General features: G+C 35.0%; 3 protein-coding genes and 1 long non-coding RNA gene across 7 annotated transcripts; 2 read left to right on the top strand and 2 right to left on the bottom strand.

Moving 5' to 3' along the window:
* The first annotated feature begins 42071 nt into the window (after positions 1 to 42071).
* Positions 42072 to 44807, top strand: LOC130979924 (uncharacterized). Its single transcript, XR_009086800.1, has 4 exons — positions 42072 to 42541; positions 43474 to 43601; positions 43936 to 44201; positions 44452 to 44807. It is a non-coding gene; the product is annotated as an uncharacterized LOC130979924 (long non-coding RNA).
* Positions 44808 to 46973: 2166 nt separating this feature from the next.
* On the bottom strand, positions 46974 to 50919 carry LOC130983304 (uncharacterized). 3 transcript variants are annotated; one of them, XM_057907526.1, is made up of 4 exons: positions 50711 to 50918; positions 50512 to 50577; positions 50119 to 50176; positions 46974 to 47824 (listed from the first exon to the last, which is right to left on the bottom strand). In XM_057907526.1, exon 4 carries the CDS (start codon positions 47573 to 47575, stop codon positions 47060 to 47062), a length of 516 nt encoding a protein of 171 aa, XP_057763509.1. In that variant the 5' UTR covers positions 47576 to 47824; positions 50119 to 50176; positions 50512 to 50577; positions 50711 to 50918; the 3' UTR covers positions 46974 to 47059. The 3 variants fall into 3 exon arrangements, with proteins under 3 accessions (XP_057763509.1, XP_057763508.1, XP_057763510.1); XM_057907525.1 differs by lacking the exon at positions 50512 to 50577 and having other exon boundaries at positions 50711 to 50919; XM_057907527.1 differs by lacking the exon at positions 50711 to 50918 and having other exon boundaries at positions 50489 to 50688.
* On the top strand, positions 50562 to 55365 carry LOC130980549 (leucine-rich repeat extensin-like protein 6). Its single transcript, XM_057904215.1, has 5 exons — positions 50562 to 50592; positions 53159 to 54094; positions 54240 to 54297; positions 54955 to 55061; positions 55310 to 55365. The coding sequence occupies exons 1-5, from the start codon at positions 50562 to 50564 to the stop codon at positions 55363 to 55365; spliced, it is 1188 nt and encodes a 395-aa protein (XP_057760198.1).
* Positions 55366 to 60389: 5024 nt separating this feature from the next.
* On the bottom strand, positions 60390 to 63891 carry LOC130979208 (uncharacterized). Of its 2 annotated transcripts, none has more exons than XM_057902585.1 (4): positions 63269 to 63891; positions 62766 to 62942; positions 61053 to 61443; positions 60390 to 60964 (listed from the first exon to the last, which is right to left on the bottom strand). In XM_057902585.1, the coding sequence occupies exons 2-4, from the start codon at positions 62932 to 62934 to the stop codon at positions 60625 to 60627; spliced, it is 900 nt and encodes a 299-aa protein (XP_057758568.1). In that variant the 5' UTR covers positions 62935 to 62942; positions 63269 to 63891; the 3' UTR covers positions 60390 to 60624. The 2 variants fall into 2 exon arrangements, with proteins under 2 accessions (XP_057758568.1, XP_057758569.1); XM_057902586.1 differs by having other exon boundaries at positions 63509 to 63891.
* Between the last annotated feature and the right edge of the window lie 8198 nt (positions 63892 to 72089).

The raw sequence follows: 72089 nt of genomic DNA, 5'->3' as shown, positions 1-72089 counted from the left end.
TTTTTCGAGAATATAGTTTTGAAAAACGAAAAATAAAAGAAAAATTTTGAAAAAGATTTTTGAAAAGAAAATTACCTAATCTGAGCAACAAGATGAACCGTCAGTTGTCCATACTCGAACAATCCCCGGCAACGGCGCCAAAAACTTGGTGGACGAAATTGTGATCACATGTTCTTTATACTTTGATGATGTTTACTCTTAGGGCACTGTTTATTTTCACAACTCCGTTCAACTAACCAGCAAGTGTACTGGGTCGTCCAAGTAATAACCTTACGTGAGTAAGGGTCGAATCCACAGAGATTGTTGGTATGAAGCAAGCTATGGTCACCTTGTAAATCTCAGTTAGGGAGATTAAAGGGTAATTGTAATTATTGGAAAAAAAATAGAAAATAGATAACAAAAGGGATAGAAATACTTATGCAGATTCATTAGTAGAGGTATCAGTTAAGTATATGAAGATGCTGTATGACTCAAGGACGCCTGCTCTCCTACTGCTTCTACTCAATCCTTCTTACTCCTTTCCATGGCAAGCTGTGTATAGGGGTTCACCATCAGCTGTGGCTACTTTCATCCTCTCGGGAAAATATCCTATGCGGTTGTCAGTCGCACAGCTAATCAGTCTGGAGGCATCACCCATGGTTGATGGCTACATCCCATCCTCGCAGTGAAAACTAATGCTCACGCACTCTGTCACAGTACGGCTAATCACCGGTTGGTTCCCGCTCCTACTGGAATAGAATCCCTTGATCCTTTTGCGTCTGTCACTAACGCCCAGCAGGTTGCAAGTTTGAAGCACGTCACAGTCATTCATTACCGGAATCCTACTCGGAATACCACAGACAAGGTGAGACTTTCCGGATTCCCAGGATCCTACTCGGAACACCACAGACAAGGTTGGACTTTCCGGATCCTCATAAATGCCGCCATCTATCTAGCTTATACCACGAAGATTCTGTTGGAGAATCTAAGAGATACACATTCAAGCTCTGTTGCATGTAGAACGGAAGTGGTTGTCAATCACGCGCGTTCATAAGTGAGAATAATAATGAGGGTTATCTAACTCATCACATTCATCATGTTCTTGGGTACGAAGGAGTATCTTGGAATAAAAATAAGATAGAGACCGAATAAGAGAAAATAGAACTTCATTAATACTTGAGGTACAGCAGAGCTCCACACCCTTAATCTATGGTATGCAGAAACTCCACCGTTGAAAATACATAAGTGAAAGAGGTCCAGGCATGGCCGAATGGCCAGCCCCCCTTAAACGTGATCAATAGTCTCTTAGGATGAAGAATAATACAAAACTGAGACCAAAGATTCTTAATACATTAGTAATTCATCCTATTTATAATAAACTAGCTCCTAGGGTTTACATGAGTAAGTAATTGATGCATAAATCCACTTCCGGGGCCCACTTGGTGTGTGCTTGGGCTGAGCTTTGATCAATCCACGAGCTGAGGCTTCTCTTGGAGTTGAACTTCGAGTTATGACGTGTTTTGGGCGTTCAACTCCGGATCATGACGTTTTTCTGGCGTTTAACTCCAGACAGCAGCATGTACTTGGCGTTCAACGCCAAGTTACGTCGTCATTCTTCGAATAAAGTATGGACTATTATATATTGCTGGAAAGCCCTGAATGTCTACTTTCCAAAGCCGTTGAGAGCGCGCCATTTAGAGTTCTGTAGCTCCAGAAAATCCATTTCGAGTGCAGGGAGGTCAGAATCCAACAGCATCAGCAATCCTTTTGTCAGCCTTTTTCAGAGTTTTGCTCAAATCCCTCAATTTCAGTCAGAATTTACCTGAAATCACAGAAAAACACACAAACTCATAGTAAAGTCCAGAAATGTTAATTTAACATAAAAACTAATGAAAACATCCCTAAAAGTAGCTCAAACTTACTAAAAACTATATGAAAACAATGCCAAAAAACGTATAAATTATCCGCTCATCACTTATACATCAACATCCCTTGATTCAAATTCAAATATGCACTGTTCATATCATGCATTCAAAAATCACAGAAAATACCACCACATTTAAGTAAATAAGACTACTTTTTAAAATTAACTCAATTTCTCATGCAATACATCACTTCTGTATATTTTTTTTTGAATTCAAGCTCAGTGGGTAAAACATGAGACATCTTTTCAGAATTAAAGCAAGTAAGAGAAAACTAAACTAGTCCTAGGATTCTAACTAATAAAGGATCATGCAACAAACAAAGTAAAATAGCAGAAAATCGGAACATAACAAGTGTAGTTGTGCGGCGAAGGCGACACGTACGTGTGCTGCACGCGTACGTGTGGGTCGCAAATTTTCTTTAATGACGCGTTAGCATCAGGCACGCGTCCGCGTGCAATAGGTTTTGTGCGATTCGTGCGAAGCCAGCCGCGCGCACGCACAACTCTCTATTCGCGTGGCTTGGGAACCAATATTGGCATACGACGTGTTCGCATCATGCACGCGAACGCGTGGAGGACCATTTTTGCAAATGACGTGCACGTGTCAGGGACGCGTACGCGTGAGTAAATTTGTGCCTCTAGCACGCTTCCAGCGTCAAGCCAGCACAACTCTCTGCCCAAACACTCCTTTACGTCGATTTTGCAGGTCACGCATACGCGTCGATGACGCGCACGTGTGGATGGCGATAAGTGCAAATGGCACGCACGCGTCAGTGACGCGTATGCGCGGTCATGTTTGTGCGCCAAGCATGGGTCCAGCGCCACTCCCGCGCGACTCTCTGTGAAATTTTGGTTTTCACGCACACATGATTGACGCGTTCGCGTCAGTGACGCTTGCGCGCCGTGTGCGCTTTTTTTCTTTTTTTTTAGCTTGAGGTGTTCGGTTCCTGGAATAACATAGCTACATGATCAGAGAAACAGTAAAAACTCTATAAAAATAAAAAAAGAAAAACTACTACTATGAAAAATAGCTAAGGATATGAATTTATCGGGTTGCCTCCCGACTAGCCCTTCTTTAACGTCACTAGCTTGACGGTCAGTTCTGCTAGTTCAGCAGATGAGTGGACCTCTGGCGATCAATCTCGCCTCCAAGATAGTGCTTCAACCTCTGGCCATTCACTATAATTTTCCTATCAGAATTCTCTTCTTGTATTTCCACATGACCATATGGTGAAACTCTGGTAACCACAAATGGTCCTGACCATCGGGATTTCAGCTTTCTGGGAAAGAATTTGAGCCTTGAATTATATAGAAGCACTCTTTGTCCTGGCTCAAAGACTCTGATGGCAATCTTTTTGTCATGCAGTAGCTTGGTTCTCTCCTTATAGAGCTTGGCATTCTCATAGGCTGAATATCTAAATTCATCAAGCTCATTCAACTGAAGCATTCACTTGATTCCTGCAGCTTCTGAATCAAGATTCAGATACCTGATCGCCCAGTAAGCTTTATGCTCCAGCTCAACTGGCAAGTGACAAGCTTTGCCATAGACCAACTGATAAGGGGACATGCCAATGGGAGTCTTGTACGCTGTCCGGTATGCCCAGAGAGCATCATCAAGCTTCCTAGACCCGTCCTTTCTTGAAACACTGACGGTCTTCTCTAGAATCCTCTTAAGTTCCCTGTTGGAAACTTCAACCTGTCCACTTGTCTGAGCGTGATAGAGGGTTGCCACTTTATGATGGACTCCATATCTCTACAGAAGAGAGTCCAACTGTCTGTTGCAGAAATGGCTTCCTCCATCACTAATGAGTGTCCTTGGGACACCAAACCGGCTAAAGATATATCTCTGAAAAAAGCTCATTACCACTTTGGCATCATTGGTGGGCAAAGCCACAGCTTTCACCCACTTGGACACATAGTCAACTGCCACTAGAATATAGTTGTTTGAATGAGAGGGTGGGAAAGGTCCCATGAAATCAATACCCCACACATCAAACAACTTAATCTCAAGAATCCCTTGCTGTGGCATTTCATGGTTGGCAGGGAGATTCGTGGCTTTTTCACATCTGTCATAGTGCTTTACAAATGCTCTTGAGTCCCTGAAGAGAGTCGGCCAGTAAAATTCGCTCTGAAGGACCTTTGTAGCTGTCCTTTCACCACCAAAGTGGCCTCCATACTCAGAACCATGACAGTGCCAAAGAATCTGCCATTTTTCTTCATCTGGGACACACTTCCAGAAGATTCCATCTGAACACCTTTTAAAAAGGTATGGTTCCTCCCAAATATAGTACTTTGCATCAGTCAATAGCTTCTTCACTTGTTGCCTACTGTACTCCCTTGGAATAAAATTCATGGCTTTATAATTTGTAATGTCTGCAAACCATGGTCCCTACTGAATGAGGAATAATTGCTCATCCGGAAACGTCTCAGTCACAGTTGTGGGTGGTTGTACTCCTGCTTCAGGCTCAATTCTGGAAAGATGGTCAGCTATTTGGTTCTCTGACCCTTTCTTGTCTTTTATCTCAATATCAAACTCCTGAAGGAGCAACATCCATCTGATTAATCTTGGTTTAGAATCCTGTTTGGTTAGAAGGTACTTCAAAGCAGCATGATCAGTATAAATAATAACCTTAGAACCAAGTAAATAGGACCTAAACTTATCAACAGCATACACAACAGCTAATAATTCCTTTTCTGTAGTTGTGTAACTCTTTTGGGCATCATTTAACACACGACTGGCATAGTAAATGACATGTACAAGCTTACCATGCCTATGTCCTAAAATAGCTCCTATAGCAAAGTCACTAGCATCACACATTAATTCAAAAAGTAGATCCCAATCAGGAGGAGCTATAATGGGAGCAGAGGTAAGGTTTGCTTTTAGAGTTTCAAAAGCATGCAAACAATCAGAATCAAAGACAAAAGGAACATCAGCAACCAAGAGGTTGCTTAGAGGTTTAGCAATTTTAGAAAAATCCTTTATAAATCTTCTATAAAATCCTGCATGACCCAAGAAACTCCTGACTGCCTTAACATTAGTTGGTGGTGGTAATTTTTCAATTACCTCCACCTTTGCTCTATCAACCTCAATCCCCTTACTTGAAATCCGGTGTCCAAGAACAATACCTTCTGTAACCATAAAATGACATTTTTTCCAATTTAAAACAAGGTTTGATTCTTGACACTGTTTCAAGACAAGAGATAAATGCTTAAGGCAGGATTCAAAAGAATTACCAAAAACAGAAAAGTCATCCATAAATACCTCAATAAACTTTTCAACTATATCAGAAAAAAATTGAAAGCATACACCTCTGAAAAGTTGCTGGAGCATTGCAAAGTCCAAAAGGCATTCTTCTGTAGGCAAATACTCCAAAGGGGCATGTGAATACTGTCTTCTCTTGATCTTGAGGGTCCACTGCAATTTGATTATATCCAGAATATCCATCTAGAAAACAATAAAATGCATGACCAGCTAACCTCTCAAGCATCTGATCAATGAAAGGCAGGGGGAAATGATCCTTCCTTGTAGCAGTATTGAGCCTCCTGTAGTCTATACACATTCTCCATCCTGTGACTGTTCTTGTGGGGATAAGCTCATTCTTTTCATTATTGATTACTGTCATCCATCCTTTCTTCGGAACTACCTGCACAGGACTTACCCAAGGACTGTCAGAAATAGGATAAATAATTCCTGCTTTCCATAGTTTCTTTACCTCTTTTTGGACCACTTCTTTCATGGTTGGATTGAGTCTCCTTTGTGGTTGCACAACTGGTTTAGCATCATCTTTAAGGAGGATCTTGTGCATACACTTGGTTGGACTAATCCCCTTCAAGTCACTAATGGTCCACCCAAGAGCTGTTTTATGGCTCTTGAGTACTGAAATAAGCGCCTCTTCCTCTTCAGGCTTTAGGGAAGAGCTAATAATTACTGAATATGAGTCATTCTCACCCAAGAACACATATTTCAGAGAATGAGGTAAGGATTTGAGCTCAAGCTTGGGGGCTTCCTCCTCTGCTTTAGGCGTGTGAACCATAGTCTTCTGGGGTGGTGAATTGTCAACTTCAACTAATTCATACTCAGAGATAGGATCCAAAATGTCATTAAGCACCTCAGCTTTCAGTACCTCTTGAACAAGTGGTTCAATAACATCTATTTTCATACACTCTTCAGAATTATTAGGGTGCTTGAGAGCTTCAAAAACATAAAGGACCACTTGTTCTTCATTGACCCTCAGGGTCAATTCACCATTTTGTACATCAATCAGAGCTCTACCTGTAGCTAAAAAGGGTCTACCAAGTATAATAGAGGATTTTACCTCCTCTTCCATGTCTAATATAACAAAATCAACAGGAAAGATGAATGGTCCTACTTTAACAAGTAAATCCTCAACAACACCCACAGGTAATTTAATAGAAAGATCAGCAAGTTGAAGAGAAATACGAGTGGGTTTTACCTCATCAATTTGAAGCTTTTTCATTACTGAAAGTGGCATTAGATTGATGCTAGCTCCAAGGTCACATAAAACTCTCTGAATGGTGACATCTCCAATGGTGCAAGGAATGACAAAGCTCCCAGGGTCGGGCATCTTCTCAAGAAGGTTGTGTTGAATAATTGCACTACATTCCTTGGTTAACACAACTGTTTCTTGTTCCTTCCAATTCCTCTTGTGGGTCAACAGTTCTTTCATAAATTTAGCATAGAGAGGCATTTGCTCAAGAGCCTCTTCAAAGGGAATGTTGATCTGTAGCTTCTTGAAGACATCTAAAAATTTAGAGAACTGTTTTTCTTTGGAAGCCTTCTGAAGTCTCTGAGGATATGGCATTTTTGGCTTGTATTCAGGAGCCTTTGGCAATGTAGGATACGTGTCTAGAGAGTCAGAGAACAGGTTGTCTGCACGCTTTGGAGGAGCGTGCTCCACTTCTTCATTTTTCTCCTCTGGAGCTTTCTTTTCAACTAGCTCTTCATTGGCCCTTGTCTCAGAGCCAGCTATTTTACCACTTCTCAAATGAATAACCTTGCAGTCTTCTCTTGGATTCACCACTGTATCACCTGGAAATGTGCTTGCAGACCTCTCAGGTATTTGTTTGCTAAGCTGGCCCATTTGCACTTCCAAATTTCTAATAGAGGCTCTGATTTCCTGTATAAAACTCCTCATCATCTCCCAATTAGAATCTTCCTTGGATTTAGAGTTAGCCTGCTGAGGCTGAGATTGGCGGTTATTGTAATTGTTCTTTTGGAAGCCGCTCTGAGAATTACTGTTAAAATTCTGAGGTCTCTGAGGTTGGTCTCTCCACCCAAAATTTGGGTGATTTCTCCATCTTTGATTGTATGTCTGAGAATAGGGGCCATTATTGGGATTTCTAGAACCACTCCCCATGTAATTGACCTGTTCGGAAGAGGATTGAGCATAATCATAGTTGTCATTTTGCACTAAATTTCCTCCCATGTCATAGGAGATCTCTTGAGGTGGATTTTGGGTGTTGATAGCTGAGACTTGCATGCCACCCATGTGTTGAGTAAGTAGATTTATTTGCTGAGACATAAGCTTGTTCTGAGCAAGAATAGCATTAAGAGCTTTCACTTCCATGACACCCTTCTTCTGAGGAGCCTCAGAGTTCACAGGATTCCTGTTAGATGAGTATAAATATTGGTTGCTAGCAACCAATTCAATAAGCTCAATAGTCTCCTCTGGTGTCTTCTTCTTATGCAATTAACCTCCTGCAGAATTGTCTAAGCACATCTTGGACATTTCACCCAAGCCTTCATAAAAGATATCTAGTTGAGTCCATTTGGAGAACATGTCTGGAGGGCATTGGCTAATCAGTAGCTTGTATCTCTCCCAAGCTTCATACAGAGTCTTACCATCCTTCTGCCTGAAGGTCTGAACCTCCACCCTAAGCTTAGTCAACTTCTTTGGTGGGAAAAATTTAGTGAGAAACTCAGTAACCACCTTGTTCCAAGTATCCAAATTCTCCTTGGGTTGGGAATCTAACCATAGCTTTGCTCCATCCCTCAGAGCAAACGGGAAGAGCACGAGTTTGTACACATCTGGGTTTACTCCATTTGTCTTCACAGTATCACAAATTTGCAGAAAACTAGAAATAAATTGATTTGGGTCTTTGTGGGGAAGACCATGATACTGGCAGTTTTGTTGCACCAGGGTGACCAGTTGAGGCTTCAACGCAAAGTTGTTCGCAACAATAAGAGGCACCACGATGCTTTTTCCATACAGATCTGTAGTAGGAGTGGAGAAAGAACCAAGTACTCTCCTTTGTTGTTCATTCCCATTCGGGTTTGCCACATTGGCATTATCAGTATTATTCAGATCCATAGTGGATTCTACAGCCTTGTAAAGTCTTACTTGTTGTAAACTCTGCCTAAAAGTCCTTTCAGGTTCAGGATCAAAGTCTAAGAGATGTTCTTTGTCTCTGTTCCTGCCATACACAAACAGAAAACAAGAAAGGATGGGAATCTCTACGTCAAAGTGCAGAGAACTTCTAGTGAGGTAACCTGTATAAAGAAATAAAAATACAAAATAAAATAAATAAATAAATAGAAAAAAAGTTAAAATAAAAATAACTAGGTAACACCAAACTTAATTTCAGAAATTAAGAAAAATATTGGTGCTATTTATTTATTTAAATTTTTTTTCGAAATTTTTTTCGAAACTAATAAAATAAAATTTAAATAAAATTAAAATTAAAACGCCTAATCTAAGCAATCAAACAACTGATAGTTGTTAATCACAGTCAATCCCCGGCAACGGCGCCAAAAACTTGGTGCGGTGTTTTACAACTACAAACTAACTGGCAAGTGCAACGGGTCGTACCAAGTAATACCTTACGTGAGTAAGGGTCGATCCCACAAGGATTGATGGATTAAGCAACAATAGTGTTTGATAGGATTAGTTATACAAACAGAAAATAGTGTTGGAAGTTTAAAGAGCATTAAACAGTAAATTAAGAACTTCAGAAAGCAAGCAGCAATGAGTTGGGATAAAATATGGAGAAGATAGTTAAGGTTTCAGAGTTATCTATTTTTCCGGATTGACTTTTCTTACTAACTAAGTTAATTATGCAAGATTTAATTCATGGCAGACTATATGTAACTAGACCTTAATTCCTTAGACCTACCTAGTCTCCTCTAAAATTCATTAACTGCCAATTCCTTGGTCAATTAATTCCAATTAGAGGATGATGATCAAATTCCAGTTTATATGCAACAAGAATCCTAATTATCTAAAAATAAGAGGATTATATGTCACGTATCCCGTTAAATACAAACAATTAGAAATTCATGATAATATGTTTTCAAGCTGTTGTTCAAGTAAAGAGCTTTTCCAAGTTTTACAAGAACTCATTTAGAACATGGGTCATACTTCCGTTCCACCCAAATTTCATAAAATAAAGAATGAAAACAATTATTGGAATATAAATCAAAGTATGGATTAAATTACAAAGATCAAACGAATCAATCCATACAAATAGACAAAGCTCGTAACCTTAACAATGGAGGATTAGTTGCTCATGGTTCAGAGAAAAAAATAAGAATTCTGGTAAAATGTATTGTGTTCCCATCTGATGGCATCTAAATTCCTATTTATAACTAATCCTAATAAATTTAAAATCTAATTATCTAAAATTAAAAATAATATCTTTTCCTAAAAATAAGATTTAAATTTAAATTCGAATTAATTAACAAGTCTTCAGCTGATGGGTAGGGACCACTTGTTTTGTCCATTATGCAGCTTCTAATATGTGTCTTCTGGGCTGGAAAATGGGTCAAAACAGCCCATAAATTTCCCCCAGCGTTTTTCTACACGTGGCGCATGTCACGCATACACGTCAGTCACGCATACGCGTCGATGGTCTTTTCTGCGAGTCACGCGGACGCGTCGGTCACACGCACACGTCGCTGAGCAAATCTTCAATTCACGCGTACGCGTCAGTCACACGCATGCGTCGCAATGGATACCTTCAGATCACGCGCACGCGTCAGGCACGCGTACGCGTCGCTTCTCGCAGCCATCTCCTTTGATTCTTGTGCTGCAGAAACTCCATCAAATCCAGCCAAATGCTACCTAAAATACACAGTATTGCACAAAACTCAAAATAGCATCCATAGTGGCTAAAATATAATTAATTCTTGATTAAACTCAACAAAATCCATGCAAATTCTCTGGGAAAAGATAGAAAAGATGCTCACGCATCACAGTTGGGGGTTTGTAAGTATGGATCCGCTCAAAATTGCGGAGCAACGGGTAGATACTTCGCATGGGCATATGTCGTCGACTTATCCGTGAATAGAGTCGAATCCAGCAAACAGAAAATCTGGCATCTGAGGTATCTCTGAATAGACTCCAAAGTGTCTAGTGGCTATACATCTTTGATACGGCGAACCTATGCCAACTTTATATAAGATTTGGAGGAACTACTCACAATGGATTTGCGGCCGAAAATCGCGATGCTCTGGCTCTACAAGAATTCGTCACTGCTATCTGTCCAGCCGTTCACAACATTTCCATTAATGGATAGGCTAAATATATGAGTGACATCTTCCAGTATTACAGTAGACTCTCCCACCAGTGATACAAAGTTGTGAGTCTCTGACCTCCACCTTTCCACCAGAGCAGATATTAATGGGTAAAATTCTATGATCACCCTAATTCTAGAAACTTAGTAGAATCCCGTTGCGCGTAAGGCGTCTTCTACCATCAAATTCCATGTCTCCGGCAGATCCAGTTTACAAACTAAAAAATTCCTGTTAGATTGGTAAAACAAAAATATATTTATTCATTAAATATATTTAATAGTTTAAATGCATGAAGATTATAACAAATAATTATTTATTATAGTAATTTACATCAATATAAATATTTTTATTACTAATCATAAATAAAAAAGCATTAATTTATTTAAATATTAAAAATAAATAAATAAAAATATTTATTAAATTACAAAAAAAATATTTATTAATAATATTTATTATTAAAGTATCTACTTTCAAAAAATAATAATGTTTATTTATTTATTAATATTTAAATTATTTATTAAATGAACAAAAAAATCATATTATAACAAAAAAATTTAAAAAAATTATATATTCACATTTATATAAAATAAAATAATATTATACTAGACAAATAAAAGTATTATCCGAAAATAGTTTAATATTTATATTATTTATTAAAATTAATAAATAATACTAAATACAAGTAAAAATAATAATATTAAAATACCAATGCTATATCATTATATGATACTAACAACAACAAAAATAATATTAATTAAAATTAAAAAAATTTAAATACATAAAATTTTTTTACCAACTTACATAAACTGGATGATCCAAATACTTGCTAATATATTCTTCAGGTACCATATAATTGCGAACCATTTTTAATTGATACAAACTTACAATGTTTTTTATGTACAAAATTACTCTTTTTTTTTTAACACTAACTCTTCTTCTTCTCCAAAATCCCTATCTTCTTCTAATTAAGTTGCCTTCGCTGAATGAATACCGGGGGAGGGTTGATATCAATTTAAAGAGTTTCATCCCTGCGTTGCTTGTTCCCGAAGGAAGGAGGTGTCCCTTGCATGCAGACATTGCTCCAACACGCCTTTCCATATTGGATAGGGCTCTGCAACTCCTCGAAAACGTGCGAAAATCTCTGCAAAAGCTGCATAAAATCTCTCAGCAGCACGCCCACCCCCGTGTTGACATGGAGCCTCCACGTCTACGACATAGTCTGCGAAAGCTGGTTGGCACCTTTGCTCAGCACGCCCCCCTCCCCTCCCGTGTTGCCTGGGAACTTCCACGTCGGCGACGAACTCTGACTTGCTCTGACGGCGCTCTACTAACACCTCTCCTGCGTGTTGATCTGACTCACGAATCAGCAAAACACCCCAATTGTCAATATTAGACCAAAACACCATTACGCTTTCCATAAGAAAATAATTTCTATTCACGAATCACAATTGTATTAGTTAAAGCCCCACCATGCCACACTAACAATATCTTAAGATCACTGAAAAAAATCCATCAATTATTAGAGCATTGTACAGTTACAATCTCCCCCTATCTCTATCCTTTTCATCCTTTCCCAAATGTTGCTAGCACCGAAGATGTATCTAATAATTTCAGGAGGTAATAGATATGTGTGCGTGGCCTCTGACTGTCCACCAAGAAACTCATAAAGACAGAGCAATCAAAGAAAACATAAACATCTTTAACCTATTTCAAAATAATGCATACAAAAATATGTTTATCTAGTTTTTACCACGGGTATGTCTTTAGTGGAAAAAGAATAATCTGGTCCTTTGCAGAAATATTCCTTATGGATGGTGGAGATGATTGGCGTATTGAATATGTTAGTAATGTTAGATTTGACCTAATATTGAATTTAATTGCAAATCGGTACAACATGGTCTGGTTGGACCAACTCTTTGATGATCGATTTTTTTTTTTTTTTTGGTAGAAAGTATTGATGAACTTTTTTTTTTGGATTTCGATTTGGCCATATGGCCTACCCACAACCTACCTAAACATAACTCTGATACAAACTCATACCCCTGAAAGACCATCCTCAATTATTACCCACTATCTAATGACATTACCTATACCCTCTATAATTTCATCTTCTACCTTTCCATATGTATAAATTCTCGGAAAACTTGAAAGACATAAAAAAATTAATAATAAAGGAGATTGATTTCAAGAATGATATTATTTCGGAATTTGTTGTATGCAAAATATTACTAGGTCTTTGTTAAATTATTGTAAATAATTATGAAAGACAAGTAATAAGTTTTTTTTTTGGTGAAAGATAATAAATTTAATTTTTTATAAGTTTAGTAGTTCTTCATACATATTAGTGTATTTTTTAAAACTGCAGTTACGGAATGACTTGAATTTTCAATTTGAATTTACGTCTAAGTTAATAATATTTTAAGTAAAGATAGACCTCATGTTACAGAATATTATTAATGAAAAATTTTATTCAACTAAACAAGTATTAATTGTGTAATCGAAGAAGGTTGAAGATAGACGCGAGTATGAGAAGAAAAGTTGAATGTACTTTAGCTTGTAGTAGCAGCCATGAAAATTAGCAAACAAAGCACCTGCATAGGTGAAATAATAGAAACATTGTACCAAAATACAAAATATATTATTTTAGCAGGAATGAGTGGGTTAAACAATAGGATAAACTACCTCCATATTGCAATTCTTATAAAGTTAAATACCAACATAATCTACATAAAGCACATCTAATTAATAACAAAAGGATAGATGTTCGTGAGCTTGCAGCATCCTAACGGCATCAGACCTGAAAGATTGTGACTGGTTCAACTGAGAGGACCTCGAAGACCCCAACACTTCTGAGTATGAAGTTGCACCAGCTAGCAATTTTTGTCCACCTTTCAGAAATGATCCCGAAGCTACCAATTCTTTTGCCACTATATCTGGTGTAGGTTGCTTCAACCTCAATGTGGCCATGTGTAAGAAAGAGTGGGTGCCTCTGGCCAGTGAAATAGCTCAGATGAGGGACACTTAGCTGATTGTAGCAAAGGAAAAGATCATTAAGAGATCGATAGAATTGATGAAGTCACAAAGAACCGGCGTGACAAGTTCTCAGGGATTGGCACTCCTTGGCCAATCTTATTTTCATGTCGAAGTAGTCCTCAAAGAGTTGACAGGACAAATTCACTAATTTCCTACAGTCATCCAACACTGCCGCATGTATGCTCATGTATGCTACGCCTGGAATCTCCCCAACACATATTCTACTGCTGGTAGGACCCGGCTACTTAGCCTTCTTTGTCCACCGATCAAGTATGAGACCTCTGGAGATCATAGTTATGTTCAAATATACCAACACCCCAACCATGTGTACACATATTCCATAAACCATTCACCTGACACAGTTACATATCACACTAACTGAAACTTGGTATCAATCATAAATACCAATACACAGCTATATCACATAAAAAAAATCTCAAACATATGCCACATCCAACCAATTCTTAAATAACAACACACACCAATATCAAAGAAAATTTTAATGACTTCCAATTCCAATTCGTCTATGTATCTCTCTAAACAGCAACGTCCAACATGAGAAATTTAAAACTGTTGTCAACAGATGCAGAAAATATATACACATTGTACCGTGTGGAACAGGATTAGAAATGGGTCAAAATCTACTCTTTTCTTATTTCATCACTTTATTCATATCAGATAAAGGTTTTAAAGTTGAACACATTTTATTAACGAGGACTAATTTTTTTGTAAGATTAATCCTTTTCCACTTTAATTTAATTTCCATAACTTAATAATAACAATTAACCACATTAAATGCATAACAAAAAAAAAAACCAATTCTGTGTATTCGTACCCACATCGCACACCATAAACATTGCGACATCAAATTTGACGTCAATTCAGAGCCACGGTCAAGCACTACAAGAAAAAGCATTTTTTTACGACGCTAAAAATCGACGGTTATTTTTGCCATCGATATTTTTTGACAGTTTGTTGTCGATATTGTTAAAAAAAGATAATTAAAAATAAAATATTAAAATCGATAGCCGTTATTTTTTTTATGATGCATTAACCTTTTTCCTATTATCGTTAGATTGTCAATGAACCAGGGGTGGAAAATACTTTGATTTTAAAATCGACAAACATGGCGTCTATTTTATTATTTAAAATATCGACAATGATTTACTGTCGATAAATTTAAACGGTCTATATCGCTTTCTAAAATCAAATAAACGGTGTAGATTTAATTTATAAAATAGACGCTTAGGGTGTTGCTTTTTTTAAATTAAAATCAATAAATATACCGTCAATTTTTATCACTAAAAACACATATCCGCGTTCACTTCCCACTCCAAAGTTCAAAAACACAATTCTCCCAAATTTTCCATTTCATCACCAACCCTCGTTTTACCCCAAATTCACACCATTTTCAATCGTCATTCTTCATTGTTGTTGTCACTCAGTCATGGTTGCTCCGCCGTCGCTCCTCTTGCTCGCACTGCTGTCGCGCTCTGTTGTTGCTCTGCCGTTGTCGCTCATCATGTTCACACCACTATTGCTCCTCTCGCTTGCGCCGCTGTCATTCCGCTGCTGCCGTACCGTCATCACTCCTTCTCTCTGTTGCCATTGTCGCTCCTTCTCTCTGTTGCCGCCGTCGCTCCACCTACTTTGGTCCTTGTCCGCTCTCTCTTACGCGTCTTCTCTCTCTCTCAGTTGAGCTCACAAAAACCAGGTATCTTTTTCTGTTACTGTTACTAAACTCTTTTAAAAGCCAGCTTCAACTATCCCTTGTATTTCAGTTTCAATTGAAAATTCCCTATTTCAAGTATTATTACTATTATGTTGTTGAGTTTGAGTATAAAGTATCATTCCCTAAATCTAGAAATCCAAAGTATGACCTGATCGTAAACCCACTTCATTTAATTATATCAAGTGTCATAAAGTAGTAAAGTCACAATAATGGTACCTTCTTAAATGATTTTGAATGATTTTTTAATATTCATTTCAATGATTTTTATATGTGTCTTAGCTGATTGTAGCAGTGTTAGTTTGCAATGATAGAAAAAAGAGTAAATTATCGTTTTTGTCCCCAACGTTTAGAGTAAATCCTATTTGTGTCCCTAACGTTTAAATCGTCCTATTTGTATCCATAACGTTTGTAAAAGTGATTCAATGTTATCCTGCCGTCAATTACACATCATGAACGTTTTAGTTTGAGTTTTGAAAATCTCTTCTTGACATTAGAATACAAATGTCTGGGATAGAATCGATGATCCACTCCGAAAAATAGCTCATCAAAAGTTGAAACTAATTCCTACAACATTTACATAATTCACTTTTCTAGGGACATAATTGAATCTAAATACAAATAGTGGGTATAATATTAAAATCGAACCCATCCATGTGAGACCTAATTGAAAATGAATACATCCAAGTGAGAATAACTGAAAAATATAATCTGATTTGTTAGTATAATTGATAGTAGGATAACATTGAATCACTTTTATAAACGTTAGGGATACAAATAGGACGATTTAAATGTTAGTGACACAAATAGGACTTACCCCAAACGTTAGGGACAAAAACGATACTTTACTCTAAAAAAAAAGTGTATATTATAATTATTTTTCTAACCCTTGACAATAATATCAATTTCTTTCTTTTAATTATTACTTATATTATGTAAAATCAATCGCTTGGAAGACCATCGCGTATGGATGAATTTTTTGGGTATACCCATATCCGCAAAGAGGATAGGACTCAATGAGTTGATGAATACTCCCGAATGGCAAAGGTAACTTACCTTTTTGCATCTTAATTGCTTTTTTTGTAAATTGAAATGTGCAAAAAGAAATTACTTGATACCTTTCTTCATTGTAATTTTGGATTTATTTTGGTCACATATCCTCTTAGCTTTTGCATGGTTGATACTTAAGGAACTTTATCAAACATTTTTTCTCATTGTAGGAGACATTTCAAGAGCGCATGTTTTAGGCTGAGCAAGAACAACATGCTGCTACAGAGGCTAGTGTAACTGATCCACCGCCTGTCTCTGAGAAAAGCATATGGATTGGAGACAGTGAGTGAAAAACGAAGAGGTAGAGTATATGACATGGATGAGGTAAGGAACTCTTCCTGGTGCGATCCTGAGTTGATGGACCAACCACGACCACCAGTACTGATGTTTTTGATCTTAGAGAACAAATCACAATACTCAATAGCGTAGTTGAACAATATGTTGCTAAATATGGAGAGCTTGAAGATCGCTATCAAAAGGGGAAAAAGAGAGTGGCAATAGACTGTTGAATCCTTGTGTAAGGATTTCAACACCAATAACTCACAGATGGATCAGTTTAGTCATCAACTCAGCAGCTTGACTGAGTTTGTGAGGACAATGGGTCCTAGTAGTTTTGGATCACGTGTCCCTCCACCTCCTCCTTTTACTTTTCCAAGCTCCTTGAAAAGCGACCCCCAGGTAGAAAACTCTCATTTATCTTGCAGCCACCGGGACAACCACAAGGTGCTCATATGGAGGATAATTCTGACGATCTGGATGACTCAGATGAAGACTATTTCGACGAGTACGATTAGGATTATTTACTTTGTTTTGAATATTTTGTATTATTAATGGAGTTTAGTTATTTATCTTGTCTTAAATCTTTAAGTTAGAGGATTATTTATAATTATTTTGATAAGTATGTAAACTCATTATCTAATATTTATTATAAATTTTATTTTTGTATTTAAAAGTTTATTTGTTTCATTATCTAATATTTAATTATCTATTATTTTTCAAATGAAAAAAATTATAGCTATTAAAATCGATGACAACATTATCACTTATTAAATTCAAAATAGACAAAAGAAAATAAAAAATAGATAGAAAAACTTGTCAATATTTTAATCATATTATCGATGGCTTTCTTGTCAATTTTTAATAAATCCAAAATTAACATTTGATGTGTCAACTTTATTTAATATTATCGACGACAAGTTTGTCGCTTTTACTAAATATATAAAAATCTTAAACTCATATTATCGACGAAAAGAATGTCAATTTTGTTTAAAATTTATCAACGGCTTGACAAGCCATCGATTTTATTAAATTTTGAAAAATTGACAAACTTTAAAGCGACATGTTACGCCATCGATTTTGCTGTCAATTTTTAATATTGACTGTTGATTTTAACGGTATTTCTTGTAGTGAAGGCATAATCCCGCAATTGAAACCAATTTTGGGAGCATACCTACACCAACCTCCCGTGACATTATGGAACCGTAAATAACTCAAGTTGATCGATAGAACGTACCTGCGTCGCTGGTTGTCCCATGTCGTCCATTGCCTCATTTATGGTGAATCTCAACTCGGCCAGATCTCAATCTCTGCTTCGACGCCGTTCAACCAGTCCCTCTCTTCCGCGCGTAAAACACAACTGTCTACTTCTAGGTGGTCCAAACTAGGCTAGCCAGTGATCCCAACCCAATTTAATTCTATCTATTAATGACCTTCTATCTAAAATGTTGATGGACTTTGATCACTTTAATAAATAAATTAGTTTACTTTTTCTAAATTTGCCTTAATTGGTATTGTACTTTATTTGTGAATTGATCCCTATATTTTTTTTATTAATTTTATTTATTACCTGATCTTTCAAAGTCTAAAAAATATTTTTTCACGAAAAAAAACTCCTCCTTGCCACAATCAAACATAAGCATAAAAACAAAAGAACAAAAACAGTGTTGAGGAGTCATGCTGAAGAAGGAATTGAAGGAAGCAATTGTCATTCATTTCCCAAAGATGGGAGAGGCAGGCATGTATGTCTGGTAGGTGTCCGGCAATTCCAGTACTGGCCACAAAAAACCAGTGTCCTCAGAAGCTAATTCACATTACAGCTAGCTATTAGTGCCTACTGTAAACAACATTTATGTGATTTGACAGCAACATCACATTTCTGCTTCTCACTTTCAAGCAATTGGATATCTTTCTACCCTCCTCGGCTCCTCCATTGACTCTATCTATCTATCTATCTATCTATCTCCATTTTTTGTACGAGTGGATTTCAAGCTCATCAGTGCTTTCCTTTATTCAGGACATGCTTCTCTTATTAGTTACTTGTCTCTTGTCATATACGACCAAACTTGAACCCAATCCTGCATGCAAAAAAACAAAGAAAAGGGACTTTAACACTTCATCAAGTCTTTCTTGCCGACACTCTATCGCTTTCTATTTCACTTTTTTTTTTTCTGGTACATTAAAAAAATGGAGAATTAATTAAAAATATAAAGTGTATTTTTAATGGAAAGTTCTATGATATCTAAAGAATTGGCACCTAATTTATCTAAAAGATGAAAAAAAAGGTGTGAACTTCACTTTTTATATTTGTATCACGTAATGTAAAAATTAAATATAGTAGATAATATTACTTTTAATGGTAAATTCTATTGTACTCTTCTTATAATAACATATAAATTATTGTTTGTGGCATGTGGTTCTTTAATTAATTGTTATATTAACTATGTTTAAGCTATTTTAAAATTAAATTATAACCCAAAATGGGTAATTGTATAATTTACTAAAATATTAAAAACTGAATATTTGCTTCTTCTCCAAATCATGCTTCCAGAAAATCTTAATTCAGGAAAGGCATTAGTTGATGTAGTGGCAGAAGGACTAACTCTAGGACATACTCTATTTTCAATGAGTGAATATTTGATGTCTAGTTTCAATAAATCCTACCAATCTAAGTTCGTAAACTTTAATTTTCTGGTTTACTCTTGGTTTGTCATAATTATATCAGACTTTAGGAGAATGGCACAACATGAGAGGAACATGGCTGTCTTACAAAAAGAAAAAAACAAAGAAAAAAGAAAAAGTAGACAATGAATCATAGCCTTTCGATCTCACAATATATCTAAGCAGGAAAGTCCTCTAAAAAGATGCGACTCTTTGCACTGTAAAGAGGCCAAATATCTAGTTCTATCCCGTAAAACTTATTAACCGAAAATCTACCATTGAATGTGTATAAATTGCGTTCCAGTCAAATACATGTATAAATTTTCTAAAATAACTAATGAAAAAAATTAAAAAGGCCGAGGTGAAGCTTAGCAGAGGCGAATTTGAGTAGGAAGGAACAGTGAAAGAGAAGAAATGTTCTTCACTCACCAAGGGAGGTGTTTTTCAATGGAAGGGTGGAACAAATCAAATTAATGCTAATTTGGTAAAAAACATATAAATTTACTTTTTAATATTTACAAAAATTATATAATCATCCATCTTAAAAAAATATTTAATTACAAAATGATCCTAATTTAGTTAAGATGTTAATTCTTATTGGGTTAAATTAACTCAAATTAAAACTAAAAATCCAATTAAAATGTGCCACATCATAAAAGATAATTTACATATTGATTTAGAAAGGATTGGATAGAATTCTCCATTTTTAATATATGGATATTTGCATAAATATAAATGTATAAATTATCTGTGGTGGAATTTAAAATCCACAAGAACGAAAATTCTAACTACTTAACTAGTACCTTCTGAAAGATAGTGAAACAAAGAATCCATGAAGTTAAATTCTTAGTTATCACATCATAAGTATCACCTTAGTTCATCTTGGATAAGCTTTAATTTACATACATTAATAGGTCAACCATAAAACTCCAAACCGCTCCTCGCTTATGCCAAATTTCCGGTTTAATACACTAACCAGAATAACATGACAATAGAAGAAAAAGTGAATAAAAATATATTTAGAATAGTCAGTTCAAATTAAACATACATATACTTAAGAGCTGAAGCTACAAGCAGAAAGCAGCACTATATTTGTCATCAAAGTACATGAAGGCCAGATAGAACTAATTAAGTATGCCACCTTTGATAACAAAAAATGGGATAATAATTAACAATATAATAGAAAAGATAGGCCAATCTAATATACTCATGGTAATTGCTACCGTGCCTGAAATTTAGTGTTTAATTTGCAAAGAAAATTAGAAATTAATATTTAATTTTAAAAAACATAAAAACAAATAATTTAAAAATATTTGATACTTATCTTAAAAAGATAAATTGAACAATTTCCACACTAAAATAAAAAGGCACTAAAGAATCGGGCTAAAACCAAATAGAGGTTTGATAAGCCAAGACAATGCAACTCCACAAACGAGAGTAGTTTGGTCAATTAGATGTTACTTAGCAGTGCGTCCAAGAACACATTGAACAGCTTTCGGAGGACCAATTGTCTTTGCCCTCAAATCCACTTTTCCTAGCTCAATCATCACGCACAAAATCATTCAACGCTAGAATTGATGTCCGTAAATAATATTCTGAAGTTTGCATGAGGAATCGCAAGCCATTATTCACGTACGAAATTCTAACGCCTCTCAACATTATTTTATGTAATGGAAGCAAAACGCCCTCTCACTGATCACTAATAATACTCTCTCATGTATATAAAACACTTAATCCCTTTTATCTTTCAGATAGATCAAGTTGTCAGAAATAGAGCATACAGAAGAATTTGAAGATTTCCCCAACCTTCATTTTCTCACTTTCACTTTGAATGTGAACAAATGAAGAAATAAGGTGATATAATGAGTTAATGCATTTTTACGACTCCGCTAAGGAGAAAATAGAAATCTAAATAATGTAAACAATGGGATACATATTTAGTCCAACACATATAAAAAATAAAAAATATTCCACAAATTACCTAAATAAAAAAAATCTACTTAGTTATTTCAAAAAAATAACTATTTCAAATCTTAATTTACCAAAGTATTTTACTCTAATACCCTCTTCTTTTCTATTTGGCTATCACCTCTACTTTCATCAATAATTATCCTACTTCACTGTCGCTGCTTGCAATTGGCTTGCCACACGCCGCTACCGGCGTCGCTCACCCTTAGTAAAAATAATCATCTACTTAAGGATAAAAATAATCATTCGCATACCTAATGAATTGAATATCTAACATATTTTAATTATATATAACCAAACATAATCCAATCAAAATATTCATCCACATAATAATTAAAATAACCATCCGCATACCTACTAAAATGACCATCTTAAACTGACCATTTTCATAAGAGTGATGATCATATTTCATCAAGAACATAGAATGATGATGCCAAATAACTCTAAAACGTGTTCATCACCTTCTAATAATAATAAAGAAATAATGGAAAAACGTATGAGGTACGAAGAGAATGCAGAATTTCAGAAGTTGAAAGGCGTTGTTCCTTTAATTTGCAAAACGGCCATTACGGAGCACAAATATATGCAAACCACCAGAGAATATGGCTAGAAACATTCAAGATGGAAAGAGAAGCCGCTATGGCTTACGACAGCGCCACCATCAAGCTAAGAGAAGCGGCACTGATCATAATGGGTCTGCACGGCCGGCGGCAGGGGAAGTGGGAAGGAAGATGCATGGGGCTGCTACGACATTGCTACAGAGTACAAGCGGGACGAGAAGATGCTAGGCAGCGTCGAAATGGACGGCGGGGAAGTGCCGGTAGGGGTGCAGCGGCGCGAGGTGAGGACCAGAGAATAATGATGGCGAGTTTTGGACATGTATTGGAGGTTATGGTGAGATTAGGAATAACCGTACATAGTATTAATGCGTTTAAATGCTAATCCTAATTTTAAAATTTTAAAATTTAAAATTAAATAATTAATTAATGATCTAATTTTTTATTTTTATTTTATTTTTTTAATCTATTGTTCACATTGTTCATAATTATTATTATTTTCCCATACTTTCTCTTTGTCATATTATTACTTACTGGACTTTGCTAGGTAGACAATGGTTTTTATGAACAATGTGAACAATGAGTTCTAAAATGAGGCCAATAAAATAAACACACACTACACCCCCAAATTACCATCTAAATCTTAATATTAGAATAACCATCCACACACCTAGTAAATTAAACATCCGATATATCCATTATTCATATTATTTAGTAATTTCATTGTCTACTTATACTTTTCCTTACTTCAATTAACTATTTGCTGCCTATACTAACAATACAATTAATTATACAAAGGGCAAAACCCACAATGCTGGTCCTTCATTTCATTTCGTCACCAACAAAAGGCTGAATAAGAAGAAGGAAAAGGTGCTATTTTCTTTTATTTCACTATAGATTTATAGTATAATTATGATCAATTAACATCATTTATATTTATTTAGCACATCTATATATTTATTGTAAGTTATTACGTTTTTATTATTTTGATTCTTCTAACATTTATATATATCCTTGTACATTGTATCTTTTGATCACACTGAATAACACAAAAACACCTTCTTTACACTTCTTTCTTCTTTCTAACATGATATCAAAAATATAAAATTTCTTTTTTTTTTTCTATGAAAATAGTTCATAGTCATTTTTTTGCAGTGTTCTTTGTCCTTGATTTTTTATCCTTTTCCGATGCTTTGGTTCGTCATCGCCCTTCCTTCATCTTCGTCTCGTCGTCATGAGTCCAACGAACCTAATTCCATCATCGTAAACCTCCAGACACGCCTCCATAAAGAACTTCCGTTGCCTTTTTTCTTCTCCTTTATAGACGCATCTAGCGTCGTCGGATTCGATGCAAGATTAACAACGTAGAAGCCTCCACGTGTCGCAACCCGCGCATTCCATAGATTCTCATCTAACCCGTGTCTGGATCCACGTGTTGACCCGAACCGGCCATTTGTTGACTTGTGTGTACTGAGTTAGCACTGCCATGTTTTTCCTCCTCCATTTAGAGGCTGCCATGTGTCCTTCATTGTTGACGTGTCTGATGACGTGGTAGTTGATGTGGCACATAGTGAGATCTTTCTTAAGATTTTTTGGTAAGTTCTTTCCAATTCTGTCCTCCATTTTCTTGATTTCACTACAAGAAAATAGAATATTTGTAACAAAAAATATGTATCAAATTTAAAATTGTTACAAAAAATAATTTTTTGTAATAATAATTAGTGATTGTTACAAAAGAATAATGTTTTGTAACAATATTACAAATTGTTACAACACATGATAATATTTTGTAACAACCTGTTTTATTTTGTTACAAATTATGTTAGTTTTTGTAAGGAGATGGTGTTTTGTTACAAAATATTGTAATATTTTGTAACAAGAAAAAAGAAGTTGCAAAAATTCGAAATATTTTGTAACAAATTTTTCTTTTATTTTGTTTCAAAAACTCCAATTGTTTTGTAACAAAAAATTAATTTGTCACATAATTCAATATTATTTGTAACAAGTTAATTAGTTGTCACAAAATATAAGTATATTTCGTATCAATTTTTTTTTCAAAATGTTAAACACTTTAAGAATAAAAAAATTGGGTGATTCGAATTACACACACGCATACACCCACTAATTCGAATCAGGGTGATTCAAATTACACACATGCTTCACATAGTAATTCGAATTGGCCAGATTTAAATTAGTCATGATTTAATTCTGCCCATTCTTTTATTAAAAAAATTTATTAAAAAAATTAATAATTTAAAAATTAAAAAATATATTTTTTAGTTCATGCGTTAAAAAAAACTAACAAAATATTTAATTACGAGACTTCTTTAAAATATTAATGAGCTATCAATTCGAATTTCATACAATACTCTTTTGCCCATTTTTAATATTTTCTTTAATTTCTAAATTTCATGAGCTATTAAAAATGGGCAAAAGAGTATTGTATAAAATTCGAGTTGATAGCTCATTAATATTTTAAAAAAATCTCGTAATTAAATATTTTGTTAGCTTTTTTAATGTATGAAATAAAATATATATTTTTTTAATTTTTAAATTATTAATTTTTTTAATAAATTATTAATTTTTTAATAAAAGAATGGGCAGAATTAAATCATGAGTAATTCGAATCAGGCCAATTCGAATTACTATGTGCAGCGTCGAATCACCCCTGATTCGAATTAGTGCTTGTGTGCGTGTGTGTAATTCGAATTAGACTAATTCGAATTACATAGAAATGTCCTCTTGGTTGAACCTTATAACGATTATTGATTTAGTTGAATCACGTAAATTTTTCTCCAGCTTGATTTATATGTGTGATTTGCCCTAATTTTTTACATACTATTTGTATTCATTAATTTTTAAAAATTATAAATATTATTTTATATTCTTCTAAAAAATTAATATATAATTTTTGTTAATAATAAGATTTTTAAAATTTACTAAAAATTAATTCATGTAACATAAAGAAATTTTATTAAATTATAAATATAAATAACAGTAACTAAATATAAAAGAAAAAAAACCAAGATACTAAACTTAGTCGCCAGCTATAACATCCCACATTTTTTAAAATCTAAATATGAATAAATTGTCATTTTATCTTATTAAATTTAAACTTTATAATTTTAAAAATTATTTTATTCAAAATAATTAAATAGATTCGGAGATAACTTCATTTTAAATCAAATAAGATTCTTACGTAATTTTATCATAATGGAATATTTTACATAATTTTAGTAATCGAAAAATAAAAAAAAATTATATAATTTAATTTAAGTAACTTTTATTATGAAAAGTTATGAGTTATTATTAATTTGAACTCTTTATTTTATAAACTAATCTGTTAAGAGTAATTAAATTAGTTTTATTAATATTTGGAGTTGAGTTAATTAATATTCTTATGTAATTTTTATAATTGGTTATTTTATATAAAATTAAATTAAAGTTTTGGTAATAGAAAAATAATGAAAATTATATCATATAATCTAAATAATTGATATTCTCGGGTTTAAACTAAATTTTACAAAATGGAGGGCTGAATCTTAAAATGTTGAATTGATTGCTGAAAATCTGAGTTTTAAAATTAAACGGCAACTTTGAAAGTGAATAAATAATTTATAATAGTGATTAAAATGATAAGAGAGTAAGAGTTAAGTAAATTACATTGAGTGTAATTGTTAAGATTCAATTTTGAAGGTTTCGTATTAACTGGAACACTAGTTATGATCTTTTAAAGTTAAAATCGTTGGATATAATTTTCTGCATTATTTTAAATGAAGTTAGAAACTTTGAAAATCTATAACTAATTTTGTGATGATCGGAATTGCATGGTGGGACCAAGTCTGGATTAAGCTTGGGAATATAGGGAGCTGGACTGGTGAATTGAGTCTTTTTCGTTAAGTTTATGATTTATGGTGAATTTTTGAATTATGGATGTCAAATCTGATTTTTCTGTAGAATGCTTAACACAACAGCAGCTTGTTTCTTCTACTGAAAATTCTCCAGTTTGAAAAATATTATCGGAGTTTACATTATGTTATTTTGCACGTTTGATATTGTGTTCATGGTGTTATGGAGCAGAGTTTCTATAATGTTATGATTGGGTTTATCTATTTTTTTTTTTTTGGAAAAATGTTGGATTGAGTTTTTTGAAGGGTAAATTAATGCAATATGCGGTATATGGGAGTTTATGGGGAGGGGAGGTTAAAAAATGAAATACAAGCTTGACAGTGTATTGGATTTTCTGTTGGTGCAGCATAGATTGAGATTAGGAAAGTACAAGAGAGATTTGTATTCTTTGCAAAAGGAAGGGAAAAACTTGCAGGCCATGTGGAGTCCTAATGGCAAATTAATCACCATTCTTGTAAGTTCTTCTGAATGCTGATATGTGCATAGTAAATTAGTGAGCATTTTGAAAACATTTTGATTATATATGTTTGATTAAGAGGTAATAAGTATTTATTGATGATTATGAAATGTGGCTTACAACTTTTGGAGGATGTATGCAAATGAAAAATAAAGCTGCCAATTGGGATTTATATTATCTGATTGTTAATATGCTATATTGTGAAATGAAAAATGCTGCTTGCTCAGTCTATTCTAGATTTAGAAAGTTTGTTGGATTAGCCTTTGTATCCAAAATAAGAACAGTTAAACCTTTATGGTTACTTGTTTTTACTAGTGAGATATCATATGTTTAATTTCATCTAGAGTCTTTGTTTTGTTCCCAAATTTACAATCCTAGTAACTTGTACCTTGAAATTACTATATTGTGTATTGGCTGAAAAATAAGTAATGAATTAGCTGTTTTTGATGGAATCATAAACGGTGGAAATATCTAAGTTTTAGAAGAGGTTTTGCCAAAATTTTTATAAAAATTTTGGATAAAAGTTAATGGAAAAAAGTTATAATTGGTGTTATATCTTGTTTCTAATTTTTTGTTTTGGTTTCTCTCATTTACAAGAGTGCTAAAATGGTGACAACATGATACCTAAAGGACTCAAGAATATTTTGATTCATAGAGATACTAATCTATGTTACACTTTTAACTTTTAGTTGAACTAGTGTAAGAAATATAAATTGTAGAACTAATCAATGTAAACACTAATGTTATTTTGTTTTAAAATAATTTTAGTTAAATGAAGCATGCTTGAATTATCTATGTTTTTACATATTATATAAATGTCGATTTGCTCAGTAAAGTAGTTAATATGCCAGCTAATTAAAAAAATAATTTGATAAATTATGCATGCAATTTGTATTAAAAAATAAAAATTTATTATAAAATAAATATTGTACTTTTGTAACTAAAGAAAAAAAATGTTACAAAATCAAGTTATATTTTGTAACAAAATTTTATGATAGGAAAAAATATTTTGTTACCAAAAATATTTTAAAGATCAAAATTTGTTATCACTTTTGTAACGAATTTCGATTTTTTGTATCAAAAAAATTTGTTACAAAATATTACTTTGAATTGTAATAGTTCCATTTTTTGTTACAAAAACTTTTTGTAACGGGACATATTGAAACGACCCTTTTTTTTGTTACAAATTCTTTTTGTTTCAAAATTCCAGTTTTTTGTAACAAATTTTTTTTGTTACAAATATTGCTTTTTCTTGTAGTGTTTCTATCCCGATTTTACAATTTCTTCTCTTGTTTTTTCCTTTTTGTTTATGCTATTATGGAAAAATCAGATATTTTTCAGCTTATTATTATTATTCTTAATGACTCCAACTATGCTCATTGGGTTGAAGTTAAGAGAGAATTTCTTAAAGAGCGCAAGTTATGACGCTATATGACTGGTAATGATGTTTGTCCTGTTAAGTCAACTGTGACTGAAAAATCAAAAGATGGGACCTCAAAATCCAAGGAGGATATTGAGAAAGACTTTGTAGAAAAATTAAAAGATTGGAATAGTAAAAATCATCAGATTATCACTTGGTTTTGTAATACCTTTACTCTAGGCAGTCATTTATATTTTGGGTGTTTTGAAACTGTTAAAGAGGTATTGGATCATTTGGCAAAATGTTATACTATTTCTGACATTTCCTATTAATTAGTACCAACTGCTAAAGGAGCTTCATAGCTTTAAGCAAGAATGTGGACACGCGATTTTTAATTTTCTGCTCAGATGAAAATTATTTGTGATCAATTGACCTCTTGGGAGCCTATTCTTAAAGATTCTACTAACGCTAAGGCATATGAGGATTATCACAACCGAACACGTCTCATACAGTTCCTTATGGCACTTACTGATGATTACGAGCTGATTAAAACTTCTCTTCTTCATCAGAATCTTTTGCCTAGCCTTGAAGATGCACTTTCTCGTCTTAAGTCTAAAAAAATACACCTGGGTTGACTCGCTCTAAAGGTGAAACTGTCTTTTCTTCCACCGACAGAAAGGGTAAATTTTGTCGAAACTGTAACCGTTATGGGCACCCGTTCTTAGACTGTCCTTCTATTAAATATCGTAAATGCAAACAAAACGGTCACATTGGCTCCAATTATTCAAAATTGGTCTACCATTATTGTAAGCTCTTGGGACACTTGATTACTACCTGTCCTACTGACGATTGGATTTTTGACGGTTTAGAATTTCACAAATGAATTCTCGTTGCAAGTATAGTCTCTAAACCAATCGCTAACCCTTTCATACAAAAATTTGTTTGTCACAAGTACAAACCCCTAAAATCTATAAACCGAAGTATTTAAACCTCGGGTCATTCTCCCTAGAAATTACAATAAAGTGTCTTGTTATTGGTTGTGAGTTATTTTGGGGTTTTTGATATGAAGCATGAAAAGTAAATGGTAATGAAAATAAACTAACAACTAACAAAGCTCTTGGCAAGATGTGAGAACTAGAAATCCTATCCTAGTTACCATTCTCAATTGTGATGAGAATTGTTCATTGCTACCACTTAGTTAACCTCTAACTATGGAGGAAAGTCAAGTGGATGAATCAATTTGATTCCTCAAGTCCTAATCAACTCCTAAAGGAAAGACTAGCTTTAGAGGCATTCAAATTAATTAGCAACTTCTAATTATCAATCAACAAAGGAATTAGATAACTCAAGAGTCACTAGTTACTCTACCTAGGCCAAGAGGAACAAAACCTACGCTAAAATCCAAACAAGCATTTTATCAAACACTTGGTAAGCATAAAAGAAAAACATAGTAAATCAACAACAAGAGTGAAATCTAACAACAATTATTGAAAGGAATTAACAACAACAATCAAAGGAAACACATTTATTATGAATTACTTTTATTGAATTGAAAGAGAGTAAAAGGAGCAATACTAGATCTATAACAAAATACAAGAACAACATAAAGGAAATTGCAATAAAAGAATGGAAGAAGAATCAATGTAACTACAAGGAATTGAGATGTAGAAGTAGAAGAACATGAATCTAAATCTAGATCTAAGAACTAAACCTAATCCTAATCCTAGCTCTAGAGAGAAGTGAGAGCTTCTCTCTCTAAAACTCTAAACTACTCCTCTAACAAAACTAATGACTAAAAAGTGGTTATTGGTCCAAAGTGATCCTTTCCCCTTAATCCTTCATCCTTTTATTCCTTTCCCTTAGCAATTTGGCGCCAAAAATGGGTTCAGAAACCCTCTCAAATCGCCAGGCACATGTTGCATTAGTGAGGTCATGTGCCATCATCGGCGCGTGCGCGCATGGTACGCGTGCGCGTCCTTGGCCTGTTTCGCAATGTGCGCGCGAGCGCCTTGTGCGCGTGCGCGTGCATGGCTGACTTGCTTCTTTGACTTTTTATGCTTCTCTCCACTTGTTTGCTTTCTTCCTTGCTTCCTTTGATCCATGCCTAGCCTATTTCATCCTGAGATTACTAACAAACACATCAAGGCATCTTATGGAATCAAAGAGGAAATAGAATTCATCAAAATCAGGCTTAAAAAGCATGTTTTTACACTTAAGCACAAATACGGGAGAGATAACAAAATCATGCTAATTCCTAGACTAAATGTGACAAAAGGCTATCAAGATGCTCTAAATTCAATACAAAACAAACCGTCAAATTGGGGTTTGTCAACCTCCCCACACTTAAGCCTTAGCATGTCCTCATGCTAAAATAAGAAGGTACTAAGGGTTATGACATTGAATGCAACTAAACTACATGAATCCTATCTAAGGGCAACTATCTAAAGCAATTAGAAGTGCTTAGTTCAAACAAATCAATTCCCAAGAGACATGCGTAAGCACAAGAGCTAGGCATATAGGAACTAAGTCCAAACCACAATTGTATTGAATTATCAAAAGGAGTTCAACTTGCAAGAATATAGATAATATGGGTGAATACATGTGATTGAACTTTTGAACCCTCACCGGATGTGTATCCGCTCTATTCACTCAAGTGTTTAAGGGTTAATTCACTCAATTCTCTTCTAATCATGTTTTCCAAAATTTGATTTTCTTCTAACAATCAACACTTATGCAATGCATGCATACATTCATCATGAGGTCTTTCATTTAGGTAATGGGGTTAGGGTCAAGGTAGGATCATTTATGGTTAAGTGGACTAGGATTTGAATCTTTGATTAGCATAGACTTTCCCACCTATATAATGACCTATACAATTAAGTACTAATCTAACTACCCATTCTTCACTTTTTTCACATACTCATGCATTTTCTTTTTACTTCACTACACTTATGCATTGATTCTTATTGAGCTTCACTTTGGGGCATTTTGTCCCCTTTATTGCTTTTCTTTTTCTTTCTTTTTTTTTTCTACATACATTTTTTCTTTTCTTTTCTCTTTTTTTTTCTTTTCATTCATTTTTTTTCTTTTCTTTATATATTTTTTCTTTTTCTCCTTTCAAACTATATACAAGAACATCAATGCATAAGGTCTCTACATTTAATCAATACATGAATATGTACCCAATTCCTAAACATGAAAGTGTACTACCCCTTTTATCCCATCCAATGTTCCCAAGCCTCACCAAACTTGAATAATAAACACTCTCACTAGCCTAGGCTAATCAAGGATCCAAACAAAGACTTTTCATTGGTTTTCCGCCTTGGGCTTGTAATGAGCTAAATTGAGAATAAGTTGGTTAAGCATAGGCTCAAAATTGGCTAACAATAGAGAGTAAAAGGTTGGCTAATTGGGTAAGTGGCTAATGAAACAATGGCCTCAATCATATAAATGCATAAATACAAGAAACAAATGGATATATAAAATCAAGCAAATCAAGGATCACAATCATAGAAAGAGAACAATTTCACACAAGAATGGAAAATAAGTGGTTATAAAATGTAACCACATCAATAGGCTCAAATCTCACAAGCTTGTGTTCTTAGTTCAATACATGCTTCACAAGGTATGAAATTCAAGCAAGTCTCACAAAAAATTTTCTTTCAATCAATTGGGTTAATGCCCTATATTTAAACTTCTTGAAAAATCTCAATGTTTGACTAAGCATTGTTGTGATTGAAAAGTTCAAAAATTTTCTTAGTTCACCCTTTCCTTTTTCACTTAAAACCAATATGTTATGCAACAAGGGTGACTAAATATTTGCAATCCAAAGTAAGATTTCTAATCACAACTACAAACTAAAAACAAAGATAAACAAAATGTATAAAGAAGAATCCAACTAAAAGTACGGAATCTATCATCCAAAACATCTAAAAATATCCAAAAGCATCAAAATATCTAAAATCCAAAATAAGCAATAAAAGTATCCAAAGCAAACTAGAAATGCATCAAAATATATACAAAGATGTGCAAAATAAGATAACTAGGCTGAAAAGTTCATCGGTTCCCAAATAATGCTACCGGTGCCCTCCCCACACTTAAAATCAAGCATCGTCCTCGATGCTAAACCGGAGGATCAGTGGGAGGTACAACGATAGGCTCTGGCTCTGACTGTGGCTGTGGGACCGGCTCCTCCTGAGTCTGTGGCTGCTCTGTAGTGCCAGGGGCATCCTGCTGAACCGGTGCCTCCGCATCCTCCTCTTGATGATCCTGCTCATCGGAGGCCAGAGAATCGGGAAGCGGAGGTAGCTCAGCACCCAAAGAAATAAGGGCCTGGTCCATCCGATCTAATCGGCGTCTGACATGGCGTCTCTCGCGCTCTAGGAATCGGAATAGACGCTGGACTAGGAGATATGTAGGCTCAGGTGCTGCTGGAGGATCTGTAGATGATGAAGGAGCTGCGGCTGTAGAGGATGATGGGGCAGCTGTAGGGGCTGATGGTGAAGGTGTCCCGATGACAGCTCTAGCCCGAGAGCGGCGTCTAGCAGGTGGCCTCTCGTGCACCCAATCACCCCAGGGGATAGTAACCTCCCTGTCATCTGCATCAGGGGGTGGTGGTCGCACATCATCATCTGACCACGGAACATCAGCTAGGGCCGCCATACTCGTGACCAATGTAGGAAATGGAAGTAGGCCACGAATATGCGCCCGCCACATGCACTGTCTGATAAGTCTAGGGAAAGAGACATCCTTCCCCTCCATAACACACCCGATCAGCAGAAGCATCTCCATGAGAATCTCAGAAAAGTGGGTGGTAGGCAGGACGTAGTGGGCAAAGATCATCTGCCAAGTCCTGGTCTCCCTAGTCAAATGAGTAAACAACATCCCCTTCGGCTTGGTGTTGCCCGCATCCATAACCCATGAAGCATCCGGTATCCCAATCACGCGCCGAAGCGCCTCATAATCAAAAGTCATGGTATGGATGGCTATCTCAGCCTGCTGATGGGCACACAGGTCATCCGGAATGTGTCGGCAATGTAATGCCTCCCCAATAGCAGTCTCAGTGACCATAATCTCTCTACCCCGCACCTGAACTGAATCCAAGGTCGGACGGAAGAAGTTGCAGTAGAATTCCTTCACCCAATATATATTTATATCACCCAAATCCCGGTCAACAAAGTCAATGCCTAACTCAAGGATCCGACCGGTAATGGACCGTCTCACATCATTAGGTAGGAGCAACTTCTTCTCAATATTCAGCTTCGTTGTTCGATATCTAGAAAACCGAAGCTCACAGTAGAGATTGGGGAATTTGTCCGAATTGGTAGAAGGCAACTGTTGATTCTCTTTTTCCTCATCATTCAATGGATTCTTAGCATAATGCTTGTAGATGGAAGGGATGGAAGGGGTAGAGTGTTTTCGCTTCTTAGAGGCAGTGGCTATGGCTTTGCCTTTATCCGACATCCTGAAAAATATGATAGAATATATAAAACATTTAGCATGTAACAAAGAAGGCATGTTCAGGATACAATGAACAAAGAACAATCATGATGTTGCAATGAATATGCAAAAGTGAACAAGTAAACCAAAAAAAATGCAAGCTTCATTAAAGTCAACAACTCATATTCAAAAGGCAATAATATCATCATATACTTGAAAGAATTGTTAAAGATGGTTAAAGGTGAGTGGAGGTTAAATGGTTAAAGAAATTAGTAAGTTAGAAAAGTAGGTTAGTGATATGATGATATTCATGCGCAATGAAAAGAAAAGTTGTGGTTTATGTTCACGATGATTGATGCAAATCCGGGAAGTCAAAAAGGAAACGGAAATTTGCCCAAAATCGAAATAAAGACCAAAATGAAACTAATTTCCTTGAAAATCGGACAGCATTCCGGCTTAAAATTGGACGTTCCCGGATAGCAATTAGCACAATTAGCATAGAAAACAACATCAATTAGGCACAGTAGTAGTGGTATAGCATTCAGGCAACAAGAAATGCATAAAACAGTCCAGAACAGCATACCACATCCAGATAAGCAGATAGCAAAATATGCACGAACGGAGCACTTATCAGGCCTAGAATCCTCTATCCAGCCCTAGCTACCTAACCGCAATTATTTCTATCTAACCTAACATGCAAAGTTCTAAGTCTAACTAACTAACATGCAATTATAGTGATTAACATAAACGAATAATAAAAAAGGAAAAACAGAAAAAGATAACAGAAATGGAGCAGGAACCTGGGAGCAGAGAAGAACTAAGAATGGAAAGGAAACTGGGGGGGAAATAGGGCCAGGAGCTGCGCCGCCGTGGACGGTGGCGGGGAGTGGCCGGCGGTGGTGTCACCGAGGGAGGAGAAACTAAGGAGAGGAAGCTGGCTGGGAGAGGAGGAGGGACAGAAAGATTGGTTGGTGCTGAGGGAGGAAGGGGTAGTCGCCGGCGGTGAGGATGGTGTGGCGGCGGAGATGGTGGCTTGGCTGAGAGGAGTGACTGTGGTGGTTGTTGTCGCTGAGGGAGGAGAAACTAAGGAGAGAGAGAACGTGGGCGATTGGGGTGATGGCGAGGGAAGGGGTTGGCCGGTGGTGGTTGCCGCTGCTGCGCGGCGGTTATGGCTGAGAAGGAGGAAGAAGATGATGAAATGGGGGTTGGAGGAGGAATGTGCGCGACTGCGCAGCGTGCGTCGCGCATTAGGGTTATCCCTATTTTTGAATCGGCGCGCGCGCGCACCTTGCGCGTCCGCGTCCCTTGAGGAAACTTGGGATCTACGCGTGCGCGTAGATCGCTCTTAAGCGTGTGTGAGAAAAAATGGGAAGGGACGCGTGCGCGTACAGCGCGCGCACGCGCGCATGGAGTTGGGCTAGGGGCTTAGAGTTGGCCCAACTCAGGCCTAACTCTCTGGAGAATGGCCTGGGAGTCGCGCCACCAGATCTGCGCGCACGCGGCACGTACGCGTCTGCGTGCATCGAGAGGAATGGAGATCCACGCGTGAGCGTACGGTGCGCTCTAGCATGGGATGGCAGAATAGGCAAGGACGCGTGCGCGTACAGTGCGCGCACGCGTACATGAGATTGGGCCTGAGGCTTAGAATGGGCTTGAGGCACGCCCAACTCTCGGGTCCGTGGCCTAGTTTGGTGGCAGCACGCAAGGACGCGTGCGCGGTAAGCGCGCGTCCGCGTACATTGTCGAGTTGTGAAATGGCGCGTTAGCGCAATGCGTGTGCTCGCGTCTGGTCCATTATTGACATACAAGCGCGCACGCGGCAGGTGCGCGTCCGCGCAGGTTGAGTTGGGCTCAGGGCATAATGTTTGCCCAAGAGAGGCCCAACTCTCGGGTATGTGGGCGATGTTGCATCCGCACAGGGACGCGTACGCGTACAGTGTGCGCGCGCGTCCATCTCCCTTCTCTTTTTTTTTTTTTCAGAAAAAAATTGCTGGGTGCTCCCCTTAGTGTTCACAACTCTTATTCACTCAACCATCATACAGTTCAGAAAAATGCAATTTTTTTTTATTATTCATCTACTACTAAACACAACATGCATGTGACTAAGCCAACAATTAAGTTGTACAAACAAATTTGTATGAAACATCTACCTACAATGGTAACTCAAATCACTTATTAAGTAAATTTAAAAGAGTGGAAAGAGTTTACCATGGTGGGGTGTCTCCCACCTAGCACTTTTAGTTTAAGTCCTTAAGTTGGACATTTTGAGATGCTTGTTGTCATGGTGGCTTATGTTTGTACTCATCCTTGAATCTCCAAGGATCTTTGCTTCTCAATTGGTTGACAGAATTTCCAACCATCTTCATCAAGCTCGGGCAAAGTTCTACCCAAGATATGAGTCCCCATAGTTGGTTTTCACATAGCGAACCGGGATCCCATGTCTTGTCTTCACATCCATCCGTTAGTTGAGTTTCATGATTTTGTCGGATGGGCGGTTGACATAAAGGTGATTGACACATAGAATTCTCTTTATTCCACCAATGCTTCCTTCTAGGCCCATACACAGTGATTCTTGTCCAAACATCATCCCTATACCTTGGGGCCTTGACCTTAATAAGCTTAACACCTACTTTCCAACCTCTACACAACTCCTTTTTAATTGTAATTCCACAAAGAGTTCTAAGTTGACCATCATTTTCAATCAAACCATATTCAAGTGAGAAATTAAAGCTTAGAGATAGAAATTTTACCCACTTAAATGTTGTGTTGGATGGTAAGTTGGGAAGGGAGGCTTCCCCACACTTAGACAATGCAAGGTCCACTTCCTTGTGCTCTTCTTTGATTGTTTCCACCTCTTCACAAGCTTCTTCAAGTTCAACCGTTTTCCTTTTTCCACTTGGTTTGGTGTTGTTTTCAAGAACTTCATCTTGTCTAATGAGAGGTGATTCAATTTTGGATAAAAATTCATTGATGAATGAATCCATCTCTTGGTCAACCTCTTCATATTCTTCAATTTCAATATACACCATGCCAACTTTTTCCTCTTGGTAGCTCTCTTTTGATTCACTCTCTTCTTCATTGTTCACCAAGGGTATGGGAGGTTGTGCACACTCTTCTATAATTTCAACTCCATGTCCAATGGGAGAGGATTCCATTGTAGAGAGAAATTCATCCATGATTGAATCCATCTCTTGATAAGCCTCTTCTAAGTCTCCAACGATGGTATGCCTTGGAGGTTGCGCACCCTCCTCAACATCGATATCAAGCTTCTTGGAAGAGTGCTCCATGATGCTACATTCCCATGGACTTTCAACATCTCCTAAATCTTCAACCACTTCTCCCCTTTCTTCAATGATCATAGGCTCCTCCAATTGTTCCAGCACAAAATTCAACTCCCCCTTCTCCACCGGATTTTCCAATTTCTCCTTCATACCTTGCTCTTCTTTTGACCTTTCATATGTGGTCACGGAAGTACCTTGAGTCTTCAAACATTGGTGGGTTAAAGTATGCACCACCTTGGTCAAATTGGTCACAAACTCAAGTGTATTCCGCTTCATGGCCTCTTGTCCTTGAAGTAACAAAGTGAGATAATCGTCTATTGGGGCTTGGGGTGGATAGGAAGGTTCATTATTTTGGAGAGAGGGTTCATAATAGGAGGGTGGTTCTTCTTGGTAAGGTTGTGGAGATTGTGTGTATTGAGGTGGTTCTTAGTAGTAACCTTGATAGGGTTGTGGTGGTTCCAAGGGTTCTTGCTCATAATTGCCATAAAAATATGGTATGGATGATTGGTTATATGAGGGGTAGGGATCATAAGAAGGTGCTTGGTATGGAAAGGCTTGTGAGAATGGTTGAGGTTCATGTTGAGGGTGAGATTCATAGGCATATGGTGGCGGTGCTTGGAAGTCACAAGGTGATTCACCATAGCCATTGGATTGGCATGCATCATAGAATGGCTCTTCTTCATAGTATATTGGTGGAGGTTGTTGCCATGAAGATTGATCATAAGCATATGGCTCCTTCCACCTTTGATTGTCCCATCCTTGATACACTTCATCATTGAAGCTCTCATCACCTACAACACAATTAAAACCAAGCTCATAGCCAAAGTGAGAATTCATGGTGGAAAAGCAAAAATAAAACTAACAAAACTAGAAAACAAGCAAAAGACAAGCTATTTACACTATTCACATATGTACAATAACCAATAACATAACACCATTGCAACTCCCCGGCAACGGCGCCATTTTGACGATTGGATTTTTGACGGTTTAGAATTTCACAAATGAATTCTCGTTGCAAGTATAGTCTCTAAACCAATCGCTAACCCTTTCATACAAAAATTTGTTTGTCACAAGTACAAACCCCTAAAATCTATAAACCGAAGTATTTAAACCTCGGGTCGTTCTCCCTAGGAATTACAATAAAGTGTCTTGTTATTGGTTGTGAGTTATTTTGGGGTTTTTGATATGAAGCATGAAAAGTAAATGGTAATGAAAACAAACTAACAACTAACAAAGCTCTTGACAAGATGTGAGAACTAGAAATCCTATCCTAGTTACCATTCTCAATTGTGATGAGAATTGTTCATTGCTACCACTTAGTTAACCTCTAACTATGGAGGAAAGTCAAGTGGATGAATCAATTTGATTCCTCAAGTCCTAATCAACTCCTAAAGGAAAGACTAGCTTTAGAGGCATTCAAATTAATTAGCAACTTCTAATTATCAATCAACAAAGGAATTAGATAACTCAAGAGTCACTAGTTACTCTACCTAGGCCAAGAGGAACAAAACCTACGCTAAAATCCAAACAAGCATTTTATCAAACACTTGGTAAGCATAAAAGAAAAACATAGTAAATCAACAACAAGAGTGAAATCTAACAACAATTATTGAAAGGAATTAACAACAACAATCAAAGGAAACACATTTATTATGAATTACCTTTATTGAATTGAAAGAGAGTAAAAGGAGCAATACTAGATCTATAACAAAATACAAGAACAACATAAAGAAAATTGCAATAAAAGAATGGAAGAAGAATCAATGTAACTACAAGGAATTGAGATGTAGAAGTAGAAGAACATGAATCTAAATCTAGATCTAAGAACTAAACCTAATCCTAATCCTAGCTCTAGAGAGAAGTGAGAGCTTCTCTCTCTAAAACTCTAAACTACTCCTCTAACAAAACTAATGACTAAAAAGTGGTTATTGGTCCAAAGTGATCCTTTCCCCTTAATCCTTCATCCTTTTATTCCTTTCCCTTAGCAATTTGGCGCCAAAAATGGGTTCAAAAACCCTCTCAAATCGCCAGGCACATGTTGCATTAGTGAGGTCATGTGCCATCATCGGCGCGTGCGCGCATGGTACGCGTGCGCGTCCTTGGCCTGTTTCGCAATGTGCGCGCGAGCGCCTTGTGCGCGTGCGCGTGCATGGCTGACTTGCTTCTTTGACTTTTTATGCTTCTCTCCACTTGTTTGCTTTCTTCCTTGCTTCCTTTGATCCATGCCTAGCCTATTTCATCCTGAGATTACTAACAAACACATCAAGGCATCTTATGGAATCAAAGAGGAAATAGAATTCATCAAAATCAGGCTTAAAAAGCATGTTTTTACACTTAAGCACAAATACGGGAGAGATAACAAAATCATGCTAATTCCTAGACTAAATGTGACAAAAGGCTATCAAGATGCTCTAAATTCAATACAAAACAAACCGTCAAATTGGGGTTTGTCACCTACTCGACCACCAACTCTGCTTCTTTCAACCCACCGTCTGTCTTTCCATCCAACATTGAATCTCTTCTTAAGCAACTTTTCTCCTTTTCTGGTAATACCTTTGCTGCTTTTTCCATTCCTCTAGGTAATTCTAAATGGTATTTTGATTCTGGTTGCTTTAATCACATGTCCTTTGCGTCATCTTTTCTCATCTTTGTCTACCACTACAAATACACCTTCGATCAACACTACTGATAGTTCTCTCTTGCATGTGACACATAAGGGTTTTATTTCACAATCAAATATTATTCTCCCTAATACTTATTTTATACCCAAATTAAACGTTAATCATATTTCTGTCGATTAACTTATTGATCTCGATTTTGATGTCAATTTCTTTGTTTTTGGTTGTCGTGTGCATGATTGTCGAATGGGATAGGTTATCAGGATTGGATGTAAGCTCAGAAAATTGTTTGAACTCGAGAACCTTCATGTTCCTTCTACGTCAAATCTCTGTGCTGTTTCATCTTCTTCTTCTCTTCTCTAGTGGCATCGCCGTCTTGCCCACAACTCTTTAGAAAAATTTCATCTTCTTATGTGTACGAGTGTTTTAGGTCAAATTCATCATGAGTCTTTTGATTGCATTTATTGACAAAGTGTAAAACAATCAGCTTTATCTTTTTATAATAATTCATCTCTTGCTTGTTCTCCTTTTGATCTTATTCACCCTGATATTTGGGGTTTCGCTCTCACTGCTTCTATGGAAGGGGCTCGATACTTTGTAGTATTTATTGATGATTATTCACGTCTTACTTGGGTTTATTTGATGACTAATTGTCATGAGCTGCCTCAACTTTATATTAACTTTGTCACTATGATTAAAACTCAATTTTCCAAGGTCATTAAAATCTTTCGATGCGATAATATGGAATATTGTGATTCCAAACTTTTAAATTTTCTTGCTGAACAGAATACTTTGTCTGGTTTTTCTTGTCCTGGTACCACTCAGCAAAATTGAAGAGTTGAATGCAAACACCGTCACATTCTTGACTTTGTTCATGCAATGCTTATTTCTTCTTCATGTCTTGAACGTACTTGGAGTGAAATTGTTCTCACTGCTATTCATGTTATCAATTGACTTCCTTCTTCTGTCCTTGGTAACACTATTCTTTTTGAGCATTTTTATCATACTTATCCAAATTATAGCTCTCTTCGTATTTTTTGTTGTGTCTGTTTTGGCCTTCTTCAGCCTCATGAACATAATAAACTTAAACCTCGGGCTCGCATGTGTTGTTTTTTTGGTTATGGAACTGAACACAAGGGTTATCATTATTGGGATCCTATTTCTTGACGTATTCATATATATCGTCATGTTGTATTTTGGAAACATCACATGTTCTCTAGTTTCTCCTCTTTTGAGTCCATTCATTCTACTTAATAACCGTGTTTTACTAATCTCAATGTTGATCTTTTTTCTAGTAATGATACTACAGATTCTATCTCATGTCAACCCCTTGAGCCCCCTACTCTTCCGCCTTCTCCATCTCCCGATAATTCCAGATCAGACGATATTCCTGCTCTTGCTGTCATGCCTTCTCCCTCTACTCGTTCTTCTAGGGTAAGAAAGCCACCTCTTCATCTTCTTGATTACCATTGTTATTCTTCATCACTATGAATATACGTCATTTTGAGAAGTCTCCTCAAATTCAAATTAGCAACAAGCAATGCAGGAAGAAATTCAGGCACTTGAAAAAATATACACTTGGAACTTAGTTGATCCTCCTTTTGATAGTTCTATTGACCACACTATTGGTTGCTCAAGAATGTACGTAAGAGTATGGTATTGATTATGAAGAGACTTTTGTTCCTGTTGCTCGTCTCACATATGTTCACGCTCTCCTTGCCATTGTTGCAGTTAAAAAATGGTCTCTCAATAAGATGGATGTGAAGAATGCATATTTTAATGGAAAATTAAAAAAGAAGGTCTATATGAAACCACCTTTGGGATATCCTTATCCATCTAGCAAAGTCTGTCTCCTTCATAAGGCACTTTATGGTATTAAGCAAGCTCTTTGTGAATTGTTTGAAAAGTTTAGCACCATTATATACAATCGGTTTCACTTGTAGCCCTCATGAGAATGTTATCTTTATTCGTAAAAGTGAACGTGGGATTGTTCTTCTACTTTTGTATGTTGATGACATGATCGTTATTGGAGATGATGTTGATAGTATCTTTGATATTAAAGCATCCCTTTACCATATTTTTTAGATGAAAGATCTTGGTTCTCTCAGTTATTTTCTTGGCCTTGAAGCCATATCCACAGATGATGCTATCTATTTCTCTCAAGCTAAGTATGCTTTGGATCTTTTTGCTCGAGTCGACATTACAGATAGTCGCACTGAGTCTACTCCTCTTGAGCCTAGTGTTCGGTTTACTCCTATGGATGACACTATTTTGGATAATCTTACTCTTTATCAACAGTTAGTTAGGGGTCTCGTCTACTTGACTGTCCCATGACCAGAGATCTCCTATCCAGTTCATGTTTTCAGTCAGTTCTTGTCGGCTCCTCGTATTACTCACTATGTGACAGTTCTTTGCATTCTTTGCTACATCAAAGAAATTCTGTTTTAAGGCCTTCATTTTTCTTTCCATTCATCTTTAACCCTTCAAGCGTACTTAGATGCTGATTGAGCTAGTGATCCTACTGATCGTCGTTCTACTACTGGTTATTATTTTTTTCTTGGTGATTTTCTCATTTCATAGTGAGTCAAGAAGCAAACGTTCACTGCTCGATCAAGCACCGAAATTGAATATCGTGCTCTCGCTGACACCATTGCTGAAGTTGTCTTGATTCGTTGGCTTCTCGAAGACTTGGGTACTCTTCAATTGTCACCAACTGATATTTTTTGTAATAATCGCAGTGCTATTCAGATTACCTATAATGATGTTTTTCATGAACGCACCAAACACATTGAGATTGATTATCACTTTGTCCAGCAATATCTTATTGATGTTGTTCGTCTCATAGCTGTTGGAACTCTGGATCAGACTGTTGATATCTTTACGAAGGCTCATCATCTTACTCATTTCACTACAACATTTTTGGTCTAAGGTAACCCTTATTCGAAGCAACATTTAACAAAAGTTGCTTTAGATAGACAAAGACAACATTTCTGACAAGTTACCTTTGAATAAGGCAAAGATAACAAATTTTTTGGCCACCCATAAAAAGAGTTGTCTTTGATATCTAAAGCAACATTTATAAAATGTTACAAAATAAAAACTTTAAGACAACATTTTTAAATAAAAATACAACATTTTATAAAGATTATCAAACAAATTAAACAAATAACATTTATAAAAAGTTGCCTAAAGTTGTTTACGTTTCAAAATTTTAAAAAAAACTTCTAATCATATTCCCAAAAATTATTTTTTCAATAAAAAAAATAACTTAAACACAAAAAGGAAAAAAAGAGCTTCAGTAGTTCCTCTTCACACGCACATACACAATTAAAAGCCCTAACCTTTATCCCCTTCCAAACGGCGACAATAGGTTAGAAGCGTTCAATCGCGCACACTCCTCCACGCACGGCGACGGCGCAGTGCTCTTCTCGACGAGCAATGGTGCAGTGCTCTCCACAATCCCTAACATAGCCACTGCAACAACGCACCCTTTCTCCCCTTCCTAACGGCGACATCAGCGTTCAATCGCGGTGCACTCCTCCACGTACGGCGACGGCGCGGTGCTATTCTCGACGGGTGATGGCGGGGTACTCTCCACAAGCCCTAACATAGCCACTGGAACAACACACAGACCCTTTCTCCCCTTCCTAACGGCGACAGCAATGCTCAATCATGGTGCTCTCCTTGATGAGCGCGGTGCTCAATCGCAAGAAACCCTTCTTCCTTCTCTTCTCCTTCTCGTTCTTCCTCTGTTCCTCTCTTTCCAGGTATTTGAGAAAACTAATTTTGATGTTCTTTGGATTAATTCATGACAGTTTAGTTAGATTTTAATTTTTAGTTAGTAAATTACTTTGCTATTATCTGATTTGCTGTTCTGTGATTTGTTATTCTACAGATTATTATTGCTATGTCTAAAAGTTTTTTATATATATATATGAGAGCAAATAAAAATAAGTTTATAGAGTGATATAGAGATTATTGATCTGAGAGGCTAAAAGGCTACACAAACATTGTAAACAATCTTGCTGTACAGGGCAACACACAAAGAAGTGCTAATCTTGTTCTATTACCATTATTTATTACTGCAATAGAGTACTTAAAGAAAATCAGAACCTAGTTAATGCTCTTGTCTCAATTGGATACACTCTTAATTATATGTTCTGTATTCTTCATTTTGCATTCATATAGTTTTGGGAGTTGATTGACAATATAGTTTGACATGTGAATTACTATCAAACCATAATGATGGTGGACACTGAATCTAAGACTTGGATAACACTTTTAGTGATATCTCAAGTTACTTAGATGGGCAACAGAAGGTGTTCTAGTAGATATTGACTTGGGCAAAGGAAGTTATGCAAATAAAATATCTCGATGCCAACTTAGTCATATTACCAAATTTGACTTGGTTCATGATGCAAGAAGGATTTTGGTGCATTGATATCTTTTGTTAAGGAAATAGATAGTCTGCTCCTCATTTCAGATTCGTACTATGTGTGTTTGCATTAGCAAATTAGTTATGATATATTAATCAAGTCAATATGCTTTATGAAATACATAGAACAATTAATCACTATTATAGCCTCTCTCCCCCCCTCCCCAAAAAAACCCAAAGTTTTGGCTTCAATGTAAAGTCTCTGCCATACAAAAGTTGACATGTCAACATATAAATGATGTTTCTTCCCTTGCTAACTTTCAGGCAATTATAAACTGGACAATAATGGATCTTTCTACATTAAAAACTTTAGCAAGACTTCAATGTTGGTGAATAACAAAGAAGTGCAGACTGGTCAGTCTCAAAAACTACACTCTAATTGTTTGATCGAGGTATGATTCTACAGCCTGTATTTCAGATTTGGTTATTCACTTGAATAACCTCGTATCCTATTTGAAAAATTTTCCTACATGCATGTACACATGCTCTTAGCATTTGTGCATATGGATAAAAGTTTTTAACTAGTTTTCAACCATGTGTTGTCCACAATCAAAATGAGTCTCAGAATTTTGATTGCGAAGTTAACAGGTGCTGGATGGTCTATAAATATAACACGATTATTCCTTGAGCTATGCTAATACGTCTTGCCCAAGTGGCGAATATTTTGACTGAATATTGTTTTGCAAGGAAAGGTTCACTTCTGTTGATGTGTCTTATTATGTGCAGCTGCCATTACTACAGAAGCTTCTGCTAAGGTGATTGATGGGAAGTCAGTGGCAAAGCAAATCAGATCTGAGATAACAGCAGAAGTTTGTAGGATGAGATGCTATCGGAGTGACTCCTGGGTTGGAGATAGGAAAGACTCTGCAACTTATTTGCACAAGAAGGAGGCTTGTGAATCTATGGGAATCATTTCTTTTGAAGCTAATTTGCCCAAGGATTCCACAGAACAACAAGTGTGATCCTTCGGTTCATGGCGTTCTTTACCCTCTGTATGCTTCTAAATCTCTTAACTGCAGTTCCATTTTTCTTGAATCCATAATAAGAGCTTTTTCTACTATGCTAAGTTATATTTTAGTAGCGACTATTTTCAGGTGCTTAGGAAACTATGTTAAACTTTTCAGACATGAACCTATGTGTCTTGTCCGGCTTTAATTTAAGTTTAAGCTTATTTGTAAAAGTATTACATAATCAAAAACATATATAATCAAAATTTTAACTAAAAGTCAATAATAATTGCAGGTGACACAACCAACAAAATTAGGACCTATAACGTTGCCTTGTGTGCCAAGTTTCACAATATACCTTTTTATGTGGCTGCACTGCTGACTTCAATTGATCTGTCACTTTCTTTCGGAGAAGAAATCGTAATCGATGAGAGATCTCCAAAGGAGTTGTTGAACACGCGAGGAGGACTTGGAGAGCAAGTTGCTGCCTTGGGATAAATGTTAAAGAAATTTTGTTCATATTGAGAAAAACATGTATTTTATTTACTTATGTGTATTATTTATTTGACTTGGTAACTTAGCAAGTATGTTAATTGACACTTGGAACACCTTTCTACATACATGCAATATATATATTATTAGCTTATTCTACCTGCATTGATTAAATTGAATTTAAACATCGTTAGTATGTGTTATATATCCTATAAATATAACAAAGGTAAAAAATATATTGTTTTAGATATAAAAAAAGAGAACTTAAGAAAAATTCAATAAGGTGTTGGTTAAGGTATTAAAAAAAGATAACTGCAAATAAATTTAAAATAAGTGTTGTTTTAGGTCTATAAAAAGCAACTTAAAAAAATATGGACAAGTGTTGCTTTATGTATTAGAAAATACAACTCGTAAAAAGGGTTGCCATAAAGTCTTTGTTTAAAGTGTTGTCTTTGAGTCCTCTAAGGCAACCCTTATGTGGAGTTGCTTTTTCTGTAGAAAAGACAACATTTTTTGAAGGTTGCCATAAAAAGGGTTCCCTTTGATACACAAAAGCGTTGCCTTAGACCAAAGGTAACGGCCGTATAGCCAACCCCCTCAAAAGCGTTGCGTTTTGTCGGAAAGTGTTGCCTTTGATCAAAGGCAACACTTTTTCTTATTATAGGCAACATTTTTAAAGGGTTGTCTCAGCCTGAATTTGTTGTAGTGTTTTCAGATTTTAGTATCCAAACTCAAGATGGTATTTTTAGCTCCCACTTGAGTTTGAAGGGAGATGTTAGAGTATATTAGAATCAATTAAAATCAGTTAGCATTGTTTATATTTATTTAGCATATCTGTGTATTTATTGCAGGTTATTACACTTTTATTACTTTAATTCTTTTAACACTTATATATATCTTTGTACATTGCATTTTTTTTATCACACCAAATAACACACAAAAACACCTTCTATAGACTATTATCTTATTTCTAACAAGAGTAAAGACCCAATTCGGTCCTTGTTCATTTTCACAAAAGACAATGCGTTCTCTGTAAAAAAAAATGGATACTTCGGTCCTCAAATTTTTTTTTATTTTGGGACAATACTATCTCTCTGTTAAAAAAAATATTAAATAATAATAAAAATTAATTTTGTGAGGGTTTTATTTGTATTTTGTGGGGATTTTAAATCCCAACAAAATTTTTTTCAATAATATAACCAATTACTACCACTACAAAATTTTTTTCAACAATATAACAAATTACTACCTTTTAGAATCTATTATTTTTATTGTTTTATCATCATCATTATCTCCTCTGCCGTCATCATCAATACAAATATTATCAACATTAAAGTTCTCTTCTTTCATTTTTTATTCAATGTTATTTTTTTCTTTAAAAAGTATTTGTACTACAATTATTTTTTTTTTTGCGCATCACTTTCTTTTTAAAAACAAACTTATTAATAGTTTGTGGAGGTTTAAAACCCCCTTAAAATATAAATAAAACTTCCCACAAAACTCATTTTTGTTATTATTTAACGGATTTTTTAACCGATGAATCGTATTATCTCAAAATAAAAAAGTTGAAGATCGAAGTGTCTTTTCTTTTAAACAAAAATCACTTTATTTTTTGTGAAAATAGACAAAAACGGAGTTGGATGTTTACTCTTTCTAACAACTTCAATTAACTAATTGCTGCCTAACAAATACAATTATACAAAGGGCAAAACCCACAATGCTGGTCCCTCGTTTCCAATTTCGTCATCAACAAAAGGCCGGATAAGAAGAAGGAAAAGGTGCTCTTCTCTTTTATTTCACTATAGATTTTCTTGCTTATATGCCCCCACTAGTTGAGTACTTGAGTGTGGCATCGTGAAACGAGAGGGGGGTTGGTGCGTTAATATAATGACGCTCACGTGTGTGCGCATCAGAGTGAGTGGTGGGTTTGGATAAAATAAATAAAGAAAACACACACATACAGATTCTGCACTCAGCAATGGCAGCCTGACAACCCCACAAATAGAAAGTTAAATAGCATAGCTTGACTAAATGCTCCATAGCCACTCACCATGTGACCATATTTTCGAAATTGTTGAATCCCTTTCGGTGTATATCTCTTCACCTTAGCTATCATATATATTATATTTGTTTAATTTGTTGCCCTGCATTTCCTAACAAGGAATAAAGACTTTCTCTTTCCCATTATAATCTCATCAAATAATGCAGAAATTTTGTCTACTCCTTTAAATTCAATGCATTAAGAAGGAATGAAAGCAGTATATCGGCGCTCTTACTTCCTTTTTTCATTAATTTTCCATGGGAAAGTATCCATCGATTAGTAAATAAAGGTAAATAGCACTAAAGCTTAATTAACATTATAAATCACACGGTTTGATAACATTTCGAAGCAGGAGGCACAAGTTCACTGTTCAAGTAGGAAAGAAGCTATACATAAGGAAATCCCTGATGTGCCCTTTACAGAAGGCATATTTACGTAGTAAGGCTTCTTTGTGAAAGCCAACTTTGTGGAGAACCCTTTGAGAGGCCTCATTTTCAACCTCCACCAACGCCTCCAATCTCACCACCTCCGGAAACTCCTTCAAAGCTTCCGGTATGGCCATCCTCAGAGCGGCCGTGGCTATCCCTTTCCCCCAGTGCTGCAGCGCCACCGCGTAGCTCACGTGCGCCTTGCACCGGTAATCACCCGATCCGGGCCTCACTGAAACGTATCCAATGGAGCGGTCATGGAGGCATATAGATCGGTGCCATGGATGAGGCATAGCAACCTTCTCTATGTAATCGATTGCCTCTTGTTTGGATTTGATGGAGTTCCATCTCAAGAAGCGCGTGACTGTATCATCGCTCCCCCATGTAAGCAAGTCATCTGCATCAGATACCTTAAATGGACGCACACAAATTCCTGCTGGATTGTTGTAGTTTTCCATTTATTCCGGAACAGAGTTATTGAAGAAATTCCAGTATAGACGCTAATATACAGTAGCAGTGACTGGCTACATTGAACCTGCTTGCTAGCTAGAATTCATTGAATACTACATACTACTACTGTTTGATTCGGTCAACAAAGGCGTGCGCAGATACCCTTCAATGCAAGCATGTGTGTGGGTCGTCGTGTCCCTTCTGAAAGTGGCTCCTCTGAGGACTACTCAGGGCTATATACATGTGCCAGTCATAGCCTATTTCATGAAATGATCAATAAATTAAACACGTACAAATAACCTAACGGGATATCCAACTATTTACTTACTTGAAGAATGAAGATTCTTTATTTAGGATTATTTTTCTCACATTAAATTGACTCCTACAACACCATTCTAATTCTATTCTTTATTTTAACTTCCTAAAAAATAAAGACAAAATAATAATGGAACTCTTTATAAATTAATAATAACTACAATTTTTATTCACTTATATTCCCTTAATAATAGTTGGAAATAACTTATCACTTGAACATGCATGCCACGGATCAATTTTTACTATTGACGGATGATAAAGCGGATATTAACATTGCTAATGAGTTATAACTCAAATGGCATATTTTTTTTGTACTCATATAATAGATCACGAATTTTTCGAGTTTTACCATCTTTAGTAAATATATATATATATATATATATATATATATATATATATATATATCATGCATTAAAACAACATATAAATACATCTTGTTCAAATTTTAAAATAATAATTTAATTAAAATTTAACATCTAACTCCAAAAAAATAAAATAACACAATATAAAAAAATAAAATAAGTCCTAACACAAATATATATAATAAATGAGATGACTAAAATACTTATAGAAATACCTAAAATATTAAAGATAATTAAATAAATTCGTATTAAGTCAAATTTAATAATATAATAAAAGTAATTATATATAATTTTTTATATATTATTTATGATACTTTCAAATTTTAGTGAACACACTTTTCTCAAAGCTATACAAGTGATTTTGTTATTGCTTGGATATGATAATTTAATGGAATAAAAATGTTATAAATTATGTGATTGAAATATATATATATAATTTAAAGAAAAAAAATGTTATAGTCTATTTACGCAATGTAGATCTCACTCTTAAATTTTTTAAGGTGAATATTCGAAATGAAAATTTTACAATGGTCATTATGTAAAGATATTTTATTTTAATTATTGAATAATAAATTTTAAGACTTGTTTTTATATGTTATAAAAATATTATGTTTATTTAAAGTGTGATAATAAATTATTTTTTTAAACTAAAATCATGGTGAGAATATATTTTTTATATTTTTATTGAAGTAGTTGCTGATTTTTTGAGATATGTACTCTAAATTACACAATATCATATTTGATCATTATTTTCAAATATCACAATGAAGTAAAATATTTGATCAGTATTCTCCTATTTTCAGATAATAGCAATAATCAAATTTTTATATTTGAATGAAATACTAACAAAGTTCCGGTTGGTCCCTTAAACACACAATGCAATGGGTTTGACCCATGGCATGTGTATGGAAAGCAGTCGTGTGTGTTTTTTTTTTTCCTTTGATCAAGAAGAATGAAATGAGATACAGATACAGTAGTATCATCTGCAATAAAGTTCTACAATGAAATCTAGAAATCTCTCCATCCTTATATAATGCAAGAGTACTTTACTTTCCTTTTTTCTCATTGAATAGTAGTGATGTTGTATTTTCTCTATTTTAAAACATAGTTTTTGTTAGATAGACAATAATTTTTATAAATAATATGGACAATGAACTTTAAAATTGACCCAATAAAATAAAAAAACACTCCACTCCTAAATTATTTCCTAAACTTCAACATTAACCATCGACATATTCAACATATTCATTGTTCACATCGTTTAATATTCTCATTGTTTACATATAATTTTTTTCTATTAAGAGAATCTATCTTTTTCTCCTTGTCTCAACAAAAAAAATATACTTTTAATTTCATTTTATATTAATAATAAAATTATCTATTTTTGAAAAAAAAGAAAGAGTGCATATATATTCTTTTAGTTAAAAATAAAATAAAAAATCCTTTTGTTGTGCTTGTGTGTATGTGATTTATCATTTGGTATAACAAAGAAAATTGTTTAAGAATTATCAAAATTGATTGTTTTTAGACATTAATTTTAGTTATTAATTCAATTTTTTTGATTTAATAATTCAATAACACACTTTTACTCTATATTTTTAAATATTGATAATTTACTAGTAGGAAAAAATAAATTCGATTGGTCTTTTAGCGTTTCTCGTAAATAAATATTCACTTTGGATATATATCATTATATTATTCGAAAAGAATTAATCATGAATGTCACATATATCATGCAGCTATGCAGTTTATAACATATACACTATATAGATAGGGAGGCCTTTTTTTCTATGAAGATAAAAAATCATATGCAGATACAAATTAAATTCGTAGAATTAAGCTAGTAATGAAACTTTAAAATGAGTCCGATTTACCTGTGCAAATAGATCATAATCATTGCTGCCATCCTTAAAGTGAAAGTTAATATACTCACTGTAAAAGCCAGTGAGACATAGTGTCAGTGATAATTTCTTTTTATCTTCATAAAAGCATTTACATTCATAAAAGCAAAAAAGATCATGATCTAACATGTTTATATTATTTTATACATATACAGATATACAGGTAAATTCAAGAAGAAACAATGCAAAAATCTTAGATTCAGTTAGAACGAAGATCAAAGGATAGTAGACTACATTATTATAAACAATTTTTGCAAATCTTGATTCACTATTCTTTAGAGAGATTCGCGCAAAGAAACAAAAGAAAACGAAGAAAGGAAATATAGGAAATATAGATAGATACTGAGGAGTGGAAAGTTGCAGTACAGATAACAGTTACAGATCTAATTAAGAGGAAACAGGGCAATTAGGCAGGCATGGCATCATTAGATCCTGAAAAAGAAGAACTATATATATTATTCCATCCCTTTTGCAATCGATTAAAAGGGAAACTGAGAATGAGAAAATAAAGAAACAAAAAATGAAGGATAAATTGGAGATTGACAGAAAAAAAGAGAGCACGCACTGCAAGAACATGTAGATACACAACAATGACTGTCTGGCAGCATGTGCTCTCTTTCTTCCGTCAATCTCACTTGTATTCTAATTCTGTGTCTTATTAACTACTACTTCCATAGATCTCTTTCCCTGATTTCTTCACCATATATAACGGTAGAAGCAGCAACATCAACAACAACACTATTACTATTATTGTAATCTTACGGTAGAAAAAGATAGTAAGCTAGTTAGGAAAGTGATGATAAGACAGATGAGAAGTGGAAGAGATAAGGTGGAGGAGGTGCACAGTACTCCACGTCAGACAAAAGGACAACTACTTAGAGTATATGTGTCGACTCTTTATTGGCCCACGTATGCAATTCTGATAGAGGTGTTTTACAAAACTCATTTTCGTTAGATAAAGAATTATTCGCATGTTGTTCTAAAAATTAACAAAAATTGAAAATATTCATGTACTCACTCCTAGATTAATAAATATTTAAACAAAAATTGAACGGATGAGAAATTAGATGTTGAAATCATTTTTAAATTATTCATATAATACATAAAAATAAATATATGTAAATCTTTATCTTAAATTATTAGTTTTTCTTCTAAGTCTAGTTAAATAACGTGTGAAAAGTTGAAAGACCATACCTTCAAATTTCATCATACTTAGCTTTTGTAATGTTACAGTACCTTCAAATTTCATCTTACTTGGCATTTGTAATGTTACAGTGGGTAAAGGATCGGATTTGTACTTTAAAGTGGTTGCTAAGTGTTAATTGTAAGTGTTTTTTTTATTTTTTATTTAATTTAAATTTAAACTTTTAAATTTAATGTTTATCTTATCTTTCAATTACTAATTTTAGTTTCAAGAAAAATAATTATTTGAAAGTTTAAATTTATTAGAAAACTAAAAAAATTTAACAATTGAATTAAGCAACTAAAACCACAATAATTCTGTTTTTTTTTTTTTTCTAAAATCTTTAAAATAATTTTTTCTTCTCAAACTTTTATATTGTATATGAGTATATTTTACAAAATTAGATGATTTCTCAAAGATAATGTATGCCACAATTTTATTTTCGAAAGACTAAAAACATCATAAATTAATCTTGAATTGATCTTTCTTATTAAAAGTTAAATTACACATACATAGTCTTTTAGAAACTATGTATACTATTAACTGATATTTTATGATAATTACTGCTGCAATTCTATAGGAGAAATATTAGGGTCAATAAAATTTATTTGTTTTTATTATTATTTAATTATATATTAATTTAATTTTGTAATTTAAAGATTTAACAATAACAATGTATTTTATTTTATATTTTTAAATATTAATAATTAATTGACAGTAAAAATAATAAATTTTGATGACTTCTGACTTTTCTATTTTTTATTTAGTAGAATGTTAATGGAATTAATCAATTATTGCAAGGAAGGATATTGGAAAATAAAATCCATAATGTCAATGATGAATAAAAAAAGGAATCAGCATAATGTGTCAAAATTGAGTAATTCAGCTTTGCCTTCCCAAATTGGTGTGGTAGTTTTCCTTTGGTTTGGTAATACTCTTGTCACCCAGATAAAAACAGTGACGTATGCGCTAACCTTTGTTAGTACATTTCTAAATATATGTATATTATGATATACATTTTGATATATTATTGTAAAATAATTTTTTATATATATTTAATTACATTAATAATATAAATGTTAAAAAAATAGTACTGTCAGCAAACTCCCGCTTTATATATATAAGAGAATGTGTTGTTTGATTTATGTTTTATTTTAGTGTGTGATAATTTTATGAAAGAAAAAATAAAAACAATGAAAATAATTAAATTTTTATTTATTATTTTTATAAAGTTTTAAAAATTAGAAACAGAAAATAAAAATATAAATTAACCATACCGTAATTTCTTATTTTTTCTACTTTTTATAAATTATTTTTAATATGTAAAGTAAAATTATACATATCCTGTACAATAAATATATATATATATATATATATATATATATATATTATATATATATATTATTATTTATTATTTTTAAAGTTTTAAAAATTAGAAACAGAAAATAAAAATATAAATTAACCATACCGTAATTTCTTATTTTTTCTACTTTTTATAAATTATTTTTAATATGTAAAGTAAAAATTATACATATCATGTACATAAATATATATATATATATATATATATATATATATATATATATATATATATATATATATATATATATATCATTATTGCTTCGTATAATGTCACTGCGATAGTACGATTGTAATTATGGAAGTACTATAAGAGTAATTCTTGTGACACATTATTTAATGTGATTAATGACATGTGACAAATTTGGTGCCGTCCTAAACTTGTGAAATTTCTCAAGTCCCACTGTAATGTGTATATAAACATGCATAGATATGAAGTTTCCATGACCCAATTAAAACCGTTAATGGCTTCTTATTACCTTGATCTATTAATACATTGGGTTTTCATTGTTGTCATTCTTCTCATATCCCTGAAGCTTAAACCATTAGAGTCACAGAAATTAAATAATCCAAGACTGATGCAAGCTCATGCAGCACTTGAAGCATGGACACATTGCATGACCTCTGACCCAAACAAAATCACTTCCACATGGTCTGGCCCCAATGTGTGCAACTACACCGGCATCTACTGTGCACCAGCACCAGATGACTCCACCATTTTTACAGTGGCTGGAATTGACCTTAAGAATGCAAACATATCTGGTTCATTACCTGAAGATCTTGGCCTCTTAACCGACCTAGACTTCTTCCATATAAACTCCAATAGATTCACCGGTCCACTCCCTGAGAATTTTACCAAACTTGCTTATCTTTATGAGCTTGATATCAGTTTTAACCAATTCTCAGGACCCTTCCCACAAGTTGTTCTTGCCATTCCTTCCCTGAGATACTTGGATATCAGGTTCAACAACTTTGCCGGCGACGTTCCTTCGAGCCTTTTCGACCTCAAACTCGACGCTCTTTTCATCAACAATAACAAATTCCAGTTCTCCTTACCACAAAACTTTGGGAACTCACCAGTTTCTGTTATGATATTATCAAACAATGATATAAAGGGTAGTATTCCATCAAGTGTGGCCAAAATGAAGGATACCCTTAATGAGATTATAATATCGAATACGGGACTAGCGGGTCCATTACCCCAAGAAATAGGGTACTTAGACAAAGTGACAGTGTTTGATGTGAGCTTCAACAGATTGGAGGGAGAACTACCTGGAACCATGCAAGGAATGAAGAGCTTGGAACAGTTAGTTTTAAAGCATAACAATTTCTCAGGTGTGGTTCCTACCAGCATTTGTATGTTGCCTAAGTTGAAGCACTTTGATTGTTCAAATAATTACTTCCATGGTCCATTCCCAAAATGTCCCTTCATTAAACGAAAGCACAATCCGGGAAAATTCATGGGTTTCTAGCTGATTCAATACGGATTGTTAATGTTTATACAAAACAAGTAAATTTTGTTATTGATGTTTATTTTTCTTTATTGCCACAGTTGAAACTGCTCCTGATACATATAGTCACATAGATAATATAGGTTGTATTTTTAAAAGGTAAAAAAACTTAAAATATAAGCAAGTTTAATTTTCTAAAATATTAAAAATTTGTTTTAGCGTTGGCAATCACACAACAACTACAATATAAAAGGAAATAATGTGATGAACTAATAATGTTTCGTAGATTTCATGAAAGAGTTATATTGTTGTTTTACTGCCTATATTTGTCAAAACAAAAGATTGCCTCTTGTTTTTTTTAACCGAAAATAGGAAATTCGAACCGTGACCTCTTAGATGAATATGGAGAGACTATACAATTTGAGTTATAACTCATTGCCGATTGTCTAATTTTTCAAATGGGCGGAACTAGCCTAAAATTTGAAAAGGGACTAAAATTTAATTTTCTAATATAAAGAGATTAAAATAAAAATTTTAAAGGAGCCTAATTGTTCGATAGGTGTATATGAACTGCTTGAGATAACTGATAAGTGCTCACTACAAAAAAACGTTGAGTAGTGTTGGAATTATTATTGAAAAAATAAATAAAATCTGAATATATAATTTTTACCGTCAGATTTTACGTCAGTATTTATCCGACGAAGTAAACCTCGTCGGTAACATATTACCGTCGGATTTTTGCATTCGGAGGTAATTTAATATGGTTATTAAGAAAACGGAATTGGTTGAATGTTATCGTCGAACATTTTTCGACAGTAACGTTGGTACCATATCATACGTCTCCGCACCATCTTACCGGCGGATTAATCCGACGATAATGTCGACAGATTTAAAAAAAAAAATTGACTGGGCTGTTACCATCGGTATATTCCGACAATAGTTTTTTTTTTAACCTTTTTAATAATCTTTTTCCGTCCATCTATAATGTACCATGATAATTAATAATTGAAACATTACTTTAAACTTGATGTGAAATATCAAATATACAAATTAAAAATAGGAAATGATAATAACTAAAATATCTGAAAAAATGCTAATTATATTACATTCTTTTCAAAGTTTGGTAAAGAAATACATATGATAGAACTATATTTACATTAACTTTATTCAGATTCATCATCTTCTTCCTCTTGTTCACCATCCTCCTCTTCCGAGGCAGCTTCCTGATCATTGAACTCGTCTTTCTATTTTTTGTCGCTATCGACCTCGTCTTCTTCTTAAAGATCGTCGTCCTCTGGTGGTAGCGCGTCATCATCTATTCCAAGGTCAATGATGTCATCATCCATAACATCCAACCTAAAAGTGATAGGCTCACTGGTATCAATCACCATTTTCGAAGGAGTTGGGTTATTAATGTGGTAAGGTTCTTGACCCTCTGTCCCATGATCAGACTCAATGCGGCCTCTTGTAGTCTTAACCACAACCACCCAACTCGACTTGCATGAACCCGGATAAGGCAAATAGTATACATGTCGTGCATTTTGAGGTAGAATAAAATGATCGTAATGCCTATATTTCCTGGTTCCATTAACTTTAGTGATATCGTAGTCCTTGTGTTTTCGTGTTCCTTATCACAACCTTCAGTGACATCATCATACTCATCATTCTAACATATGCAAACCACTCTGAATGAACGCACCCCTCGAACAAAGGTTTTGTAGCATATTCTAACAGATGATAAAATCTTTTTGCTTTCGGGTTAGGCTCTTATTCTGCCTCTTCCAACTCTGTTATACCTATTGCATTAAACATCATCTCGTTGTATCTCTCTTGGTTACCCTCCTAAGTCATTTCTTTCATGTTTAGTTCTCTCACCGTCCGAGCTCTTGTTGATCGACCATCAGACCTATTAAAATTTGAGGCAGACCAATTAATTCTCTCCTTGTCCACTTTTCTGTGTTCCATCCACATCCAATACCATCCTTGAACCAGTTAAGGTAGAGGTGAAGCGTTATGTCCGCAGGTGCTAACCACTTAGTCAGCCGACACTTATGACACGGACACCTAGATACCCCTTTAGACTTAAATAATAAGTTATTTATGATTTATTATATTTATTTGAGATTATATATTCATGTATTTTTATATATAAAAATCGGACAATTTCTTATTTATAATTTAAAACTTTAGTAATTGAAATCCTTTCTTTTCTTATACGTATCCTCTTATGACAATTCTTAAAAACCTTCTACTGAGAACCTGCAATGACGATGTTCTCACCCCCTACAGATTTCTCTTTTCAAGACGGACGAAGATTTTAAGGAGTTCCTTCTGCTCATCTGATTATTTTGTGTGTGTGTGTGTGTCTATATATATATATATATATATATATATATATATATATATATATATATATATATATATATATATATATATATATATTGTAATTTTTTCTTGCCTTTATTATTATATCCTTGTAGAAGAGATAGGAGTTGTAATGATATGTATGTTTATAATATTTGTAAATTATTTGTATACGAAGTCTGATATGTTTATATATACATATATATATATATATATATATGATGATTGTGATTGATTTTGGTTATATATGTATGTTTGATTAAAATAAGGGTTAAGTATGATTTTGGTCCCTAATGTAGGGGCTGAAAATTTCTTTCGTCCCTCGGCTTTTTTTCGCTTTAAAATGGTCCCCAAAGTTTCAGTTTGTTTTAAAATCGTCCTTTTTATCAATTATATTTTTTTTATTACCAAATTACCCTTTATTAAAAATTATAAAATAAAATAAATAAAATAAATAAATAAAAAAGAAAAAAAGAAAAAAAGAGGGGGGATACAGAAGCGGGGTGGGTGGGAGAAAAGGGGGGGGAGAGAAAAGGGAGGGGAGGGGAGGTGGAGGGGGAGAGAAAGGGGATCCATGCCGCCGCATCGCCGCCGCACCGCCGCGCCCGCCCGCCGCTTCTTCTTCTTCCCGTCGCCGCACCGCCGTCCGACACCCACCGCCGTCCGCCACTTCTTCTTCTTCTTCTCCTCCCGCACCGCACCGCGCCGCCACCACCACCCCCTTCTTCTTCTTCTTCTTCTTCTTCTTCTTCTTCCACCGCACCATCGCCCCTGCCGCACCACCACCATCCGCCTCACCACCGCACCACCAATTCTTCTTCTTCTTCTTTCTTCTTCTTCTGTGAACTTGATTTGTTTGTGAAATTTTTGGATTTTTTTTTAAAATTTGTTGTGGAATATTGTTGTTGTTGAAATTTGTTGTGGAATATTGTTGTGGATTTCTGATGATGATGATGATGATGATGATGATGATGATGATGATGATGATGATGATAATGTGGTGGTTGTGGGTTCTGGTGTTAGTGGTGGTTTTATTCTGGTGGTTTAGGTGCTGTTCTTCTTCTTCTTCTTCTTCTTCTGATGATGATGATGATGATGATGTGGTGGTGGTGGTGGGTTCTGATGGTGGTGGTGGGAGAAAACACAGCGCTGCCGAGACGGGGGGAGGGGGTGTTGTTTCGGGAAGAGGGGAAAGGGGGAAGAGGGAAGGTCGCCGTCGCAACAGCTCCACGCCGCCGCCGCTCCACGCCGCCACCGCTCCACGCCGCTGCTCCTCCTCTGCCTGCATTTGGGATTCTGCTTCTGTTTCTGGTTGAGGAAGAAGAGGGGAGAGAGAGAGGGGTATTTTTGTCCGAAGGACCATTTTACAATAAACTGAAACTTTGGGGACCATTTTAAAGCGAAAAAAAGCCGAGGGACGAAAGAAATTTTCAGCCCCTACGTTAGGGACCAAAATCATACTTAACCCTTAAAATAAAAAGTAGTTTTGGTTTTAAAAAAAAACAGCGATATGGTTTCGAGTTAAAGGCCCCTATCTTATTATTAAATATGTGAGAGTCATCTTAATATTTCTCGCTATCAGAGTAGCGAGCCCGAAACGTGACATTTTGATAATAAAGGTGTTACATTATGGTATCAGAACAGTCTTTCTTGTAGAGCCTGAGGAATGAACTGAATATACTTCAATTGCATGCTCTGAGCGTTTGTCATATAGTAGGTCTTATTCGGATGACAAGAGTTAGAGATTTATGTACATGACTGTCTACTTATTAATATTGTTAGTCTATCATTGCATCAAGCCTGCCTTGTAACTTCTGCTTTGCAATCACAATTCTACCCTAATATCTTTATGCCATATGAAAATCCAAATATTTGAAATTGTATATGTATACATATGAGATGAGACATTTTGCTTTTTTCATAAGGTATTGTAAAAGTAAAGTGTTAAAACTGTGTAATATTTTGTGCACTCCATTAATTTTTTAGGACGAAAATTTTTATAAGTGGAGTAGGATGTAAAACCCCGAAATTTTGGAAATTAAATAATAAGTTATTTATGATTTATTATATTTATTTGAGATTATATATTCATAGATTTTTATATATAAAAATCGGTCAATTTCTTATTTATAATTTAAAACTTTCGTAATTAAAATCCTTTCTTTTCTTATATGTATTCTCTTATGACAATTCTTAAAAACCTTCGATTGAGAATTTGCGAGGACGATGTTCTCACCCCCTACAGATTTTTCTTTTTAGGACGAACAAAGAGTTTAAGGAGTTCCTTCTGTGCATTTGATTGTTGTATATTATTGTATATATTTTATAGTTTTTCCTTGCCTTTATTATTATATCCTTGTAAGAGGGATAAGAGTCATAATGGTATGTATGTTTATAATATTTGTAAGTTATTTGTATACGAAGTCTGATATGTTTATATATACATATATATGAGGATTGTGATTGATTTTGGTTATATATACATATTTGATTAAAATAAAAAATATTTTCGATTTTTTAAAAAAAATAGTGATATAGTTTCGAGTGAAAGACTCTTATCTTATTATTATATATGTAAAAATTGTCGTAATATTTTTTGCTATCAGAATGGCACAACAAAAAACGTGACATTCTTATCAAAAGGTTTAAATGTTAAACTGAATGAATTTTCCGAAGTTGGAATGTCATTTTTGCATTATTAGAAAGCAATTGTCATTTAACCAAATAAATAGAGATCGAGATGAAACTTTTACTCAAATAAAATCCATCCAATTTTTCCACTTCGAAAAAAGTATATATTTCAATTTAATATTGTTTTATTTTGTTTATAGAAATAATTTTTTTATTTATTTAAGAAAAATTTCTAGAATGAGTTAAACATTTTTAACTAAAAGAATTAGGTGGTTTGAAACTTTGAATGGATATTACAATGTTAAATAATTAAGGTTTAGTTTGGTAAAATTTTTTGAAGATATGCTTGGCATTTGATAAATTAAAAATTCCAATTACTTGTGTTTGCGACTTTTAAAAGTTATGGGTGCTTTTAAAAGCAGATAGGGAGCTTTTTAAAGTTGGCTTGTGGTTATCAAAATAAAAAAATTTAATATAACCTTATATAATAATAAATATTCAAAATTAACCTCATTAATTATTAACACCAAATTTTATTTATTTTTTTACACATATTTTCCGCTATTATATTGCGAGTGAAATCCTTATATATTTTTAATTTCTAACCCTAATCTTTACAAATTCTAACACAATTTTCGTATATTTTTTATTTTTCACTCTAATATTTACAAATTCCAACACAAATACATCTCTATCACATATTAGATATGAACTTCTATCTATTTATATTATTTTGTGTGCATTGTTTTTGTATTTTTCTAGTAGATCTATTATATTTTTTTTTTTTGTTCTTTGCAACATGAGGTGGGAGACGCGACTTATGAGAATCCATCATAAAATTTTCGTACACTAACTAAATAAATATTAGTCAAAATTATAATAGCAACATATATATACATTTGTAAATATAAATATATAATCATAAAAATAGTTTACTTGGGTCTTAGAATGTGTGTCACATTTTTTATGATCTTTAAAAGTGAACCAATATATATATATATATATATATATATATATAACGTACTAATATTGGATTACATATAATTTTTATCATTGGCTAATGATAACTCTATTTATTATTTGTGATCTTTAAAAATTGTTTTATCGAATACAACTATAGTACTTGTGCTTAATAAAAATCATTTTTAATTTAATTTTACCAAATGCAAGTACTATAATTTTTAAAAAATTATCTTTTAAAAGACAACTCTTATAAACTACTTTCAAAAAGTAAAACTTTTATCAAGCCATAAATATGATTAGATTTCATAAGATGAAATCTCCACAAACCACCACATGAATTTCATTTGTCAATATTATGCAAACTAAAAGTTACTGTAACTTTTGTAGACATAAATCTCACCCATACTTGCCAAATTGCTACCTATTACCTTACTACTATCAACTTATATATGATAAATTTATCCACACCTGATCTTAAGCAATATATGTACAAAGTAAAAATGTCATTTTCATCAAAATATTCTGAAGTTATCCACAGTGAATATCAAATTCCACAAAAGTTCCTAGTGAGTGTTTTCTGTTTTTCTCCTTTTTCTTGTGCTTTGATTTTTCTTTGGACCTGCGCTTCTTAGAGTGCTCCTTGTCTGAGTTGCCAGAGTGAGACTTTATTTGCTTTTTCGGCCTTTCATCGTGAAGCTCCTCCTTAGAAGATTCATTCGACTTCCCTGATGACAGCCTCTCAGGATCATAAATAAGACGGTGCTCCCTTGCATCCCGTGTAGGACAAACTTCCCCATCTGGATGAGGCAGAAAGTAAGGCCCAGTCTCATCCATTCTGGGACCGATGCCACCTCTGCCTCGCTTTGTCCTGTCCCAAAATAATGTTTCTTAAGCAAAATTGAAGACAAGTGTCAAGTTTAACTGACACATCAGAACACAAGAGAAAGTAATAATACCTCGTGTGAAGAAACTCTTCCAGCTCTTCATCCCTTTGACCTTCTGGTTCCGGATTATACTCTGGTTCTTGACAAACGCCATGTCTACTTGTGCTTCTTGACAGGTTACGATTACTAATATCACCGTAGGATTCGTCAACACTTCCTTTATCTCTTGATCTACCATTATCCCATTTATCCAGCTCATATGCTCTTTTACTTGAGCATGAAGCAGAGGCATTTGAGCTATTATCGAAACCAGTATGTCTTCCTGGGCTTCTAGATGAGTCATGGTCCCTGTGGCTTTGGTAACCACTGCTTTTATCTTTCCTTGTGCCTTTAGCCTGTTTATCAAGTTCCAATTCTTTCTGTCGCACTCGCCACATCTCATTCACTTCTACAGCTCGATTTGCTGATATTAAACAAAAAAAATTCATAAACAATTGACATAAATTATCTACACAACACAGACATCAATGGTGCTCATGTAACACTGCACAGACAAGAGGAGGATGGCCATATTACTATCTAGACACTCAATAAGTGAAGTTTCAACATGGTTAAATGCATAAAATAACAAAGCTGTATTGATACAACGTGATGGGGTTGGCATACTGCATAATGTTCTATAACTAAGCAATATCCATAGATAATAAGGAACATAGTAGTCAATATCATATCTCAATGTATGACACCGAGGTTAGAGGTAGAGGAATGCAGGATGATCAGGATTAAGACAAAGGCATATAATATATAGAGAGAGAGCAAAGATCAAATAACACCGGTGTTAGTTTAAGCAAATTTAAACTGATTATTTCTATCTAAAAAAGTTATTTTTTCTTGATCTAATTCTTGACCTAAATCACCTATCGTGAAGATCGTTTGTACCAAGTTTTGTAAATATACATCAAGACTATATTCTAACAATCCATATTCATGTGTGTTTTAAATTTTATAGTATCGTCGATTTTTATCAATAAAAAGTATATACTATATCAAATGATTTTGAATTGACATGAAATTTCATATACGTGATCTATAATATATAGGCTTCTAATCCGACCATAACTTTTATAAAAAAGTAGTCCAATAAAAGTTATTTAAATGTGTAACATTAAGTTAAACTTAGACCTATGTCATTTGATCTTTATATATATGGTTTGATTAAGGAAGTAATAAGGAAAATTTTAATTGAAAATCAAGTTTTTTACATTTTCAATATATCGAATGCATTAAAAACATCAACAGTTAATATTGTTCTCCTAAGTTCAGCTCCATTTTTTTCTGTTGCACTTGCCAGTCACCTGATCTCACTTTCACAGCCTGTATTGTTTGTAGAAAACAACAAAAAAAAATTCATATTCAATAGATATAAACTATTAACACAAAAAAGGCACTGATTCTAGGAACATAGAGGGGGATGGCCATTTGATTATATCAAGCACTCAACAAATGAAGTTTCAACTTCCAACATGTTTAAAGTAATCACTAATGTCGCTTCTTTAAATGCATAATAACTAACCGTATTGATACAACAACAGTTTAGCCTTGCCACACTAAACCCATAATGGTCTATAATTAAGCCTCATTGATACATAATGGGGGAAAAGAAAATCAAACACCTCAATCAATAGATAGATAAACTTTCTACTATAATCAGGAAAAAGTCACACTGTTGAGAATCTAGAACATAAATAACCAAGTTCTATCTAAAATTTGTGACTAAGAACCAACCTTGTTGCACACCACGTACAGTAGCAGTGAGGAAACGTGAATTTGGCCGACTCCTTACATTAGGCTTATGAAGATAAGCCAGAACACCTTCCTGTTCAGACTGCCGCCGCAATTCAGCTGCTTCCCTCATAAGCATAGCAGCTAATCTGTTTTCAGTCTCCAAATCCATTTGTGCAGCTGGTCATATGAATCATAAACAAAAGAGAGGAAACCATTGGTGAGACTATAATTGAATGAATAAAAATGAAGCCGAATAACTATGAATCAACTTGGGGGTACAGTTTTTTATTGCAGATGCCAACGAACCAAAATCCCGCCATATATAGAATATGGCGTTGCAGGAAATGGCGGATTACCTAAAAAAATACTTGTAGATGCAAACAAAAAAATGCATGAAAAATTGCACATATACTAAGCAATTTTCTAATCATAAGGCATGCAATTAATTCAGCAAATTCAGTAGAAAATTCAACAAATAAACATAACATCAAGTCATAACCCACCAAAGTACGTGTATATCAGTGGTCGCCATAACGTTATGGTGTGGCGGATTTCTTCCTTGCCTCCATGCAGTGGTCGCCGCGATGAGTTTTTCGCGGAGGGCAAAATGGCGGCCGCAATTGCGGTGGCGCCATGGCGGACCTCAATAGAAATAGCAGAAATTGCGGGTTTTTTTTTTGGAATTTTGAAAAAATTGAGGGTTATTTTGATAATTTAGGAAACCCTAAGATGCTACACCTCACCTTTCTCAGGCTCCTTTCTTCAGAAAACTGCCTCTTCCTCTCTGACGGTTCAAAAACTCTCTTCTATCTCTCCCTCTCTTCTATGGGCTGCGCTGCTGCCAGAAGAACCACCGGAGGCGTGCCAGGCAGCACCGTCCGGCACCAGTTACTCCTTCTCCGTCTTCCTTCTCTGCCGTTCTCTCTGCGTTCTGGCAAAGCCCCTGCTCACCACCGCTGCAAGCCGTCACTGACTCGCTGTTCTCCGCCGCCTCCACTCGTCGCCGCCGATCGTCGCCGTCGCTGCTCGCCGCCGCTGCAAGCCACGGATTTCCTCTCTCTCTAGTTCGTAACTTAGGTTTTGTTCCAGACTTCTGGTGTTCTTACTTCTTACCCCTTTTTTTCCTTTCTGTTTCCCCTTATATTTATCCACGTCATCATTTGTCTTTTTATTTTTTTAAAATTATTATATCATTATATATATTAAAACACTCTCGTAAATAATTATAAAAGAATAAATATATCATTTTTCAATTATTTTTGTTAAAAAATTAAATCATCCTTATTAAAATTAAATATTTTTAAACTAATAATCACAAAAGTATAATTTTCAAGGTTAAAGAATCGAAACAAAACTCTAATTCGTATGAAAAGACAACCCTAATTATTCATCTTGAAAAACCAAATCTCAATTCTTCATTCTTCTTCGCTATGGTGAAAGTACGTTTGCTGTTTTATTCTTCAATCAAACATTTTTTTCAATTCATTAACAGAAGAATAAATTGAGTGGTGTTGTGGTGTTTCTCATGAAAAGGACAAATTTATTGGAGAAATATTAGTTTCTAAATTTTGGTTTGATGTTTAAAATGATCTCCATAATTTTGTTGGTTTCTAATAGAACTCTAAATTTATAATTGTGGTTCTATATTGTTCCTGTGATTATCTCTATCACCGAAATACTGATCTAGCGTAATTGCATGATGAACACTACTTAAAGGATGGCACATTGGTTTTGCGCCCAAACTCTTTGGAAACCACGTAATGTAAGGATTTTCTTAATGTTTTGCAACTTATGATCGTCGTAGTGAAAAGAAAGAGAGTTTTAACCCACAAAAAACTAAAACGACGTGGTTTCTAAAGGGTTTGGGCACAAAACCAATGCACTATCATTTAAGTAGTGTCCACCATGTCATGCAATTGCGTCAAATCAGCATTTCGGTGACGGAGATAATTACAGGGAAAAGCCAGAGCCACGATTATAAATTTGGGGATTCTAATTGGGGTCAACGAAATTGTAGGAGTCATTCTGAGTATCAGACTAAATTTCAGGGGTCAAATTGAAATTTAACTCGAAAAATAGTGCGGTTTATGGTATTCAAAACTTATCAGGATTTGACCATGCAATTAGAGAGTTTTAGAGAATTGGGATACACAGATGTACATGAGCAGGATAAAACCGAATTCGTCTTGATTCGGATTCAATCTTAAATAATGACTGGGTCTATTTTTGAAATCATTATGATATGGTTGTTTATTCAAATTAAGCAAAACTACTGATATGTATATGTAAGTATAGAAAAATCACAAATAGAATCAATGGGAGTACATATGGGAGTACAATATTGGAGCTGAGAGGATTAAAAATTTGTAATAGTAGCCTAACTCAACCTGCACAAAGCCAAGAGCAAAAGTAGGGGTGGAGCTAGATGAAATATTAGAAGGGGGCAAAAAATATTTACATAATAAAATAACACTAAAATAAAATTTTAAGGGGGGATAAATTAAAATTTACATATAATTTACATGTAAAAAATTAAAATTAGGGGGCCGTTGCCCCTCTTTCTCTCCATGTAGCTCCTCCCTTGAGCAGAAGAAAGAATGAGAAACAGAAAGGGAATCACAGGAAGAGAATTCAAAAAGAGATTCAGAAAGGAAGGCTCACAATTCACACACGACCCTCTTGTCAATGTCACGCCCGCTTAATAGGCACCAATTCTGTTAGTTGCGTTTGTTGGTCATTCTTGTTACGATACACATTGTGCTCTGCGTGCGTTGCTCCCTTTGCGTGCAGCATGTTACTATGGGTCGAGCCCATCGGGCCGATCCGTTAAACCCGCTAAAAAAGGCGGGTTGGGCTAGGATTTGGAGCCCGCCAAATTAAAAAAAAACCGCCAAACCCGCATCGCCAAATTGGCGGCTTTTAGCGGGGCGGGGCGAGCCGGTCTGCCGTGCTGAAGACTTTTTATTTTTCTTTTTTTAAATTAAATAAAAGAGTGATTACTATTATAAAATTCATAATTACAGAATTTTTAAACACTTTTTTTTTCATTTTTTGTTTTTATTCTTCTTTTAGTTATTAACTTTATTTATTTTATTTTACAATTTCGTACATATGCTCAAATTATGTGACTTATTTTTTAAAATAAAGATGATTCTATTGACAAATATTATTTTGAATAATTTTATTTAAGTTAAAAAAATTTTAAAAAATAGTAAAAAAATTATATTATAATTTGACTATTTTTTATTTGTATTTGATTTTTTAATTATTTTTTTGTTAATTTTAATAAATTTTATTTTTCAAAAAAAAAAGGAGTCAAGCGGGATAGCATTTTGAACCCATTTTAGTTGGTGGGGCGGGCCGGTCCGCCCCGTTTATGGGGCGGGTTTATGCGGGGCGGGTTGGGGCGGAGCGGCCCACTTTGCCACCCCTATTATCATTACCCCCACCTTTAAAAGGGACCTTGCCCTCAAGGTCAAAGGAAGGAAATTGCTGCTTCATCTGCTCATATAGTTTTCAAGTGGCTTCTTCTGCTGCCAATGAGTTCCACTGAATTAAAACCTCCTCCTTCCATCTGTTGTCTTTTCTGATCATGCGGTGACCTAACCCTTGCTGAGGCTCTAGTATCACAAGATTGCCATCCGTGAGCCAAGGAGAAGGAAAAGTAGCCGCAACAAGATGTCCTACACACTTCTTGAGAAGAGAGATATGAAATACCAGATGAATTCGGGTGTGGGTCGGGAGATCTAACTTATAAGCCACCTTCTCCACACGTGCTAGCACCTTGAAGGGTCCAAAATACTTCATACACAATTTCTGATTCGCCCGTAGAGCAAAGGACTGTTCAATAGGGTTGCAATTTAACAAATACGAAATCCCCAATATGAAACTCCAAGTCCCTTCGTTTCAGATCCGCTTTGGCTTTCATTCTATTTCGAGCCCGCTCCAGGTTCAATTTGAGCTCTGCCAGAACACTCTCTCTTTGTTGCAGCTGATCCTGCAGGGTTTGAGGGTCATTAGAATAGGGAATGTATCGGAGAATAGCGGGAGGATCACCACCAAAAAGAGCCTTATAAGGGGACATGCCGATTGAGGAGTGCCAAGACGTATTGTAACTGAATGTAGCCCAAGGAAGCAGAGAAAGCCAGTCTTGTGGGTTATGTTGGGTAAAGCACCGGAGATACAATTCCAAGCAATGATTTAACATCTTAGATTGGCCATTAGTCTCTGGGGAAAGGCTGTATTACGGGCCAGTGTGATTCCTTGTCTAGCACAAAAATGCTCCCAAAATCTATCAGTGAAGACTTTATCAAGACACAATTGAGCTTTTTGAGGACCATGTAAACTCATAATCCGATAAATGAAAACATCATCCACTTTTGTTGCAGTGTAATTCGCCGGCAGAAGTACAAAATGAGCGAATTTAGATAAACGATCCATCACCACCATTATCACCGAATATCCTTGTACTTTAGGAAGTTCCGTGACAAAATTCATAGTGATATCTTGCCAAAATGCAGAGGGAATTGGCAGCAGAACCAGTAACCCCGCTGAAACCTGCGTCAGGTACTTGGCCTGCTGACACACTTAGCACCTAGCAATATAATCTTTAACAGCCGCACGCATATGCCTCCAAAAAAATTGGGTCGAGGCCCTCGCTAGAGTCTTCTAAAATCCCGCATGACCGCCCACCTTGGAATCATGGAATTCAGCTAAAATGGTTGGGATGAGGGATGAATTCTTTGGCACCACTAGCCTGCCATCCCAATACCACAGTCCATCCTGCTGTTGCAATCTGTCAGATTCCAACCCAGCCGCCGAGAACTCAGAAGCTAGTGTAAATGATTGAAGAGAAGACTTAAGCTGTAATACAAAAGAGGATTCAATGATGGACAATGTCATAAAGGCATGAGACATCCCACCTGCCCCATGATTGTCTTTGCCATTTTTGTATTCAATGGTAAAGTCATACCCAAGCAACTTCGGAAGCCAACCTTGTTGCTCCAGAGTTTGAATCACTTGGTCCTGCATTTCTCTCAGGCTTTGATGATCCGTTCAGATGACAAAACAATGACCCAATAAATAATGCCAAAATTTTGAAACTGCTGTGAGTATCGCTTGCATTTCTCTTACATAAGTGGATTATTTCTGCATAGTTAATGAAATTTTCTTCGAGAAGTACGCAATCAGATGTTTATCTTGACTCAAAATAGCTCCAAAACCGGAACCTGACGTGTCTGTTTCAGGACAAATGGTTTAGAGAAATATGGTAGCCAAAACAGGAGCATTCATCAGAGCATTCTTCAATGTATTAAAAGCCTCCTCTGCTGAATCAGACCAGCAAAAGCTTTCCTTCTGCAATAGGTCAGTGAGGGGAGATGCCATCATAGCAAAATTCTTGATAAATTTAAGATAATAGCTTGCAAGGCCTAAAAACCCCATAGTTGGCGCACTGATGTAGGAATAGGCCAATTCTTAATATCTGAGACCTTAGCATCATCCACCAGGACCCCTTTGCCGGAGACTATATGACCAAGATAATCGATACTCCGCTGACCGAAAGAGCACTTAGACAACTTTGCAACCAAACAATTGTATCTTAGAACCGATAGGACCCTGCATAAGTGTGTCAGATGTGAAGGCCAATCAGAACTATAAACCAAGATATCGTTAAAAAGCACCAGCACGAATTTGCGCAACATATCAGCAAACACCGAGTTCATAAGGGATAGAAATGTGCCCGGTGCATTTGTCAGCCCAAATTACGTTACTAGCCATTCATAGAGACCGTGGTGAATCCTAAATGCAGTCTTGTAGCAATCTTCAAGGGCGACCCAAATTTGATGATACCTTGCTCTGAGATCTAGTTTAGAGAAAAATCGAGCGCCAAACAATTCATCCAATAATTCATCCACTATCGGCATAGGGAAAGAGTCTTTGATCGTTGCCGCATTCAATGCCCTATAGTTAGTGCAAAAGCACCAAGATCTGTCCTTCTTTTTTACCAAAATCACCAGTGATGAGAAAGGACTAGTACTCGGGTGAATGATTCCTTCATTTAACATTTTCGTCACTAGCTTCTCTATTTCTGTCTTCTAGCTATGAGCATACCTATACGGTCAAACCTTCATAGGAGTAGTACCAAAAATTAGAGCAATATGATGATCATGTGCTCGCTTCGATGGAAGCCTTTTGGGAGGGCGAAAAACCTCAGGAAAACCATGCAGTGATTCTGCGAGATCAGGCGCTAACTAAAGAGGAAAGACCAATGGGGAAGGATCTTCCTCCACTGGAAGTTGCCTAACCTACAATGCAAACAAAGCAATTATACCATCTACTACTTGAAGCCGTTTAAACTGATGTAATGAAGTTGGCTCATGAATTTGTTTTTGCTCCCCTTTCAAGGTAACCAAGTGATCACCAGCCAAGAACATGATAAACTTCTCCCTATAATTGGCCAAGTGAGTATCCAAGGCTTCTAACCAACTATCGCCAAGCACCAACTCCTCCAAGATAATAGGTAAAAGATAGGTTGAAATGCACAGGCAGTGATCTTGGACAACAATCGGAACCTCTTTAATTTCTCCTTCATAACGCAGTAACTCACTATTTCCCACCTCTACCATAAACGGAGGGGCTTGGTGAATCACAAGTTTCAGTGCTGCCACCAAACGCGGATGGATAAAATTATCTAAACTACCTCCGTCTATCAAAATACAAATAGGGTGATTCTTAATAAAACCTGAGAAACAAATGGAACGCCTTGAGGGACCCCTGACAACGCATTATATGACAAATGTGGTGTCTCAAGGGCTTCTACCCCTGATTTTTGGTCCTTACCAGGCACTGGAATAGGCTCACTACCATCATCTGGCTCAACTGGAATGTCCTCTAATGTTTGAATTATAAAATATTGTTTTGAGGTACAATGGTGAGAAGATAAAAATTTCTCATCACAAGTAAAACACAACCCATTCGCTCGACGAAATTAAATTTCTGTAGGCAAAATTTTTTGAAGCTGAGGATGCTTAGCAAGAGTAGGTAATAATGGGGTGGATGCAGAGGCTGGCGGTGGAAGGGTCGCCAATGGTTTATATCGGTGGCCGTTAAGCTAACCGGAATGAAAGGTTGTTGTGGTGGCCGATTGTGAGGCGGCACCGGGAGGAAACAGGCCTTAAACAATTTCGCTAAATTGACCGCCTGTAACAGTGAAGGTGGGGAGCGAGATTTCACATTTCAGCGGAGCTCCGAGTGCAAGCCACCCATAAAACAATCCAGGAGTAAGGCATCGTCCATTCCATAAGTTCGAGCGGCCAAATTATTGAAAGCATCAAAGTAATTAGAAACAGAGTTAACCTGTTTGAGCTTCAGTAAATCCTCCCGAGGATTATCGAACTGTGAGGGACCGAATTGAAGCTGAATAGCTGTAGAAAGCGAAAACCAATCTGTCACCTGGCCCGTCTTCTCTAGGAGCTGAAACCATGCTAGTATCTTACCCTCTATGTTCACCGCCACCAAGTTAATCTTCTGATGTTCAGGCATATCGTAAATCTTGAAAAAATGATCCTCACGATAAATTCATTGCATAACGTCATCCCCATTGGCGAAACGCGGGAAATCAACTTTCATTTGGCGTGGTAGAGCGAAGCCCGACCCCCCAGGAGTCACGTCGGGGGGCCGCTGCTTTTGTTCAAGACATTGGGCCAATTGAACCTGAATGTTAGCTAGCGCGCTATTGATAGTAGATATTTATTCATGGTGACTCTCCCCCTTGCTCAGTGAGTCTAGTAATGGTCGATTGCATCGTTTGTAGCTGCGTGTTGTCTGCCATGGCAGCTCAACGAAAGCACCAAAATGTTAGGCTGCTTACTCAAATTAAACAAAACTACTGGTATGTATATATAAGTATAGAAAACTCATAAATGGAATCAATGGGAGTACAATATTAGGGTTGAGAGGATTGGGAGTTTGTAATGATAGCCTGACTTAACCTGTACAAAGCCACAAAGCAGAAAAAAGAATGAGAAACAGAAAGGGAATCACAGAAAGAGAATTCAGAGAGAGATTCAAAAAAGAAGGCTAACAATTCACACACGTCCCTCCTGCCAAGGTCACGCCCACTTAATAGGCACCAATTCTATTAGTTGCGTTTGTTGGTTATTCTTGTTACGATCCTCATTATGCTCTACGTGCGTTGCTCCCTTTGTGTGCAGCATGTTACTACCCTTGCTATTACGTTATCCAGTTTTAAACTCGGTAAAATCATATTACTTTCAGATCATACTAAAATTAGGTTTAAATCAGTAAACTTCGGATTTTGATAAATTTTATGTTAAGAAATTATGATATACTTAATTTATAAAAAAAAATATACTTATTACTGAAAAGTTATATCCATATTTAAATTTAAATTTGTCCAAGTCACCAAAAAAATTTTAATTTGTTCAAAAATTTTAATTTTATATTTTTTGTATCTATTTTTTAATTTAACTAAGTGTGATTAAAAATAAAATAATAAGTTTACAATTAATATAATATAATATTAAAATTAATTTAAAATATATATACATTTTTAATCTTTTTAAGATGTACATAAAATTGAATAAAGCTAAGTTTGCTTTAATTTAAATTTGACTCTAAATAATAATTATATCTATTTTTAAGATCTCTGTCCAATTTTAAATTTATAAAAATTACACCAAATTAGATTTTAAAATGTTCAAATATAAACTCTGTCTTCGTATCAAATCGGACCATACATACCCCTCATACACAGCCACACTAACAACGTGTTACGCAAAGGAATACCGTGATGAACAAATAAAAATAATAAAAATGATATATTTATTTTTTATAATTATTTATAAAAATATTTTAATATATAATAATATAATAATTTTTAAAAAATAAGCAAAAAAATAAATGTTGATAAAAATAAATGTAATCCATGTGATAATTTTTTATTGGTTTATTTTTATCGATATCTAAATTATATTTTGAACCTCTTTATTTTTATTTTTTTGAAGGTTTAATTACTCTATTGGTTTCTATAGTTTAGTAAAATTTTTAATTAGGTCCTTATATCTTTTTTTTAATTGAGTCTTTACACTAAATATTTTTTAATTAAGTCTTTCTTAGTAGTAATTGACTTAATTTTATAGAGACCAAACTAAAATGAGAATTGGTATAGGGACCTAATAAAAGGAAAAAAAAATGTAGAGACCCAATTAAAAAAAAAATGGTGCAAGGACTCAATTAAAAGGAAAAAAAGTATAGTGACATAATTAAAAATTTCGCGAAACTATAAAAACCAACAGAATAATT

The sequence above is a fragment of the Arachis stenosperma genome, chromosome 5, assembly GCF_014773155.1.
Source record: "Arachis stenosperma cultivar V10309 chromosome 5, arast.V10309.gnm1.PFL2, whole genome shotgun sequence".
NCBI lineage: Eukaryota > Viridiplantae > Streptophyta > Magnoliopsida > Fabales > Fabaceae > Arachis > Arachis stenosperma.
The sequence above is the reverse complement of the archived record's forward strand: the minus strand, read 5'-3'. Positions and strand labels throughout refer to the sequence as shown.

Coding starts and splice junctions, on each gene's coding strand:
- LOC130983304 (XM_057907525.1), bottom strand. CDS start 47,575: ATGGAAAACTACAACAATCCAGCAGGAATTTGTGTGCGTCCATTTAAG.
- LOC130980549 (XM_057904215.1), top strand. CDS start 50,562: ATGGCATCATTAGATCCTGAAAAAGAAGAAC. Junction 50,593..53,158: donor AGATCCTGAAAAAGAAGAAC/TATATATATTAT, acceptor CGTTAATGGCTT/CTTATTACCTTGATCTATTA. Junction 54,298..54,954: donor ATAGGTTGTATTTTTAAAAG/GTAAAAAAACTT, acceptor ATTTTTCGACAG/TAACGTTGGTACCATATCAT.
- LOC130979208 (XM_057902585.1), bottom strand. CDS start 62,934: ATGGATTTGGAGACTGAAAACAGATTAGCTGCTATGCTTATGAGGGAA. Junction 61,444..62,765: donor TGTACGTGGTGTGCAACAAG/GTTGGTTCTTAG, acceptor GTTTAATATCAG/CAAATCGAGCTGTAGAAGTG. Junction 60,965..61,052: donor GAAGAGTTTCTTCACACGAG/GTATTATTACTT, acceptor ATTTTGGGACAG/GACAAAGCGAGGCAGAGGTG.